This window comes from Phoxinus phoxinus (genome assembly GCF_949152265.1).
Source record: "Phoxinus phoxinus genome assembly, chromosome: 14".
Classification (NCBI taxonomy): Eukaryota; Metazoa; Chordata; class Actinopteri; order Cypriniformes; family Leuciscidae; genus Phoxinus; species Phoxinus phoxinus.
In genome coordinates, this window is record NC_136889.1 from 28852056 (window position 1) to 28923566 (window position 71511).

At 39.0% G+C, this 71511-nt stretch overlaps 5 protein-coding genes and 2 long non-coding RNA genes across 8 annotated transcripts; all 7 read left to right on the forward strand.

Moving 5' to 3' along the window:
* The first annotated feature begins 2117 nt into the window (after positions 1-2117).
* Positions 2118-5467, forward strand: LOC307010786 (serine/threonine-protein kinase pim-2-like). The gene is made up of 7 exons (XM_079635770.1): positions 2118-2256; positions 2759-2950; positions 3129-3223; positions 3391-3441; positions 3520-3901; positions 4002-4181; positions 5066-5467. The coding sequence occupies exons 1-7, from the start codon at positions 2148-2150 to the stop codon at positions 5113-5115; spliced, it is 1059 nt and encodes a 352-aa protein (XP_079491896.1). The 5' UTR covers positions 2118-2147; the 3' UTR covers positions 5116-5467.
* A 7431-nt stretch (positions 5468-12898) lies between these two features.
* Positions 12899-14795, forward strand: LOC307010365 (serine/threonine-protein kinase pim-2-like). 2 transcript variants are annotated; one of them, XM_079634982.1, is made up of 4 exons: positions 12899-13161; positions 13262-13441; positions 13867-14011; positions 14325-14790. In XM_079634982.1, the coding sequence occupies exons 1-3, from the start codon at positions 12906-12908 to the stop codon at positions 13968-13970; spliced, it is 540 nt and encodes a 179-aa protein (XP_079491108.1). In that variant the 5' UTR covers positions 12899-12905; the 3' UTR covers positions 13971-14011; positions 14325-14790. The 2 variants fall into 2 exon arrangements, with proteins under 2 accessions (XP_079491108.1, XP_079491109.1); XM_079634983.1 differs by lacking the exon at positions 13867-14011 and having other exon boundaries at positions 14325-14795.
* A 9366-nt stretch (positions 14796-24161) lies between these two features.
* Positions 24162-28481, forward strand: LOC307010954 (serine/threonine-protein kinase pim-2-like). The gene is made up of 9 exons (XM_079636115.1): positions 24162-24920; positions 25063-25416; positions 25912-26103; positions 26282-26376; positions 26538-26588; positions 26807-27188; positions 27287-27466; positions 27892-28036; positions 28350-28481. The coding sequence occupies exons 1-8, from the start codon at positions 24761-24763 to the stop codon at positions 27993-27995; spliced, it is 1518 nt and encodes a 505-aa protein (XP_079492241.1). The 5' UTR covers positions 24162-24760; the 3' UTR covers positions 27996-28036; positions 28350-28481.
* Positions 28482-35359: 6878 nt separating this feature from the next.
* On the forward strand, positions 35360-37203 carry LOC307009910 (serine/threonine-protein kinase pim-2-like; the record flags this gene model as incomplete). The annotated part of the gene is made up of 6 exons (XM_079634127.1): positions 35360-35518; positions 35697-35791; positions 35959-36009; positions 36089-36470; positions 36570-36682; positions 37195-37203. The coding sequence occupies exons 2-6, from the start codon at positions 35729-35731 to the stop codon at positions 37201-37203; spliced, it is 618 nt and encodes a 205-aa protein (XP_079490253.1). The 5' UTR covers positions 35360-35518; positions 35697-35728.
* Positions 37204-37871: 668 nt separating this feature from the next.
* On the forward strand, positions 37872-39253 carry LOC307010955. The gene is made up of 3 exons (XR_013800318.1): positions 37872-37972; positions 38398-38542; positions 38856-39253. It is a non-coding gene; the product is annotated as an uncharacterized lncRNA (long non-coding RNA).
* A 4815-nt stretch (positions 39254-44068) lies between these two features.
* Positions 44069-46971, forward strand: LOC307009911 (uncharacterized protein; the record flags this gene model as incomplete). The annotated part of the gene is made up of 6 exons (XM_079634128.1): positions 44069-44839; positions 44975-45298; positions 45794-45985; positions 46164-46258; positions 46426-46476; positions 46555-46971. The coding sequence occupies exons 1-6, from the start codon at positions 44680-44682 to the stop codon at positions 46969-46971; spliced, it is 1239 nt and encodes a 412-aa protein (XP_079490254.1). The 5' UTR covers positions 44069-44679.
* A 97-nt stretch (positions 46972-47068) lies between these two features.
* Positions 47069-48487, forward strand: LOC307010537. The gene is made up of 3 exons (XR_013800208.1): positions 47069-47207; positions 47633-47777; positions 48092-48487. It is a non-coding gene; the product is annotated as an uncharacterized lncRNA (long non-coding RNA).
* Positions 48488-71511: the final 23024 nt, after the last annotated feature.

Here is a 71511-nt window from a genome sequence, read left to right on the forward strand (position 1 = left end):
TTTGAATCTACATAAAGAGATAATGTAGGATATACGAAGAAGGGCACTTCAACATGTTAAACATAAGTGTAATATATATTGCAAAATAATTTTAAAATAACATTATTTAGTTGAACTATTCGACTGGTAATCATGTTAGTACCTACCTATTAATAATAAAAAACTTAAAATTGTATTTCGTTCGTTTAGTGTGTGCGGGTCTAGACAAATGGATGTCGTACTTTTTTTAAAACGCATGTGACTTGAGGCTGAGCTCTAATTGGCTTGTTTCAGATTGACCTTGTGGCAGAGCCTCCCACTTTTGATTTAAGCGAATCAAAATTGTTTTAGAATATTTTGGCCTTGTGTGATTGGACCATTCTCGACTTCCAAGGCAAAGCCACGCCCAATATCTATTTCATGATGAATTTAAATTCGCTTTTATCATTACAAAAATAATTTCTCAGGGCGTTCAAACGAAAAAAAAAAAAAAAAAAAAAAAAACTATGATGCAGTTTGGACGGATTTGGACAGAGCTGGCTAGCCGGTTGCGATGTAAATCATGCCTTTTATTGTTTTACCTGTTTGCTGTTTAAAAGTCCTGTCACGGAAGCGTTGTGGGCCGGACACAGAAGGTAAATGAAACAATTCAGTTTAACTTGAGGAGAAATATGAGTTTTTAAGTGTCTCTTTATCATGGAAGTATTAATATATGTAACGTTACTATATAAAAGAAGACAAATTGTATAGTGCCTCTTCTTAAATTGGACATACATTGAGTCAATTCTGCAACTTGACAAATATGTTGTCAATATCATTAAAATATAAAAAAATCATGGTCTGTAAGTTTTTGCAAACTCATTATTGGGCTTTATTCAATTTCTGATACTGTTTTTCTGAACGATTACTGAATTTTTTATTTCTGAACTATTTTTTCATGCTTATTTTATTTCTGATAATATACCCACAGCAAAGTCATATTCACTGAATCGCGGTACCTTAAGGTTAGTAATAATTTAATAATTATTTCATGCTTTAACAGTTGAATTTTCAACTTCCATTTTTTAGCTAAGCAGTAATTATACATTTGTATATTGTTAAATGGTCATTTAAAAATAAAAGTGTGATAAATGGTTATTTAACAATAACATTCATCGATTTGCGCTCACGTACGCGACTTCAGGTGCGCGTACATGAGTGATTAGAATTTAAGTTGCTATGGCGACGCTTGTTATGATATGATGCATATGAGCGATTCGAATTTTAGTTGCTATGGCAAAGCGATATCAACACGCTAGATCGCTTTCTGGTGGTTGAGAGACGAGGCGAATTCAGAGACTTTTGCTGAATATTTTCTGTGCTGATCTTGTGATTTTGAAACTGTTCGGAGGACTTTTATTCTAGAAGGAGATCGGATGATATCCTTTACATAGTTTTATTTATAGTTTTATCATATTATTTTCTGAGGAGACTAATATTTGATTGTTCTTTTCTTATTTTAGAGGGGGTTTGGCGTTTTATTTTATTATTATTTTTTTTGGGGGTGGGGTATTTCTGAGGAGAATTATATTTTATTGTATTGTATTTTGTATTGCATTTGTATTGTTTTTATTGCAGTTTGAAGGAGGATGCCAGGCCCGACCCAGAGCCAGGAGCTTATTCCTGGATATTTAACACCTCTGTCTTGTGAGTTTGTTTCTGTGTCCACAGGTCCGGCTCACGGGAAGAGAGAGTTGCAGAGCCCAGATGATGGACGTCCGTCCACTTCGTCCAAACGCTCTCGCAGAGGTCAGAATAGGCTTTTGTTAAAGTTAATAAATGATTTGTCATTGAAAATAGAAAGTTGAAAAAAATAAAGTTACATTTTGGTGTGACCACTGACATTGATTATTAATATAATTAAAAATGTCTGGAATATTCCAGCCGCTTCCACATATTCTCCACCGGGCATCATGTCCTCACCATCTTTGTCCCGCTCTGTGGGGAATGTGGAGAGGTGGCTATGCGGGTTGTCGAGCTTTAGCAGCAGAGGAACGTACATCATCGAGAAGAGGAGCAGTAACAACAGATCTGAGAGCCAACATGAACAGGGCAGTGGCGGAAACAGGAGTTTGTCCAGATCCAACAGTCTTAACGGGAGTTTGTCCAGATCCAACAGCTTTGAGTTGATGTGTCCTCCACTGCCTGGTCAAGTTCCCGTCGAGCCAATGAAGACTTCTAATGTCCCGACTGCTCAGGATGCCATAGAGGATTCACCTGTGAACAAGAGCTCGACAGGTGAGACTGAAATAAGGCAGAATGGTGACTGCTTAACATTTCTGACAAGTTTCTGACAGCTTCTCAGACCGCATACGATCCCGATTGAGTTCTGTTTCACAACGTATTGCGATTGAATGGTCAAATACACACAAAATTATGTCAAAATGGCTGTTGTGACCAGTATTCATGTAAACCGTTATGTCTTAAGACATTGCTGTATTTATGAAAATCAATGTTTATTTAAATACATTTTATTTCATAAAAAATAAATGTGAAATATATTTTAAGACCTGGCTCATATGACCTTTACCATTGCCAGAACTGTGCCAAATGAGGCCTGGGAATGTATGCTCTCTTTTTTATAAAAGATTAAATAAAATAACAAAAAAATAATTATCATTATCGTGAAATAAAATGATTAATACTTATATTATATAACTTATGTTAAATGTGAAGTCAGAGATGTTTCAAATTTTTGTGTATGCTTAAATCCCCCCCCCCCCCCCCCCCTTTGTTTCAGAAAATCCTAGAAAACGTAAGAAGATGGGAAGAATTTGTTCTTTCTTCAGGAACGTGTGGAGTTTGAAGAGTTGGTTCGGCAGCTGTTGTGACAGTAAAGCTGTGGATGTTGTGGAGCCGTTCGTTCCTCCACTAGATCTGGACTCAGAGCCTGATTCTGATCCAGATTACTCCGGTGTCGAGCCAAATCATGGTAAATCTGCAGTCATTATTTCTCTAACATCGGTTTAAACAGTTTTATCATCTTGGTTTCCACTAAAGATATCTTGAGGCTTGTTTTCAGAGAATATTAATATGATTTTTTCCACCAGCACAAAACAAAGCATCTAGCAGGCTCATATATTTCTCATATTTTCCTGTTTGTTTTTCAGACTCCTTTGAGTCTCTCTATAACGCGGGAGTGATGATTGGATGCGGAGGATTCGGAAGAGTGTTCGAGGGAACACGCAAATTTGATGGCAAAAAGGTAAAGCAATTTTGCTGAATTGAACAAACATTTTGCTCTTGCATCCATCAAAACTGATTTAATACACATAATACTCAGATGCTCAAATCGCTAATATTATGTGCAAGGTCAGGCGCTTGAATGCTGTTACTGTTATTGAACATTGTTTTTCTTTTTCGGTTTTGCAGGTTGCCATCAAGCGGATGCACAAGACTTGCAACGATCTTTATCTTGCTATTGTAAGTTGGCCAAATTTAAAAATGATGTTTTCTTCTGATTTTTACCCAGCTAACCTTCTGTCTACTACTTTTCTCCAGCCTGGACATCCCGAACCTCTCATTACAGAAGTGGCGCTGCTGCTAATGATGAGGCAAGAACCCATAAGCCCCTACGCCATACAACTACACGACTGGTTTGAACACCCTCATAAATTCACCCTGGTGTTGGAGTATCCCGAACCCTGCGAGAGCTTGCTGGACTTCATCATTCGTAATCCTCAAATGGACGAAACAACAGCACGGGTCATCATGCGACAGGCTGTGCTGGCAGTGCAACACTGCATTGAGCATGACGTTTTTCACAATGACGTTCATGCGCACAATTTCCTGTTGAAGAAAGACACATTAGAGCTCAAGCTGATAGACTTTGGCTCTGGTCAGCTGCTCAGTAGTGATGGCTACGACAGCTACATATACATTGGTGAGCATTTTGGGAGTTTGGAAACCTGGATGTAGTGACTTGCTGATTATTTGTCACTTTGAAAAAAATGCTCAACAATGCACAAATGTCTTGCTTACAGGATTACTGGATTACTGCCCACCTGAAGTCTTCACAGAACCTCGATTTCACGCCGTCCCATCAAATGTCTGGTCTCTAGGAGTGTTATTATACGAGATGGTGAACGCAGTTCCTCCTTTTCACAATCCAACGGAAATCAAAGAAGCCAAAGTTACATTTCAGAACTCCAACTTATCCAAAGGTGAGTGAATATTATTGATAACATTGATAAACACACACATAAAGCAAAGTCTCAGTACAGAAACAGCTGAATGTGAATTATGTCAAATTTTAATATATAGTTAAACGTATAGTGAGAGTTTGCGCCGTGGCTACTGTTGCCGGCGGAGCCACGGGAAAAGAACCCGTAAGAGCTGCGTTTGTGATGTTTGAGTTGGGGAAGATGTAATGCATCAAAAGGCATTTGCTAGGTTTTTTGAAAATACGCTTTATTTTGTAATTTCGCAATGTGCCACTAGTGCAGCAGCAAATACATACTTCACCTTTAAAGTAAAGACAAAGAACACTTTACCTTATATTAATCATGTTTCAGATGCTGTTTTCATGCCAACATTAGTGTCACATGGTCATGACTAACCAGCTCTCTCCTTAATAAAATGTGTACAGAATGCAGTGATCTGATTAGCCAGTGCCTAACCCTGGATCCAACTAAACGCCCGACGTTAGAACAGATCTTACAACATAAATGGATTAGAAATGATCTACTGTAGAATGGAGACGTTCAGGAGATTCACCCGATCAGTGATTTCAGGTGTGAGGAAGTGTAACAGACAGAGTGGGATTATTAGCATTTGTCTTCAATTCTGGATTATTTGTAGTGAGGTTTTCAATTTCTTTTTATTTTAATGTTCTTTTTATAGTCAAGTCACCTTCATTTATATTGTGCTTTAAACAATACAGATTGTTTCAAAGCGGCTTCATGGTAATAAACAGGAAAATAACAGAATAAGTGATGCAATTGCTATAATTAAATTATGTTGTGTAAATCAGCTTTAAAAAAAATTATAAACCAAAAAAAAAAACATTCATGAGTTGATTTGCTTATAAAATCTTTGTATTGGACAGGGAATAACATACTTGCTGTCCTTGGTGGAGGGCTCGAGCTTGAGACTTGACCTGAAGCCTCAAGTCCAACCCCATCCTGACAGGAACTCAAGCCGCCACACTGGAGATCAGAGCCTGTCCACATCTGAGCAAGAACATGAGAGACTGAAGACGGGAAAGAAGACATCAAGTCATCACAGCCACATTTGCTTTGTTTTAGAAGTCAAGACAAGTCATCTTTATGTATATAGTGCTTTACAAATAACCAATCTGTATATATGACCCCTTTGAATAAATGCTTTCAATGAATCCAAAAGAAGAAATGCTTTTAAACAGTCTCAGCCTATGAGAAACCTTTAAAGTGAAACGGTTTAAAATATATCTACATGGTTGCAAACTTACACAGCCTGTCTAAAACATCACCCTATAATAAATGAGAGTCTGTGGGCAATAATATATTTTTTTGCATGACACACTCGTTGGTTATTTAGGTTAAAGAAGCTATTCATGCATTATTAAAAAGATAATGGTCAAGGGCACAGTAGGGCACTGTAGGCAATGTAGGGCACAGCTGATTGGTTCCTGCTGTATAAGTAGCCAATGAGCTTGCGTGCTCAACCTTCGAACACTTTGTTAGCATTTGTAATAGTTGCAGCTTTCAGAAACCATACACCTTTCCCAGCTCCACCTGCATTAACTGAAATCAAAAATAATTAAATTATACCTACGACTTATTGTAACGTTACATGTAAAATTACACATAAAACGTGTGATTACTAGTAAAATGTTTAGGTCACTTTGTTAAGCTTTTATTAATCGCTTTTATTAATCAAGGTTCAGGTACTAGTTTAGTTAACTGATTAATCTAAGTTCACACTAAGGATGATAACTATAACGTCTTGGGTTACAACTGTAACAACTACAACTGTAACCTATGTTTCCCGAGACCAGGGAACGAGACATTGTGTCGATGACACTATAGAGCTGGTAAGTCCCGCCCCTTCCGTAAAACCCCGCTGGACCTCAAAGTTGAAAAACCGTCAATGCAAGTGAATGGGAGAAAATAATTATTTTCTGGTCCCGTTTGAATTGTGCCATGAATGTGAACATATGTTGTCTGTGAATTTTTTATATAACCTTTCATGTTACAAGTTTGACAGTATACGGTATGATTCGTCGGCTAGCAGTTGTGGAAAAGACATAACGAGAAAGACTACATGTCGCCTATGTGACGTCACCCCATAAAGTTGACTTACCCGTGGTTTTCGCCAACCTCAACGATTTTGTCCTCTCCCTGAAAGAAGGCGGTGAAGTGCACCAAAGACACAGCCATGTCTAGCGGGAGTCGTGAGCTAGAGCCGTGTGCTAGTGGTGTTGACGTTTCAAACGCGTCGAAAGCAGCGAAGAGTTGTAGTCCACAAAGTGCTCTCACACAAAGTCTACCCGTATCAAACTTCTACCCGCTAAATTGTAGCATTTTTCACACGAAAGATTATATAAAAAATTCACAGACAACATATGTTCACATTCATGGCACAATTCGAACGGGACCAGAAAATAATTATTTTCTCCCATTCACTTGCATTGACGGTTTTTCAACTTTGAGGTCCAGCGGGGTTTTACGGAGGGGGCGGGACTTACCAGCTCTATGGGGAACACCCTCCACGTGAACCGGTGTCTGAAAGCTGATCCAATCATGGCAATCGTTATTGATGGGCGACAGCCTATGACGTCACTACTAGTGCGACCCGGAAGTATAAAACGGGCGTCTAGAGAACATGTCATCCACTTATCGTCTGAAGGGACTGTTCAGCCGGTATCCCAGAGGCATTGTTGGCTTCGCAGTGTATTGTTCCCTGTTCTCAGTCGTAGCCTCAGACGTTCCCTTTCTAAAGTGAATTCGCACTGCGTCAATGACGCTATGGGGATCGATATACAAACCCACCTTGCTGAGGGGAGTGCCAAATTATGGCTGTGACAAAAACGTCAGATATGGTAGTTTCACTGAAATGCCAAACACTCCCCTTCGGGGTCATATACAGGCTGTCAGTAGCTGCGTTTACATGGACCCTTATAATCGGATTGAAGGCTCAATCGGATTGAAAAACCTTCATGTAAACACCTTAATTGATCCGATTGAGCTCGATCCGATTGAAATTTCGATCGGATTGAAAGGGGTGGTTTATTCCTTTTGTAATCTGATCAAGAGAACATGTAAACACTTAATCGGACTGAAAACCAAATCTGAAAGGAATGCGCATGTGCAATGACGTAGAAATGACGTAATGACGTATGACGCACTGTTGTTTTTGAAGGGAAGATGGCGTGCGGTATTCCTCGGGTGCCATGTACCCCTCTACCATTGAACATAGGGTCATAAATGACTGTCGTGTTATCCTAAAATTTTCCTTCCACTCCACGTCCGTGAAGTGGTGCAAGACAACGTTGTCCCACCAGTACTTGCTTCGGACTTTCATCCACAAACGCCTTGTTCTGGCCTCTGGTAGAGGCATTTTAATTGCTTGATAAATACAAGCAGCGGCACAGAACATCACGCGCTCGTCGTCTCCTAATTAGCAGCTGAAGTACGTAAATGTTAAATCTAATAAAAAATAAATAAAAAAAGCAATGGTAAGAGGGTGGCTGTTATGCGCATCGTGGAACGGCGGCGGGAATCGTCTAGTGCACTGATTGTGCGTAACTGCGCATGTCTAAAACGATCAAATCAGATGTAAAGCTTGTGACATGTAAACGCGCACATCAACCCGATTACTTTATTTGTCGTCAATGTAAACACCTTGTTTGGATTCTTTAATCGGATTGATTTCATTCGGATTGAGCCATGTAAACGCAGCTAGTGACAGTATTCCCTACGGCCACTGCCCAAGCTTTAAGCCTCAAAGAGGCCTCCGATACAATGAAGTCCTACCAAGGCCGCTCAAAGGCTTGGAACCAACAGCTTCCTTGGAAGGGGTTCCTTTAAGGTAATATGGCCAGGGGGTCCATAAAGGAGTCCCGTCCAGTCACTTTTTGAGGGGGACATAAAGCCACCAGGGAGGCTGACCTGGTCTATTTTACTGACTTAGTCTTGCCAACAACCTGTCTGTTTCCTAAACAGAGTCTCTAACATTATTTGCCTCACTTGTGGAGGCATCCGGTAGGTCGCTCACAGACTGGATCATAGAGACAGGCATCTTGGTATAAAATGCTCCATTACCTTGTATATTACGTTATGGCCCCGTAGAAGCAGTTTCTGTAAAAATAGGCTAACGATTGCGTCATAACCACTCGACTCTGTCGCACAAGTCGAGAGATTACCGCATAGACAGGCGGAGAAGCTCGCAAGCAATCGGGGGGACATGAAGGCATAAAGTCCGATAAAGTCAAGGGAGAAGCCCATAGAGAGTCATAAAGTTGCTCCTGCTGCTAGCTCATGGACGGCTAATACTCACGCTCTCCGTCTCTGCGAGATTCGAAAGGGAATGATTCAGATTTCTCTCGGCACAGCTACTAGAAGACCTACAGCTGTCAGACAGGTTGCTCACGTCACATCTACGTCGTCAAGCTCAGTTTGAGCCTGCGCAGTACGGTCAGCCATCAGGAAGTGAGTGCTTCTAATTGACTTCACTTTTCTCTGTTGAAACCTATGGGGTCGCTGTGTCCAGTTTATATACTGTCAATGGATTATACATCTTTTCATTTTATATAAGGTAAAGTAGTTTCAGGGAAATACAATTAATGAGTTTTAAATATTCTTTTGAAGATACATTTGTCTCAAGATTATTGACTTTTAAGATTATTGATTATTAAGTTATATTGGTCACCTGACTGATTGAATAAGTCTGTAACAAAAACTAAACCTTTGTTAAACCAGTCACTTTAAAAGTAGTCTTGTTTTTTAATAATATATATTTATAATTCCTAATAACACAGGAATGGGGAGAAAAATTGTGTTTGTAGACCAATTTCCACGCATCCAAAACTTTTTTTGTTGAAATTAGACAAATTAATTGGGAGTTTAGTGCATTTAAAATCACAGGCAAGTAAAAAATTCAAGACCACCATCTTTTTTAAAGATTAGATTGGGAATAAAAAACCATGGAAATTATTCTCACAAAGCCTATATTATTAATAGTGTCAAAATCATTTAATCCTTTTTCTGATTCATTTGTAATTATGGGTTTCCTTTTAATATAATCTTCCTTGCCTCTCCAGATAAATTTAAATAAAATGTTGTCAACCTCGGCACACATTTTTGAATCTACATAAAGAGATAATGTAGGATATACGAAGAAGGGCACTTCAACATGTTAAACATAAGTGTAATATATATTGCAAAATAATTTTAAAATAACATTATTTAGTCGTACTATTCGACTGGTAATCATGTTAGTACCTACCTATTAATAATAAAAAACTTAAAATTGTATTTCGTTCGTTTAGTGTGTGCGGGTCTAGACAAATGGATGTCGTACTTTTTTTTTAAACGCATGTGACTTGAGGCTGAGCTCTAATTGGCTTGTTTCAGATTGACCTTGTGGCAGAGCCTCCCACTTTTGATTTAAGCGAATCAAAATTGTTTTAGAATATTTTGGCCTTGTGTGATTGGACCATTCTCGACTTCCAAGGCAAAGCCACGCCCAATATCTATTTCATGATGAATTTAAATTCGCTTTTATCATTACAAAAATAATTTCTCAGGGCGTTCAAACGAAAAAAAAAAAAAAAAAAAACTATGATGCAGTTTGGACGGATTTGGACAGAGTTGGCTAGCCGGTTGCGATGTAAATCATGCCTTTTATTGTTTTACCTGTTTGCTGTTTAAAAGTCCTGTCACGGAAGCGTTGTGGGCCGGACACAGAAGGTAAATGAAACAATTCAGTTTAACTTGAGGAGAAATATGAGTTTTTAAGTGTCTCTTTATCATGGAAGTATTAATATATGTAACGTTACTATATAAAAGAAGACAAATTACATAGTGCCTCTTCTTAAATTGGACACACATTGAGTCAATTCTGCAACTTGACAAATATGTTGTCAATATCATTAAAATATAAAAAATCATGGTCTGTAAGTTTTTGCAAACTCATTATTGGCCTTTATTCAATTTCTGATACTGTTTTTCTGAACGATTACTGAATTTCTGATTTCTGAACTATTTTTTCATGCTTATTTTATTACTGATAATATACCCACAGCAAAGTCATATTCACTGAATCGCGGTAACGTTACCTTAAGGTTAGTAATAATTTAATAATTATTTCATGCTTTAACAGTTGAATTTTCAACTGCCATTTTTCAGCTAAGCAGTAATTATACATTTGTATATTGTTAAATGGTTATTTAAAAATAAAAGTGTGATAAATGGTTATTTAACAATAACATTCATCGATGTACGCGACTTCAGGTGCGCGTACATGAGTGATTAGAATTTAAGTTGCTATGGCGACGCTTGTTATGATATGATGCATATGAGCGATTCGAATTTTAGTTGCTATGGCAAAGCGAATATCAACACGCTAGATCGCTTTCTGGTGGTTGAGAGACGAGGCGAATTCAGAGACTTTTGCTGAATTATTCTGTGCTGATCTTGTGATTTTGAAACTGTTCGGAGGACTTTTATTCTAGAAGGAGACCGGATGATATCCTTTACATAGTTTTATTTATAGTTTTATCATATTATTTTCTGAGGAGACTAATATTTGATTGTTCTTTTCTTATTTTAGAGGGGGTTTGGCGTTTTATTTTATTATTAATTTATTTTTGGGGTGGGGTATTTCTGAGGAGAATTATATTTTATTGTATTGTATTTTGTATTGCATTTGTATTGTTTTTATTGCAGTTTGAAGGAGGATGCCAGGCCCGACCCAGAGCCAGGAGCTTATTCCTGGATATTTAACACCTCTGTCTTGTGAGTTTGTTTCTGTGTCCACAGGTCCGGCTCACGGGAAGAGAGAGTTGCAGAGCCCAGATGATGGACGTCCGTCCACTTCATCCAAACGCTCTCGCGGAGGTCAGAATAGGCTTTTATTAAAGTTAATAAATGATTTGTCATTGAAAATAGAAAGTTGAAAAAACTAAAGTTACATTTTGGTGTGACCACTCACCACTGACATTGATTATTAATATTATAAAAAATGTCTGGAATATTCCAGCCACTTCCACATATTCTCCACCGGGCATCATGTCCTCACCATCTTTGTCCCGCTCTGTGGGGAATGTGGAGAGGTGGCTATGCGGGTTGTCGAGCTTTAGCAGCAGAGGAACGTACATCATCGAGAAGAGGAGCAGTAACAACAGATCTGAGAGCCAACATGAACAGGGCAGTGGCGGAAACAGGAGTTTGTCCAGATCCAACAGCTTTGAGTTGATGTGTCCTCCACTGCCTGGTCAAGTTCCCGTCGAGCCAATGAAGACTTCTAATGTCCCGACTGCTCAGGATGCCATAGAGGATTCACCTGTGAACAAGAGCTCGACAGGTGAGACTGAAATAAGGCAGAATGGTGACTGCTTAACATTTTCTGACAAGTTTCTGACAGCTTCTCAGACCGCATACGATCCCGATTGAGTTCTGTTTCACAACGTATTGCGCTTGAACGGTCAAATACACACAAAATTATGTCAAAATGGCTGTTGTGACCAGTATTCATGTAAACCGTTACGTCTTAATAAGACATTGCTGTATTTATGAAAATCAATGTTTATTTAAATACATTATATTTCATAAAAAATAAATGTGAAATATATTTTAAGACATGGCTCATATGACCTTTACCATTGCCAGAACTGTGCCAAATGAGGCCTGGGAATGTATGCTCTCTTTTTTATAAAAGATTAAATAAAATAACAAAAAAATAATTATCATTATCGTGAAATAAAATGATTAATACTTATATTATATTACTTATGTTAAATGTGAGGTCAGAGATGTTTCTAATTTTTGTGTATGCTTAAATTTCCCCCCTTTGTTTCAGAAAATCCTAGAAAACGTAAGAAGATGGGAAGAATTTGTTCTTTCTTCAGGAACGTGTGGAGTTTGAAGAGTTGGTTCGGCAGCTGTTGTGACAGTAAAGCTGTGGATGTTGTGGAGCCGTTCGTTCCTCCACTAGATCTGGACTCAGAGCCTGATTCTGATCCAGATTACTCCGGTGTCGAGCCAAATCATGGTAAATCTGCAGTCATTATTTCTCAAACATCGTTTTAAACAGTTTTATCATCTTGGTTTCCACTAAAGATATCTTGAGGCTTGTTTTCAGAGAATATTAATATGATTTTTTCCACCAGCACAAAACAAAGCATCTAGCGGGCTCATATATTTCTCATATTTTCCTGTTTGTTTTTCAGACTCCTTTGAGTCTCTCTATAACGCGGGAGTGATGATTGGATGCGGAGGATTCGGAAGAGTGTTCGAGGGAACACGCAAATTTGATGGCAAAAAGGTAAAGCAATTTTGCTGAATTGAACAAACATTTTGCTCTTGCATCCATCAAAACTTATTTAATACACATAATATTCAGATGCTCAAATCGTTAATATTATGTGCAAGGTCAGGCGCTTGAATGCTGTTACTGTTATTGAACATTGTTTTTCTTTTTCGGTTTTGCAGGTTGCCATCAAGCGGATGCACAAGACTTGCAACGATCTTTATCTTGCTATTGTAAGTTGGCCAAATTTAAAAATGATGTTTTCTTCAGATTTTTACCCAGCTAACCTTCTGTCTACTACTTTTCTCCAGCCTGGACATCCCGAACCTCTCATTACAGAAGTGGCGCTGCTCCTAATGATGAGGCAAGAACCCATAAGCCCCTACGCCATACAACTACATGACTGGTTTGAACACCCTCATAAATTCACCCTGGTGATGGAGTATCCCGAACCCTGCGAGAGCTTGCTGGACTTCATCATTCGTAATCCTCAAATGGACGAAACAACAGCACGGGTCATCATGCGACAGGCTGTGCTGGCAGTGCAACACTGCATTGAGCATGACGTTTTTCACAATGACGTTCATGCGCACAATTTCCTGTTGAAGAAAGACACGTTAGAGCTCAAGCTGATAGACTTTGGCTCTGGTCAGCTGCTCAGTAGTGATGGCTACGACAGCTACATATACATTGGTGAGTATTTTGGGAGTTTGGAAACCTGGATGTAGTGACTTGCTGATTATTTGTCACTTTGAAAAAAATGCTCAACACTGCACAAATGTCTTGCTTACAGGATTACTGGATTACTGCCCACCTGAAGTCTTCACAGAACCTCGATTTCACGCCGTCCCATCAAATGTCTGGTCTCTTGGAGTGTTGCTGTACGAGATGGTGAACGCAGTTCCTCCTTTTCACAATCCAGCGGAAATCAAAGAAGCCAAAGTTACATTTCAGAACTCCAACTTATCCAAAGGTGAGTGAATAATATTGATAACATTGATAAACACACACATAAAGCAAAGTCTCAGTACAGAAACAGCTAAAGGTGAATTATGTCAAATTTTAATATATAGTTAAACGTATAGTGAGAGTTTGCGCCGTGGCTACTGTTGCCGGCGGAGCCACGGGAAAAGAACCCGTAAGAGCTGCGTTTGTGATGTTTGAGTTGGGGAAGATGTAATGCATCAAAAGGCGTTTGCTAGGTTTTTTGAAAATACGCTTTATTTTGTAATTTCGCAATGTGCCACTAGTGCAGCAGCAAATACATACTTCACCTTTGAAGTAAAGACAAAGAACACTTTACCTTATATTAATCATGTTTCAGATGCTGTTTTCATGCCTACATTAGTGTCACATGGTCATGACTAACCAGCTCTCTCCTTAATAAAATGTGTACAGAATGCAGTGATCTGATTAGCCAGTGCCTAACCCTGGATCCAACTAAACGCCCGACGTTAGAACAGATCTTACAACATAAATGGATTAGAAATGATCGACTGTAGAATGGAGACGTTCAGGAGATTCACCCGATCAGTGATTTCAGGTGTGAGGAAGTGTAACAGACAGAGTGGGATTATTAGCATTTGTCTTCAATTCTGGATTATTTGTAGTGAGGTTTTCAATTTCTTTTTCTTTTAATGTTCTTTTTATAGTCAAGTCACCTTCATTTATATTGTGCTTTAAACAATACAGATTGTTTCAAAGCGGCTTCATGGTAATAAACAGGAAAATAACAGAATAAGTGATGCAATTGCAATAATTAAATTCTGTTGTGTAAATCAGCTTTAAAAAAAATTATAAACCAAAAAAAAAACATTCATGAGTTGATTTGCTTATAAAATCTTTGTATTGGACAGGGAATAACATACTTGCTGTCCTTGGTGGAGGGCTCGAGCTTGAGACTTGACCTGAAGCCTCAAGTCCAACCCCATCCTGACAGGAACTCAAGCCGCCACACTGGAGATCAGAGCCTGTCCACATCTGAGCAAGAACATGAGAGACTGAAGACTGGAAAGAAGACATCAAGTCATCACAGCCACATTTGCTTTGTTTTAGAAGTCAAGACAAGTCATCTTTATGTATATAGTGCTTTACAAATAACCAATCTGTATATATGACCCCTTTGAATAAATGCTTTCAATGAATCCAAAAGAAGAAATGCTTTTAAACAGTCTCAGCCTATGAGAAACCTTTAAAGTGAAACGGTTTAAAATATATCTACATGGTTGCAAACTTACACAGCCTGTCTAAAACATCACCCTATAATAAATGAGACTAGAGTCTGTGGGCAATAATATATTTTTTTGCATGACACACTCGTTGGTTATTTAGGTTAAAGAAGCTATTCTTGCATTATTAGAAAGATAATGGTCAAGGGCACTGTAGGCAATGTAGGGCACAGCTGATTGGTTCCTGCTGTATCAGTAGCCAATGAGGTTGCGTGCTCAACCTTCAAACACTTTGTTAGCATTTGTAATAGTTGCAGCTTTCAGAAACCATACACCTTTCCCAGCTCCACCTGCATTAACTGAAATCGAAAATAATTAAATTATACCTATGATTTATTGCAACTTTACATTTAAAATTACACATAAAACGTGTGATTACTAGTAAAATGTTCAGGTCACTTTGATAAGCTTTTATTAATCGCTTTTATTAATCAAGGTTCAGGTACTAGTTCAGTTAACTGATTAATCTAAGTTCACACTAAGGATGATAACTATAACGTCTTGGGTTACAACTGTAACCTATGTTCCCCGAGACCAGGGAACGAGACATTGTGTCAATGACGCTATGGGGAACGCCCTCCATGTGAACCGGTGTCTGAAAGCTGATCCAATCATGGCAATCGTTATTGATGGGCGACAGCCTATGACGTCACTACTAGTGCGACCCGGAAGTATAAAACGGGCGTCTAGAGAACATGTCATCCACTTATCGTCTGAAGGGACTGTTGTTACGACCCTGCGTTCTACTTGCTCGCCTGCGGGTGGCGGTGTTCTTTCTGGAGAGCGTGGGAGATCGCACACCCCTGTTACCTGTTCACCACTTGATTGTAAAGAGGATAAAACCTTGAACTCAAACACTCCTCTTCACTTCGTCCAGGGGATTGACGGCCTCTGGAGAAGTCACTTGTCTTGCTAACCTTTAGTTGTTTACAACCCATACCAACCTTTTTCTCCTCCCCATCTGGATTATGATTTACCCCTTTGATTTTGAACCCTAGACTTCGTTATATTAAGTTATTTGTATTTTTGAAGACCAATAAAATCTTGCAAGTCATTTTCAGTGTACTTGTATACTTTATGTACGGTCGAAACGAGCTGGCCGTAACATAAATTGGGGATCTCGACCTGGATCCTATGGGGATAGGAAACGTTGGTAAGTATGGGTTGTATGTGTGTATGTTTTTGTGAATGGTTACCTTCTATAAATGAGAAACTCTGGTTAGTTAGAGTGTTTCCAGCTGGATTGTGAATACAATCCTTCCGACGGAGCACTGTTTGTTGTTTTGTTTTGTTATTTTGCCTTTCTTGTTTTTGGAGGTTATCCTGGGTGGAGACTAACTCTCTGTAGGGGGTACGCTTCCGGACTTTCAGTTTGACTGATTGTCGCGGAGCTCAGCGTTTAATGTCGCCCCGAGCCCGGTACATCTCTGAAGACCAGGTAGGATTTAGTTAGTGTTTTCTGAGTTAGGAGCTGGAGTTTTCTCATATTGTAAACGGACAATCCATTCTACAAAAATATATAAAGGTAAATCGTTGCATTTGTGTGTATAGAGCGGTTTATTTTCGCGCTTACACTGTGTTTTGACTTGTGGGAAGTCTTTGGAAGTTTTGTGAATGAGTATAGGTTGCGTATTACGGTGACGTAGTTTCTCTTCGAAGCAGTGATTTGTGGGAGTTGTATTTTTGGTAAACAGTGTCTCACGTGTGTGATTTAGTGGTTTCGTTTGTGTTATTGTAGGTATACATACGAATAAAATGTCTTCGGTGCTCGAAGATTTCTTTGCGTGTCCCTCAGAAGCTTTGCTTGAGAGTTGTACAAAGGAGCAGTTGGTGCAAATCGCTGAACGCTTCAGTGTCGATCTTACTTCTCAAGAGAAGAGGCTGAAGGAAACTATTGTGACTACTTTGAAGCGATCACTTGCTGATAGAGGAGTTTTAGAGGTAGGCGCTGAGTTTATTCCCAGTGAATCGTCTGTGTCTACTCCTCTTGATGTTTACGAAAGTGAGAGAATTTCCAGATATGTCATTGCAGGAGAAGCAGTTGTATTTAGATGCAGTGAAAATCCGCACTGAGCGTGAGGATCGCGCTGCGAAGGAGAGAGCGCTAGAGAGAGAGTTCGCTGCGAGAGAATTAGAACAGCAATTAACTGTGCAAAAACTGGAACTTGAGTTGGAGAAGGAACGGGATGAAAGAGCGTTTCAGTTAGAGAGAGATCGGGATGAGAGAGTTTCAGTTAAAAAAGTTGGAGTTGGAGTTGGCAGCAAAGACAGCTGAAGATTCACAAGCGAATGTGCCTCCTGTTCCACGGCTTGACAATGCAGGTGAACCTGTGTTTGATGTTCACAGAAATATGAGATTGGTGCCGCCATTTTCTGAAAAGGAAGTGGATAAATATTTCTATCACTTTGAACGTGTTGCTTTGTCCATGAAATGGCCGAAAAGCTTTTGGACTTTATTGTTGCAGTGTGTGTTCACAGGTAAAGCTCAGGAAGTTTATTCTGCACTCTCACTGGAACAGAGTGGTGAGTATGATGTTGTGAAATCTGCTGTGTTGCATGCATATGAACTCGTGCCTGAGGCATATCGTCAAAAATTTAGGAATTTGACTAAAGTTGATGAATGTACTCATGTTGAATTTGCAAGAGAAAAAGAGAACTTATTTGATCGTTGGTGCACTTCAATGAAAGTTACAACTAAAGAGCAGTTAAGAGAATTAGTGCTCTTAGAGGAGTTTAAACATTGTGTTCCTCGTGCTGTAGCTACGCATCTCACTGAACACAAGGTGAATACACTTTCTGAAGCTGCTATCATGGCTGATGAATTTGTGTTAACCCATCGTGGGTCATTCAGTTCAGTCGGTCTTAAAACCAACGATATGAGTAAGTCTAAGTTTTGCTTTCAACCTAAGACAAAGTCTCCTGTGCTGAGTAGGAATATTAGAGCGACAGTTGCTGAACATTCTAGTAAATCGGCACTTTCTCGAGACATGGTTTGCTTTTATTGTAAAAAGCCTGGTCATAAAATATCTGACTGTCTTATTCTGAAGAAGAAAGAAAGATTGTCGAAACCTGTTGCTTTGGTTTCTACTTCGCCATTCATTGTTGATACTCTTGATGAGAAAGATCGTCATTTATCTAGTTCTAGTGATAAATCTAATAGCATGTACACCTAGGAAACCTGATGTTGATAATTGTAGAGAATTTCCTGATTTGTTTCCAGCTTGTGCAGTTACTCGATCAATGGCTAAACCATTATCTGAAAATCAAGTTGAAGTTCCACTGCATGACACTTTCTTTTATACTGTTAATTCAGGTGAGCTAGGATCTGATGGGTCTAAATGTCCTGAGCAGAGAGACCTGAAGTCCTGTCCTTCGTTGTCTTCTGACCAGAAAGATTCAACAGTGCTGCAAAGTGAATCTGCTGAAACATCTGAGGTTCTATCCACTCTTGAAAAACCCACTGTTGATCTCTCTGATGTTGATGACTATTCTTTGACTTTGTTACAGATCTCTCGAGAGGATTTAATTCGAGCTCAACAGAGCGATGACACTCTTAGACCTTTATTCTCTGCAGCAGGGTCTAAGAAGTGTTCTGATGCTCTGTCCTCTTCGTACTTTCTTGATGATGGTCTGCTTTGTCGGACCGTGGTCCTGCATAAAGATGTTTCTCTAGAACCTAAAACTCAGATTGTGATTCCTTTTACAGTGAGAGACTCTGTGTTGAATTTGGCTCATCAAGGACTTGCTGGTCATACCGGAGTTCGTAAAACGTACGATCGGGTCTTGCGGCAGTTCTATTGGCCTAAAGTAAAACGAGATGTGGCAAAACATATTCGATCTTGTCATACATGCCAGATCACCGGTAAGCCAAATCAAAAAGTGCCTGTTGCTCCGTTGCAGCCTATCTCCGTCGTTTCCACTCCTTTCGAGCATTTGATAATTGACTGTGTTGGTCCTTTGCCCCGGTCTAAGGCTGGTCATCAATACCTTCTAACTGTCATGTGCCAGACTACTCGTTATCCTGCTGCTTATCCGTTAAGGTCCATCACTACAAAATCTGTCTTGAAGGCCCTCACTAATTTTGTCAACCTTTGGAATACCCAAAGTTATTCAATCCGATCAGGGTTCGAACTTTATGTCAAAACAGTTCTCAAAAGCCCTGCGTCAACTTCGAGTACACCACAATATTTCTAGTGCCTATCATCCACAGAGTCAAGGAGTTCTTGAGAGGTTTCATCAAACCCTGAAGTCCCTTTTGAGGTCATATTGTGTGGAACTCGATGCGGATTGGGAAGAAGGTCTGCCGTGGATGTTATTAGCGATACGTGAGGTAATCCAAGAAAGCCTTGGGTTTAGCCCAAATGAATTGGTGTTCGGACATGAAGTGCGAGGACCTACGGCTGCGTTAGCTGAGGAGTGGCGAACGTTTAAACCTTCTGAGAACATTTCAGATTTTGTGAGTGGATTCCGACGTAGGTTGTATGAGGCACGAGCTCTCGCTAAAAAGAAGTTGAGTAAGTCTCAAATAAAAATGCAACAACATTTTGACAGAAAAGCTAAGTTGAGAGAGTTTCAGGTGGGTGATCAAGTACTGGCTTTGTTGCCTCTACCTGCCAACCCATTTCAGGCTAAATTTACAGGCCCCTACAGTGTAGCTAAACGCCTTTCAGATAACAATTACTTGTTGAATACTCCTGACCGGAGAAAAAAAGTACAAGTCTGTCACAGTAACCTGTTGAAATTGTATATAGCTCCTGTTCGTTCTGTTACTGTTAATGTGGTAAACTCTTGTGACTCTTTTCCAGAATCTTCTCCTCTCTTTCGAAGCACGAGTGGGGATTCTTTAGAGAATGCTGATGAAGATGAGAGTTTTCTTTCTCGGGAAAAGGTCGACGGGCGACTTAAAAACTCTGAGATTCTTCTTAACCTCTCATCTTTCTTATCTGAACGAGAAAGAGAGGAGTGATGTCACTGAGTTGGTGATGTCATTTCCCTCTCTTTTCCTTGATGTTCCTGGTCGCACTTCCGTCATAGAACATGATATCGACGTAGGAACCTCATGTCCAGTTAAACAGAACGCCTATCGAGTCAATCCTTTTAAAAGAGATTTGCTGAAACAAGAGGTGAACTACCTGCTTGCTCATAATCTGGCTGAATCTAGTTTCAGTTCATGGAGTTCTCCTTGTGTTTTAGTAAATAAACCTGATGGCTCGTATCGATTCTGCACAGATTATCGAAAACTTAACTCTGTGACAAAGCCGGACTGTTTCCCTTTACCTCGAGTTGATGACTGCGTCGATCAGGTTGGCTCTGCCTGTTACGTCAGTAAATTCGACCTCTTAAAGGGGTATTGGCAGGTGCCCTTGACTAGTCGTGCGAAGGAGTTATCTGCATTCGTTACGCCTGATGCTTTCCTGCAGTATACGGTAATGCCTTTCGGAGTTCGAAATGCACCCGCGACTTTCCAGCGACTCGTAAACCGTATACTGTATGGAATGTCAGGATGTGAGGCATATCTTGATGACGTCGTGCTGTATAGTTCCTCCTGGTCTGAGCATCTTAACCAGATTAAAGAACTCTTTTCTCGTTTAGCAAAGGCTAATCTTACAATCAATCTCGCTAAATCCGAATTCGCGAAGGCAACCGTTACCTATTTGGGTAAGGTAGTGGGAAATGGTTGTGTAAAGCCCATTGAGACTAAGGTAGAAGCCATTTGTAACTTTCCAGCTCCCACCACTCCTCGTGAATTGCGACGATTTCTCGGCATGGTGGGATATTATCGGAGTTTTTGCAACAATTTTGCCAGTGTAGTCTCACCTCTTACCGATTTATTGAGTCCGAAGTTGTCTTTTCAGTGGTCTGAGACCTGTCAGCAGGCTTTCGAAAATTGTAAGGCTTTGCTGGCATGTGCCCCTGTTTTGACAGCTCCGAATTTTGAAAAGTCTTTTAGTCTTGCAATTGATGCGAGTGCTTGCGGTGCGGGCGCTGTTCTCCTGCAGGAGGATTCGAACCAGGTTGAACCTGTAAGTTACTTTTCTAAGAAATTTAATCGACATCAACAGGTATATTCCACCATTGAGAAAGAAGCTCTTGCCCTAGTGTTGGCTGTACAACATTTTGAGATATATCTAGGGTCAATTGCTGCACCGATTATTATTTATACAGATCATAATCCTTTGGTGTTTTTGAATCGGATGAGAAATCGAAATCAGCGACTTATGCGATGGAGTCTTATTTTACAACCTTTCCATCTCGAGATTAAACATATTCGAGGAAAAGATAATGTTATAGCTGACACACTTTCCAGAGCGTAACATCGTTTCTGCATCATTTGTTCCTTTTCTTCGCATCTCTAGGGCCCAGAGGTGTTGAAGAAAGAAGAGAGGATGATGTTCCTTTGGACCACCAGAACTTTTATTGTGTTCGTTCTGGGTAGTGTTTAACTGTCTTTTCTTTGTCATTTTAGATTCGTTGCCGAATCTTTCTTTTTAGGAGGGAGGTGTTACGACCCTGCGTTCTACTTGCTCGCCTGCGGGTGGCGGTGTTCTTTCTGGAGAGCGTGGGAGATCGCACACCCCTGTTACCTGTTCACCACTTGATTGTAAAGAGGATAAAACCTTGAACTCAAACACTCCTCTTCACTTCGTCCAGGGGATTGACGGCCTCTGGAGAAGTCACTTGTCTTGCTAACCTTTAGTTGTTTACAACCCATACCAACCTTTTTCTCCTCCCCATCTGGATTATGATTTACCCCTTTGATTTTGAACCCTAGACTTCGTTATATTAAGTTATTTGTATTTTTGAAGACCAATAAAATCTTGCAAGTCATTTTCAGTGTACTTGTATACTTTATGTACGGTCGAAACGAGCTGGCCGTAACACTGTTCAGCCGGTATCCCAGAGGCATTGCTGGCGTCGCAGTGTCTCGTTCCCTGTTCTCAGTCGTAACCTGAGACGTTCCCTTTCTAAAGTGAACTCGCACTGCGTCAATGACGCTATGGGGATCGATATACAAACCCACCTTGCTGAGGGGAGTGCCAAATTATGGCTGTGACAAAAACGTCAGATATGGTAGTTTCACTGAAATGCCAAACACTCCCCTTCGGGTCACATACTGTCAGTGACACTATTCCCTACGGCCACTGCCCAAGCTTTAAGCCTCAAAGAGGCCTCCGATGAAGTCCTACCAAGGCCGCTCAAAGGCTTGGAACCAACAGCTTCCTTGGAAGGGGTTCCTTTAAGGTAATATGGCCAGGGGGTCCATAAAGGAGTCCCGTCCAGTCACTTTTTGAGCCGCCAGGGAGGCTGACCTGGTCTATTTTACTGACTTAGTCTTGCCAACAACCTGTCTGTTTCCTAAACAGAGTCTCTAACATTATTTGCCTCCGGTAGGTCGCTCACAGACCGGATCATAGAGACAGGCATCTTGGTATAAAATGCTCCATTACCTTGTATATTACGTTATGGCCCCGTAGAAGCAGTTTCTGTAAAAATAGGCTAACGATTGCGTCATAACCACTCGACTCTGTCGCACAAGTCGAGAGATTACCGCATAGACAGGCGGAGAAGCTCGCAAGCAATCGGGGGGGAGGCATAAAGTCCGATAAAGTCAAGGGAGAAGCCCATAGAGAGTCATAAAGTTGCTCCTGCTGCTAGCTCATGGACGGCTAATACTCACGCTCTCCGTCTCTGCGAGATTCGGAAGGGAATGATTCAGATTTCTCTCGGCACAGCTACTAGAAGACCTACAGCTGTCAGACAGGTTGCTCACGTCACATCTACGTCGTCAAGCTCAGTTTGAGGCTGCGCAGTACGGTCAGCCATCAGGAAGTGAGTGCTTCTAATTGACTTAACTTTTCTCCGTTGAAACCTATGGGGTCGCTGTGTCCAGGTTATACTGTCTATGTTTTATACATCTTTTCATTTTATATAAGGTAAAGTAGTTTCAGGGAAATACAATACATTTGTCTCAAGATTATTGACTTTTAAGATTATTGATTATTAAGTTATATTGGTCACCTGACTGATTGAATAAGTCTGTAACAAAAGCTAAACCTTTGTTAAACCAGTCACTTTAAAAGTAGTCTTGTTTTTTAATAATATATATTTATTATTCCTAATAACACAGGAATGGGAAGAAAAATTGTGTTTGTAGACCAATTTCCACGCATCCAAAACTTTTTTGTGAAAATTAGACAAATTAATTGGGAGTTTAGTGCATTTAAAATCACAGGCAAGTAAAAAATTCAAGACCACCATATTTTTTAAAGATTAGATTGGGAATAAAGAACCATGGAAATTATTCTCACAAAGCCTATATTATTAATAGTGTCAAAATCATTTAATCCTTTTTCTGATTCATTTGTAATTATGGGTTTCCTTTTAATATAATCTTCCTTGCCTCTCCAGATAAATTTAAATAAAATGTTGTCAACCTCGGCACACATTTTTGAATCTACATAAAGAGATAATGTAGGATATACGAAGAAGGGCACTTCAACATGTTAAACATAAGTGTAATATATATTGCAAAATAATTTTAAAATAACATTATTTAGTCGTACTATTCGACTGGTAATCATGTTAGTACCTTCCTATTAATAATAAAAAACTTAAAATTGTATTTCGTTCGTTTAGTGTGTGCAGGGGTGATAGACAAATGGATGTCGTACTTTTTTTTAAACGCATGTGACTTGAGGCTGAGCTCTAATTGGCTTGTTTCAGATTGACCTTGTGGCAGAGCCTCCCACTTTTGATTTAAGCGAATCAAAATTGTTTTAGAATATTTTGGCCTTGTGTGATTGGACCATTCTCGACTTCCAAGGCAAAGCCACGCCCAATATCTATTTCATGATGAATTTAAATTCGCTTTTATCATTACAAAAATAATTTCTCAGGGCGTTCAAACGAAAAAAACAAAAACAAAAAAAACTATGATGCAGTTTGGACGGATTTGGACAGAGTTGGCTAGCCGGTTGCGATGTAAGTCATGCCTTTTATTGTTTTACCTGTTTGCTGTTTAAAAGTCCTGTCACGGAAGCGTTGTGGGCCGGACACAGAAGGTAAATGAAACAATTCAGTTTAACTTGAGGCGAAATATGAGTTTTTAAGTGTCTCTTTATCATGGAAGTATTAATATATGTAACGTTACTATATAAAAGAAGACAAATTACATAGTGCCTCTTCTTAAATTGGACATAACGTTACATTGAGTCAATTCTGCAACTTGACAAATGTGTTGTCAATATCATTAAAATATAAAAAAATCATGGTCTGTAAGTTTTTGCAAACTCATTATTGGGCTTTATTCAATTTCTGATACTGTTTTTCTGAACGATTAACGTTACTGAATTTCTGATTTCTGAACAATTTTTTCATGCTTATTTTATTACTGATAATATACCCACAGCAAAGTCATATTCACTGAATCGCGGTAACGTTACTTGAGGTTAGTAATAATTTAATAATTATTTCATGCTTTAACAGTTGAATTTTCAACTGCCATTTTTCAGCTAAGCAGTAATTATACATTTGTATATTGTTAAATGGTTATTTAAAAATAAAAGTGTGATAAATGGTTATTTAACAATAACATTCATCGATGTACGCGACTTCAGGTGCGCGTACATGAGTGATTAGAATTTAAGTTGCTATGGCGACGCTTGTTATGATATGATGCATATGAGCGATTCGAATTTTAGTTGCTATGGCAAAGCGAATATCAACACGCTAGATCGCTTTCTGGTGGTTGAGAGACGAGGCGAATTCAGAGACTTTTGCTGAATATTTTCTGTGCTGATCTTGTGATTTTGAAACTGTTCGGAGGACTTTTATTCTAGAAGGAGACCGGATGATATCCTTTACATAGTTTTATTTATAGTTGTATCATATTATTTTCTGAGGACACTAATATTTGATTGTTCTTTTCTTATTTTAGAGGGGGTTTGGAGTTTTATTTTATTATTAATTTATTTTTGGGGTGGGGTATTTCTGAGGAGAATTATATTTTATTGTATTGTATTTTGTATTGCATTTGTATTGTTTTTATTGCAGTTTGAAGGAGGATGCCAGGCCCGACCCAGAGCCAGGAGCTTATTCCTGGATATTTAACACCTCTGTCTTGTGAGTTTGTTTCTGTGTCCACAGGTCCGGCTCACGGCAAGAGAGAGTTGCAGAGCCCAGATGATGGACGTCCGTCCACTTCATCCAAACGCTCTCGCAGAGGTCAGAATAGGCTTTTATTAAAGTTAATAAATGATTTGTCATTGAAAATAGAAAGTTGAAAAAACTAAAGTTACATTTTGGTGTGACCACTCACCACTGACATTGATTATTAATATTATAAAAAATGTCTGGAATATTCCAGCCGCTTCCACATATTCTCCACCGGGCATCATGTCCTCACCATCTTTGTCCCGCTCTGTGGGGAATGTGGAGAGGTGGCTATGCGGGTTGTCGAGCTTTAGCAGCAGAGGAACGTACATCATCGAGAAGAGGAGCAGTAACAACAGATCTGAGAGCCAACATGAACAGGGCAGTGGCGGAAACAGGAGTTTGTCCAGATCCAACAGTCTTAACGGGAGTTTGTCCAGATTCAACAGCTTTGAGTTGATGTGTCCTCCACTGCCTGGTCAAGTTCCCGTCGAGCCAATGAAGACTTCCAATGTCCCGACTGCTCAGGATGCCATAGAGGATTCACCTGTGAACAAGAGCTCGACAGGTGAGACTGAAATAAGGCAGAATGGTGACTGCTTAACATTTCTGACAAGTTTCTGACAGCTTCTCTGACCGCATACGATCCCGATTGAGTTCTGTTTCACAACGTATTGCGCTTGAATGGTAAAATACACACAAAATTATGTCAAAATGGCTGTTGTGACCAGTATTCATGTAAACCGTTATGTCTTAATAAGACATTGCTGTATTTATGAAAATCAATGTTTATTTAAATACATTTTATTTCATAAAAAATAAATGTGAAATATATTTTAAGACCTGGCTCATATGGCCTTTACCATTGCCAGAACTGTGCCAAATGAGGCCTGGGAATGTATGCTCTCTTTTTTATAAAAGATTAAATAAAATAACAAAAAAATAATTATCATTATCGTGAAATAAAATGATTATTGCTTATATTATATTACTTATGTTAAATGTGAGGTCAGAGATGTTTCTAATTTTTGTGTATGCTTAAATTTCCCCCCCTTTGTTTCAGAAAATCCTAGAAAACGTAAGAAGATGGGAAGAATTTGTTCTTTCTTCAGGAACGTGTGGAGTTTGAAGAGTTGGTTCGGCAGCTGTTGTGACAGTAAAGCTGTGGATGTTGTGGAGCCGTTCGTTCCTCCACTAGATCTGGACTCAGAGCCTGATTCTGATCCAGATTACTCCGGTGTCGAGCCAAATCATGGTAAATCTGCAGTCATTATTTCTCTAACATCATTTTAAACAGTTTTATCATCTTGGTTTCCACTAAAGATATCTTGAGGCTTGTTTTCAGAGAATATTAATATGATTTTTTCCACCAGCACAAAACAAAGCATCTAGCGGGCTCATATATTTCTCATATTTTCCTGTTTGTTTTTCAGACTCCTTTGAGTCTCTCTATAACACGGGAGTGATGATTGGATCCGGAGGATTCGGAAGAGTGTTCGAGGGAACACGCAAATTTGATGGCAAAAAGGTAAAGCAATTTTGCTGAATTAAACAAACATTTTGCTCTTGCATCCATCAAAACTTATTTAATACACATAATATTCAGATGCTCAAATCGTTAATATTATGTGCAAGGTCAGGCGCTTGAATGCTGTTACTGTTATTGAACATTGTTTTTCGTTTTTGCAGGTTGCCATCAAGCGGATGCACAAGACTTGCAACGATCTTTATCTTGCTATTGTAAGTTGGCCAAAAGCTGAATGTGTGTTTAGTTGTTCAAGTGCTGATTACTGTAGTTAATACACCTGTAGGAAGCATTAGGTGTAAATGTGATAGACAAATAAGCCTGGAAAGGCTCTGTTGATCGTATCTACCAAAATCAAAGAATAACACATTTAAAAATTAAGTTTTCTTCAGATTTTTACCCAGCTAACCTTCTGTCTACTACTTTTCTCCAGCCTGGACATCCCGAACCTCTCATTACAGAAGTGGCGCTGCTGCTAATGATGAGGCAAGAACCCATAAGCCCCTACGCCATACAACTACACGACTGGTTTGAACACCCTCATAAATTCACCCTGGTGATGGAGTATCCCGAACCCTGCGAGAGCTTGCTGGACTTCATCATTCGTAATCCTCAAATGGACGAAACAACAGCACGGGTCATCATGCGACAGGCTGTGCTGGCAGTGCAACACTGCATTGAGCATGACGTTTTTCACAATGACGTTCATGCGCACAATTTCCTGTTGAAGAAAGACACGTTAGAGCTCAAGCTGATAGACTTTGGCTCTGGTCAGCTGCTCAGTAGTGATGGATACGACAGCTACATATACATTGGTGAGCATTTTGGGAGTTTGGAAACCTGGATGTAGTGACTTGCTGATTATTTGTCACTTTGAAAAAAATGCTCAACAATGCACATGTCTTGCTTACAGGATTACTGGATTACTGCCCACCTGAAGTCTTCACAGAACCTCGATTTCACGCCGTCCCATCAAATGTCTGGTCTCTAGGAGTGTTGCTGTACGAGATGGTGAACGCAGTTCCTCCTTTTCACAATCCAACGGAAATCAAGGAAGCCAAAGTTACATTTCAGAACTCCAACTTATCCAATGGTGAGTGAATAATATTGATAACATTGATAAACACACACATAAAGCAAAGTCTCAGTACAGAAACAGCTAAAGGTGAATTATGTCAAATTTGAATATATAGTTAAACGGATAGTGAGAGTTTGTGCCGTGTCTACTGTTGCAGGCGTAGCCACGGGAAAAGAACCCGTAAGAGCTGCGTTTGTGATGTTTGAGTTGGGGAAGATGTAATGCATCAAAAGGCATTTGCTAGGTTTTTTAAAAATACGCTTTATTTTGTAATTTCGCAATGTGACACTAGTGCAGCAGCAAATACATACTTCACCTTTAAAGTAAAGACAAAGAACACTTTACCTTATATTAATCATGTTTCAGATGCTGTTTTCATGCCAGCATTAGTGTCACATGGTCATGACTAACCAGCTCTCTCCTTAATAAAATGTGTACAGAATGCAGTGATCTGATTAGCCAGTGCCTAACCCTGGATCCAACTAAACGCCCGACGTTAGAGCAGATCTTACAACATAAATGGATTAGAAATGATCTACTGTAGAATGGAGACGTTCAGGAGATTCACCCGATCAGTGATTTCAGGTGTGAGGAAGTGTAACTGACAGAGTGGGATTATTAGCATTTGTCTTCAATTCTGGATTATTTGTAGTGAGGTTTTCATTTTATTTGTATTTTAATGTTCTTTTTATAGTCAAGTCACCTTCATTTATATTGTGCTTTAAACAATACAGATTGTTTCAAAGCGGCTTCATGGTAATAAACAGGAAAATAACAGAATAAGTGATGCAATTGCTATAATTAAATTCTGTTGTGTAAATCAGCTTTAAAAAAAAAAATAAACCAAAAAAAAAACATTCATGAGTTGATTTGCTTATAAAATCTTTGTATTGGACAGGGAATAACATACTTGCTGTCCTTGGTGGAGGGCTCGAGCTTGAGACTTGACCTGAAGCCTCAAGTCCAACCCCATCCTGACAGGAACTCAAGCCGCCACACTGGAGATCAGAGCCTGTCCACATCTGAGCAAGAACATGAGAGACTGAAGACGGGAAAGAAGACATCAAGTCATCACAGCCACATTTGCTTTGTTTTAGAAGTCAAGACAAGTCAAGTCATCTTTATGTATATAGTGCTTTACAAATAACCAATCTGTATATATGACCCCTTTGAATAAATGCTTTCAATGAATCCAAAAGAAGAAATGCTTTTAAACAGTCTCAGCCTATGAGAAACCTTTAAAGTGAAACGGTTTAAAATATATCTACATGGTTGCAAACTTACACAGCCTGTCTAAAATCACCCTATAATAAATGAGAGTCTGTGGGCAATAATATAATTTTTTGCATGACACTCTCGTTGGTTATTTAGGTTAAAGAAGCTATTCTTGCATTATTAGAGAGATAATGGTCAAGGGCACTGTAGGCAATGTAGGGCACAGCTGATTGGTTCCTGCTGTATCAGTAGCCAATGAGCTTGCGTGCTCAACCTTCAAACACTTTGTTAGCATTTGTAATAGTTGCAGCTTTCAGAAACCATACACCTTTCCCAGCTCCACCTGCATTAACTGAAATCGAAAATAATTAAATTATACCTACGATTTATTGTAACGTTACATGTAAAATTACACATAAAACGTGTGATTACTAGTAAAATGTTTAGGTCACTTTGTTAAGCTTTTATTAATCGCTTTTATTAATCAAGGTTCAGGTACTAAGTTCAGTTAACTGATTAATCTAAGTTCACACTAAGGATGATAAATATAACGTCTTGGGTTACAACTGTAACAACTACAACTGTAACCTATGTTTCCCGAGACCAGGGAACGAGACATTGTGTCGATGACGCCATAGAGCTGGTAAGTCCCGCCCCTTCCGTAAAACCCCGCTGGACCTCAAAGTTGAAAAACCGTCAATGCAAGTGAATGGGAGAAAATAATTATTTTCTGGTCCCGTTTGAATTGTGCCATGAATGTGAACATATGTTGTCTGTGAATTTTTTATATAACCTTTCATGTTACAAGTTTGACAGTATACGGTATGATTCGTCGGCTAGCAGTTGTGGAAAAGACATAACGAGAAAGACTACATGTCGCCTATGTGACGTCACCCCATAAAGTTGACTTACCCGTGGTTTTCGCCAACCTCAACGATTTTGTCCTCTCCCTGAAAGAAGGCGGTGAAGTGCACCAAAGACACAGCCATGTCTAGCGGGAGTCGTGAGCTAGAGCCGTGAGCTAGTGGTGTTGACGTTTCAAACGCGTCGAAAGCAGCGAAGAGTTGTAGTCCACAAAGTGCTCTCACACAAAGTCTACCCGTATCAAACTTCTACCCGCTAAATTGTAGCATTTTTCACACGAAAGATTATATAAAAAATTCACAGACAACATATGTTCACATTCATGGCACAATTCGAACGGGACCAGAAAATAATTATTTTCTCCCATTCACTTGCATTGACGGTTTTTCAACTTTGAGGTCCAGCGGGGTTTTACGGAGGGGGCGGGACTTACCAGCTCTATGGGGAACACCCTCCACGTGAACCGGTGTCTGAAAGCTGATCCAATCATGGCAATCGTTATTGATGGGCGACAGCCTATGACGTCACTACTAGTGCGACCCGGAAGTATAAAACGGGCGTCTAGAGAACATGTCATCCACTTATCGTCTGAAGGGACTGTTCAGCCGGTATCCCAGAGGCATTGCTGGCTTCGCAGTGTATCGTTCCCTGTTCTCAGTCGTAGCCTCAGACGTTCCCTTTCTAAAGTGAATTCGCACTGCGTCAATGACGCTATGGGGATCGATATACAAACCCACCTTGCTGAGGGGAGTGCCAAATTATGGCTGTGACAAAAACGTCAGATATGGTAGTTTCACTGAAATGCCAAACACTCCCCTTCGGGGTCACATACAGGCTGTCAGTAGCTGCGTTTACATGGACCCTTATAATCGGATTGAAGGCTCAATCGGATTGAAAAACCTTCATGTAAACACCTTAATTGATCTGATTGAGCTCGATCCGATTGAAATTTCGATCGGATTGAAAGGGGTGGTTTATTCCTTTTGTAATCTGATCAAGAGAACATGTAAACACTTAATCGGACTGAAAACCAAATCTGAAAGGAATGCGCATGTGCAATGACGTAGAAATGACGTAATGACGTAAGACGCACTGTTGTTTTTGAAGGGAAGATGGCGTGCGGTATTCCTCGGGTGCCATGTACCCCTCTACCATTGAACATAGGGTCATAAATGACTGTCGTGTTATCCTAAAATTTTCTTTCCACTCCACGTCCGTGAAGTGGTGCAAGACAACGTTGTCCCACCAGTACTTGCTTCGGACTTTCATCCACAAACGCCTTGTTCTGGGCTCTGGTAGAGGCATTTTAATTGCTTGATAAATACAAGCAGCACGGCACAGAACATCACGCGCTCGTCGTCTCCTAATTAGCAGCTGAAGTACGTAAATGTTAAATCTAATAAAATTTTTTAAAAAAAAGCAATGGTAAGAGGGTGGCTGTTATGCGCATCGTGGAACGGCGGCGGGAATCGTCTAGTGCACTGATTGTGCGTAACTGCGCATGTCTAAAACGATCAAATCAGATGTAAAGCTTGTGACATGTAAACGCGCACATCAACCCGATTACTTTATTTGTCGTCAATGTAAACACCTTGTTTGGATTCTTTAATCGGATTGATTTCATTCGGATTGAGCCATGTAAACGCAGCTAGTGACAGTATTCCCTACGGCCACTGCCCAAGCTTTAAGCCTCAAAGAGGCCTCCGATACAATGAAGTCCTACCAAGGCCGCTCAAAGGCTTGGAACCAACAGCTTCCTTGGAAGGTCTTCCTTTAAGGTAATATGGCCAGGGGGTCCATAAAGGAGTCCCGTCCAGTCACTTTTTGAGGGGGACATAAAGCCGCCAGGGAGGCTGACCTGGTCTATTTTACTGACTTAGTCTTGCCAACAACCTGTCTGTTTCCTAAACAGAGTCTCTAACATTATTTACCTCACTTGTGGAGGCATCCGGTAGGTCGCTCACAGACCGGATCATAGAGACAGGCATCTTGGTATAAAATGCTCCATTACCTTGTATATTACGTTATGGCCCCGTAGAAGCAGTTTTTGTAAAAATAGGCTAACGATTGCGTCATAACCACTCGACTCTGTCGCACAAGTCGAGAGATTACCGCATAGACAGGCGGAGAAGCTCGCAAGCAATCGGGGGGACATGAAGGCATAAAGTCCGATAAAGTCAAGGGAGAAGCCCATAGAGAGTCATAAAGTTGCTCCTGCTGCTAGCTCATGGACGGCTAATACTCACGCTCTCCGTCTCTGCGAGATTCGGAAGGGAATGATTCAGATTTCTCTCGGCACAGCTACTAGAAGACCTACAGCTGTCAGACAGGTTGCTCACGTCACATCTACGTCGTCAAGCTCAGTTTGAGCCTGCGCAGTACGGTCAGTCATCAGGAAGTGAGTGCTTCTAATTGACTTCACTTTTCTCTGTTGAAACCTATGGGGTCGCTGTGTCCAGTTTATACTGTCTATGGATTATACATCTTTTCATTTTATATAAGGTAAAGTAGTTTCAGGGAAATACAAGTAATGAGTTTAAAATATTCTTTTGAAGATACATTTGTCTCAAGATTATTGACTTTTAAGATTATTGATTATTAAGTTATATTGGTCACCTGACTGATTGAATAAGTCTGTAACAAAAACTAAACCTTTGTTAAACCAGTCACTTTAAAAGTAGTCTTGTTTTTTAATAATATATATTTATAATTCCTAATAACACAGGAATGGGGAGAAAAATTGTGTTTGTAGACCAATTTCCACGCATCCAAAACTTTTTTTGTGGAAATTAGACAAATTAATTGGGAGTTTAGTGCATTTAAAATCACAGGCAAGTAAAAAATTCAAGACCACCATCTTTTTTAAAGATTAGATTGGGAATAAAAAACCATGGAAATTATTCTCACAAAGCCTAGCCTATATTATTAATAGTGTCAAAATCATTTAATCCTTTTTCTGATTCATTTGTAATTATGGGTTTCCTTTTAATATAATCTTCCTTGCCTCTCCAGATAAATTTAAATAAAATGTTGTCAACCTCGGCACACATTTTTGAATCTACATAAAGAGATAATGTAGGATATACGAAGAAGGGCACTTCAACATGTTAAACATAAGTGTAATATATATTGCAAAATAATTTTAAAATAACATTATTTAGTCGTACTATTCGACTGGTAATCATGTTAGTACCTACCTATTAATAATAAAAAACTTAAAATTGTATTTCGTTCGTTTAGTGTGTGCAGGGGTGATAGACAAATGGATGTCGTACTTTTTTTTAAACGCATGTGACTTGAGGCTGAGCTCTAATTGGCTTGTTTCAGATTGACCTTGTGGCAGAGCCTCCCACTTTTGATTTAAGCGAATCAAAATTGTTTTAGAATATTTTGGCCTTGTGTGATTGGACCATTCTCGACTTCCAAGGCAAAGCCACGCCCAATATCTATTTCATGATGAATTTAAATTCGCTTTTATCATTACAAAAATAATTTCTCAGGGCGTTCAAACGAAAAAAAAAAAAAAAAAAATTATGATGCAGTTTGGACGGATTTGGACAGAGTTGGCTAGCCGGTTGCGATGTAAATCATGCCTTATATTGTTTTACCTGTTTGCTGTTTAAAAGTCCTGTCACGGAAGCGTTGTGGGCCGGACACAGAAGGTAAATGAAACAATTCAGTTTAACTTGAGGCGAAATATGAGTTTTTAAGTGTCTCTTTATCATGGAAGTATTAATATATGTAACGTTACTATATAAAAGAAGACAAATTACATAGTGCCTCTTCTTAAATTGGACACACATTGAGTCAATTCTGCAACTTGACAAATATGTTGTCAATATCATTAAAATATAAAAAATCATGGTCTGTAAGTTTTTGCAAACTCATTATTGGCCTTTATTCAATTTCTGATACTGTTTTTCTGAACGATTACTGAATTTCTGATTTCTGAACTATTTTTTCATGCTTATTTTATTACTGATAATATACCCACAGCAAAGTCATATTCACTGAATCGCGGTACCTTAAGGTTAGTAATAATTTAATAATTATTTCATGCTTTAACAGTTGAATTTTCAACTGCCATTTTTCAGCTAAGCAGTAATTATACATTTGTATATTGTTAAATGGTTATTTAAAAATAAAAGTGTGATAAATGGTTATTTAACAATAACATTCATCGATGTACGCGACTTCAGGTGCGCGTACATGAGTGATTAGAATTTAAGTTGCTATGGCGACGCTTGTTATGATATGATGCATATGAACGATTCGAATTTTAGTTGCTATGGCAAAGCGAATATCAACACGCTAGATCGCTTTCTGGTGGTTGAGAGACGAGGCGAATTCAGAGACTTTTGCTGAATATTTTCTGTGCTGATCTTGTGATTTTGAAACTGTTCGGAGGACTTTTATTCTAGAAGGAGACCGGATGATATCCTTTACATAGTTTTATTTATAGTTTTATCATATTATTTTCTGAGGAGACTAATATTTGATTGTTCTTTTCTTATTTTAGAGGGGGTTTGGCGTTTTATTTTATTATTAATTTATTTTTGGGGTGGGGTATTTCTGAGGAGAATTATATTTTATTGTATTGTATTTTGTATTTCATTTGTATTGTTTTTATTGCAGTTTGAAGGAGGATGCCAGGCCCGACCCAGAGCCAGGAGCTTATTCCTGGATATTTAACACCTCTGTCTTGTGAGTTTGTTTCTGTGTCCACAGGTCCGGCTCACGGCAAGAGAGAGTTGCAGAGCCCAGATGATGGACGTCCGTCCACTTCATCCAAACGCTCTCGCAGAGGTCAGAATAGGCTTTTATTAAAGTTAATAAATGATTTGTCATTGAAAATAGAAAGTTGAAAAAACTAAAGTTACATTTTGGTGTGACCACTCACCACTGACATTGATTATTAATATTATTAAAAATGTCTGGAATATTCCAGCCGCTTCCACATATTCTCCACCGGGCATCATGTCCTCACCATCTTTGTCCCGCTCTGTGGGGAATGTGGAGAGGTGGCTATGCGGGTTGTCGAGCTTTAGCAGCAGAGGAACGTACATCATCGAGAAGAGGAGCAGTAACAACAGATCTGAGAGCCAACATGAACAGGGCAGTGGCGGAAACAGGAGTTTGTCCAGATCCAACAGTCTTAACGGGAGTTTGTCCAGATCCAACAGCTTTGAGTTGATGTGTCCTCCACTGCCTGGTCAAGTTCCCGTCGAGCCAATGAAGACTTCTAATGTCCCGACTGCTCAGGATGCCATAGAGGATTCACCTGTGAACAAGAGCTCGACAGGTGAGACTGAAATAAGGCAGAATGGTGACTGCTTAACATTTCTGACAAGTTTCTGACAGCTTCTCAGACCGCATACGATCCCGATTGAGTTCTGTTTCACAACGTATTGCGCTTGAATGGTCAAATACACACAAAATTATGTCAAAATGGCTGTTGTGACCAGTATTCATGTAAACCGTTATGTCTTAATAAGACATTGCTGTATTTATGAAAATCAATGTTTATTTAAATACATTTTATTTCATAAAAAAGAAATGTGAAATATATTTTAAGACCTGGCTCATATGACCTTTACCATTGCCAGAACTGTGCCAAATGAGGCCTGGGAATGTAGGCTCTCTTTTTTATTAAAGATTAAATAAAATAACAAAAAAATAATTATCATTATCGTGAAATAAAATGATTAATACTTATATTATATTACTTATGTTAAATGTGAGGTCAGAGATGTTTCTAATTTTTGTGTATGCTTAAATTTCCCCCCTTTGTTTCAGAAAATCCTAGAAAACGTAAGAAGAAGGGAAGAATTTGTTCTTTCTTCAGGAACGTGTGGAGTTTGAAGAGTTGGTTCGGCAGCTGTTGTGACAGTAAAGCTGTGGATGTTGTGGAGCCGTTCGTTCCTCCACTAGATCTGGACTCAGAGCCTGATTCTGATCCAGATTACTCCGGTGTCGAGCCAAATCATGGTAAATCTGCAGTCATTATTTCTCTAACATCGGTTTAAACAGTTTTATCATCTTGGTTTCCACTAAAGATATCTTGAGGCTTGTTTTCAGAGAATATTAATATGATTTTTTCCACCAGTACAAAACAAAGCATCTAGCGGGCTCATATATTTCTCATATTTTCCTGTTTGTTTTTCAGACTCCTTTGAGTCTCTCTATAACGCGGGAGTGATGATTGGATGCGGAGGATTCGGAAGAGTGTTCGAGGGAACACGCAAATTTGATGGCAAAAAGGTAAAGCAATTTTGCTGAATTGAACAAACATTTTGCTCTTGCATGCATCAAAACTTATTTAATACACATAATACTCAGATGCTCAAATCGTTAATATTATGTGCAAGGTCAGGCGCTTGAATGCTGTTACTGTTATTGAACATTGTTTTTCTTTTTCGTTTTTGCAGGTTGCCATCAAGCGGATGCACAAGACTTGCAACGATCTTTATCTTGCTATTGTAAGTTGGCCAAATTTAAAAATGATGTTTTCTTCAGAATATTTACTCAGCTAACCTTCTGTCTACTACTTTTCTCCAGCCTGGACATCCCGAACCTCTCATTACAGAAGTGGCGCTGCTCCTAATGATGAGGCAAGAACCCATAAGCCCCTACGCCATACAACTACACGACTGGTTTGAACACCCTCATAAATTCACCCTGGTGATGGAGTATCCCGAACCCTGCGAGAGCTTGCTGGACTTCATCATTCGTAATCCTCAAATGGACGAAACAACAGCACGGGTCATCATGCGACAGGCTGTGCTGGCAGTGCAACACTGCATTGAGCATGACGTTTTTCACAATGACGTTCATGCGCACAATTTCCTGTTGAAGAAAGACACGTTAGAGCTCAAGCTGATAGACTTTGGCTCTGGTCAGCTGCTCAGTAGTGATGGCTACGACAGCTACATATACATTGGTGAGCATTTTGGGAGTTTGGAAACCTGGATGTAGTGACTTGCTGATTATTTGTGACTTTAAAAAAATGCTCAACACTGCACAAATGTCTTGCTTACAGGATTACTGGATTACTGCCCACCTGAAGTCTTCACAGAACCTCGATTTCACGCCGTCCCATCAAATGTCTGGGGCCTCATTTATAAAACTGTGCGTAGGATCCTTACTAAAAGTGTACGTGCGCCCGAAAGCCAAAAATGGCGTACGCAAAAAAATATTCAGACTTATAAAACCGTACGTACGCCAGAACCTGCGCAGAATTCACTTTATAAATCCCACTCAGCTGAAGATTGTGCGCACATGCGTCTCCTCCCCGAAATAACCATATATGGAGCTTACAACGCCTAGTTTTACAATGCATATCCTCATCTGCATATCATTTGCATATGATTATTCATCCACGTGATAACATGTTTAACGGTACAAGACATGAGGAAAATATGAAATACGGATGTGCCGTCACATTACATTAATACAAATAATTTACCGGTAGTAGCCTATCCTTGCCTTGTTTTTGAATAAATAAATCAAATAGTGTACAATGCATTTCAGAGAAAGTTTTTCTCAATCTTTTCCACTGGCCAAATAGTATTTTTAATTGATTTATATTTGTAATGGAAACAGATAGACCTTGTTGTGCATTATATTTGCAAAATCTGCTATTATCATGATAAGCATCTCTGTAGCCTAGTTAAAACATTAAAACACAGCATGCCAAATGAAAAGAGTTAAAAAGCATCGCATGCACAACAAAAATGTATACGGCTATATATATTTTTAGCTTTTCAGTAAATGTCATGAAGTTTAAGTGTTTAGCCTAACTCCATTAATGAGCATATTTAATCTAAATGTTTATATAGTAAAACATAGTTTAAATTATATTTTATTTAAAATGTTATTGTGAATGTGAACATGCACTGTAGCCTATTTATGATTAGGACTCATAATGAAGATTTACAGTTTTACTTCATCTGCCGTTAGATATGCGTCAGTTTCACTAACGGCCCAACGCGCTCTTTGACGCGGACTTTCAAGGTGTGGATATTTCCTTCAAGTGATAGGCTTGGTGAGTGAAATTATATTTGTAGCTATTATCTTTCTGTATATGTATAATTTTATTTCGATTTTCTGTCTAAAAGTGACCAAAAAGACATTTAACTCCAGCTCACCATCGGTGTCGCCAAACTGCTCTGTCTCCAAAATGTACGTACGCATGGGTCAGAGTTTGCGTGGAGGTGCGCATATTTTCACGTCAAGTTTTTCTTTATAAATCCCACCTTTTGCGCAGGAACTGGCGTACGCATGTTTTCAGCCCCGTTTTGTGCGTACGCAAGCTTTATAAATGAGGCCCCTGGTCTCTAGGAGTGTTATTATACGAGATGGTGAACGCAGTTCCTCCTTTTCACAATCCAACGGAAATCAAAGAAGCCAAAGTTACATTTCAGAACTCCAACTTATCCAAAGGTGAGTGAATAATATTGATAACATTGATAAACACACACATAAAGCAAAGTCTCAGTACAGAAACAGCTAAAGGTGAATTATGTCAAATTTTAATATATAGTTAAACGTATAGTGAGAGTTTGCGCCGTGGCTACTGTTGCAGGCGGAGCCATGGGAAAAGAACCCGTAAGAGCTGCGTTTGTGATGTTTGAGTTGGGGAAGATGTAATGCATCAAAAGGCATTTGCTAGGTTTTTTAAAAATACACTTTATTTTGTAATTTCGCAATGTGACACTAGTGCAGCAGCAAATACATACTTCACCTTTAAAGTAAAGACAAAGAACACTTTACCTTATATTAATCATGTTTCAGATGCTGTTTTCATGCCAGCATTAGTGTCACATGGTCATGACTAACCAGCTCTCTCCTTAATAAAATGTGTACAGAATGCAGTGATCTGATTAGCCAGTGCCTAACCCTGGATCCAACTAAACGCCCGACGTTAGAGCAGATCTTACAACATAAATGGATTAGAAATGATCGACTGTAGAATGGAGACGTTCAGGAGATTCACCCGATCAGTGATTTCAGGTGTGAGGAAGTGTAACTGACAGAGTGGGATTATTAGCATTTGTCTTCAATTCTGGATTATTTGTAGTGAGGTTTTCAATTTCTTTTTCTTTTAATGTTCTTTTTATAGTCAAGTCACCTTCATTTATATTGTGCTTTAAACAATACAGATTGTTTCAAAGCGGCTTCATGGTAATAAACAGGAAAATAACAGAATAAGTGATGCAATTGCTATAATTAAATTATGTTGTGTAAATCAGCTTTAAAAAAAATTATAAACCAAAAAAAAAACATTCATGAGTTGATTTGCTTATAAAATCTTTGTATTGGACAGGGAATAACATACTTGCTGTCCTTGGTGGAGGGCTCGAGCTTGAGACTTGACCTGAAGCCTCAAGTCCAACCCCATCCTGACAGGAACTCAAGCCGCCACACTGGAGATCAGAGCCTGTCCACATCTGAGCAAGAACATGAGAGACTGAAGACTGGAAAGAAGACATCAAGTCATCACAGCCACATTTGCTTTGTTTTAGAAGTCAAGACAAGTCATCTTTATGTATATAGTGCTTTACAAATAACCAATCTGTATATATGACCCCTTTGAATAAATGCTTTCAATGAATCCAAAAGAAGAAATGCTTTTAAACAGTCTCAGCCTATGAGAAACCTTTAAAGTGAAACGGTTTAAAATATATCTACATGGTTGCAAACTTACACAGCCTGTCTAAAACATCACCCTATAATAAATGAGACTGAGTCTGTGGGCAATAATATATTTTTTTTGCATGACACACTCGTTGGTTATTTAGGTTAAAGAAGCTATTCTTGCATTATTAGAGAGATAATGGTCAAGGGCACAGTAGGGCACTGTAGGCAATGTAGGGCACAGCTGATTGGTTCCTGCTGTATAAATAGCCAATGAGCTTGCGTGCTCAACCTTCAAACACTTTGTTAGCATTTGTAACAGTTGCAGCTTTCAGAAACCATACACCTTTCCCAGCTGCACCTGCATTAACTGAAATCGAAAATAATTAAATTATACCTACGATTTATTGTAACGTTACATGTAAAATTACACATAAAACGTGTGATTACTAGTAAAATGTTTAGGTCACTTTGTTAAGCTTTTATTAATCGCTTTTATTAATCAAGGTTCAGGTACTAGTTCAGTTAACTGATTAATCTAAGTTCACACTAAGGATGATAACTAATAACGTCTTAGGTTACAACTGTAACAACTACAACTGTAACCTATGTTTCCCGAGACCAGGGAACGAGACATTGTGTCGATGACGCCATAGAGCTGGTAAGTCCCGCCCCTTCCGTAAAACCCCGCTGGACCTCAAAGTTGAAAAACCGTCAATGCAAGTGAATGGGAGAAAATAATTATTTTCTGGTCCCGTTTGAATTGTGCCATGAATGTGAACATATGTTGTCTGTGAATTTTTTATATAACCTTTCATGTTACAAGTTTGACAGTATACGGTATGATTCGTCGGCTAGCAGTTGTGGAAAAGACATAACGAGAAAGACTACATGTCGCCTATGTGACGTCACCCCATAAAGTTGACTTACCCGTGGTTTTCGCCAACCTCAACGATTTTGTCCTCTCCCTGAAAGAAGGCGGTGAAGTGCACCAAAGACACAGCCATGTCTAGCGGGAGTCGTGAGCTAGAGCCGTGAGCTAGTGGTGTTGACGTTTCAAACGCGTCGAAAGCAGCGAAGAGTTGTAGTCCACAAAGTGCTCTCACACAAAGTCTACCCGTATCAAACTTCTACCCGCTAAATTGTAGCATTTTTCACACGAAAGATTATATAAAAAATTCACAGACAACATATGTTCACATTCATGGCACAATTCGAACGGGACCAGAAAATAATTATTTTCTCCCATTCACTTGCATTGACGGTTTTTCAACTTTGAGGTCCAGCGGGGTTTTACGGAGGGGGCGGGAATTACCAGCTCTATGGGGAACACCCTCCACGTGAACCGGTGTCTGAAAGCTGATCCAATCATGGCAATCGTTATTGATGGGCGACAGCCTATGACGTCACTACTAGTGCGACCCGGAAGTATAAAACGGGCGTCTAGAGAACATGTCATCCACTTATTTTCTGAAGGGACTGTTCAGCCGGTATCCCAGAGGCATTGCTGGCTTCGCAGTGTATCGTTCCCTGTTCTCAGTCGTAGCCTCAGACGTTCCCTTTCTAAAGTGAATTCGCACTGCGTCAATGACGCTATGGGGATCGATATACAAACCCACCTTGCTGAGGGGAGTGCATGCCAAATTATGGCTGTGACAAAAACGTCAGATATGGTAGTTTCACTGAAATGCCAAACACTCCCCTTCGGGGTCATATACAGGCTGTCAGTAGCTGCGTTTACATGGACCCTTATAATCGGATTGAAGGCTCAATCGGATTGAAAAACCTTCATGTAAACACCTTAATTGATCCGATTGAGCTCGATCCGATTGAAATTTCGATCGGATTGAAAGGGGTGGTTTATTCCTTTTGTAATCTGATCAAGAGAACATGTAAACACTTAATCGGACTGAAAACCAAATCTGAAAGGAATGCGCATGTGCAATGACGTAGAAATGACGTAATGACGTAAGACGCACTGTTGTTTTTGAAGGGAAGATGGCGTGCGGTATTCCTCGGGTGCCATGTACCCCTCTACCATTGAACATAGGGTCATAAATGACTGTCGTGTTATCCTAAAATTTTCCTTCCACTCCACGTCCGTGAATTGGTGCAAGACAACGTTGTCCCACCAGTACTTGCTTCGGACTTTCATCCACAAACGCCTTGTTCTGGGCTCTGGTAGAGGCATTTTAATTGCTTGATAAATACAAGCAGCACGGCACAGAACATCACGCGCTCGTCGTCTCCTAATTAGCAGCTGAAGTACGTAAATGTTAAATCTAATAAAAATAAATAAAAAAAAAGCAATGGTAAGAGGGTGGCTGTTATGCGCATCGTGGAACGGCGGCGGGAATCGTCTAGTGCACTGATTGTGCGTAACTGCGCATGTCTAAAACTATCAAATCAGATGTAAAGCTTGTGACATGTAAACGCGCACATCAACCCGATTACTTTATTTGTCGTCAATGTAAACACCTTGTTTGGATTCTTTAATCGGATTGATTTCATTCGGATTGAGCCATGTAAACGCAGCTAGTGACAGTATTCCCTACGGCCACTGCCCAAGCTTTAAGCCTCAAAGAGGCCTCCGATACAATGAAGTCCTACCAAGGCCGCTCAAAGGCTTGGAACCAACAGCTTCCTTGGAAGGTCTTCCTTTAAGGTAATATGGCCAGGGGGTCCATAAAGGAGTCCCATCCAGTCACTTTTTGAGGGGGACATAAAGCCACCAGGGAGGCTGACCTGGTCTATTTTACTGACTTAGTCTTGCCAACAACCTGTCTGTTTCCTAAACAGAGTCTCTAACATTATTTGCCTCACTTGTGGAGGCATCCGGTAGGTCGCTCACAGACCGGATCATAGAGACAGGCATCTTGGTATAAAATGCTCCATTACCTTGTATATTACGTTATGGCCCCGTAGAAGCAGTTTCTGTAAAAATAGGCTAACGATTGCGTCATAACCACTCGACTCTGTCGCACAAGTCGAGAGATTACCGCATAGACAGGCGGAGAAGCTCGCAAGCAATCGGGGGGGAGGCATAAAGTCCGATAAAGTCAAGGCAGAAGCCCATAGAGAGTCATAAGGTTGCTCCTGCTAGCTCATGGACGGCTAATACTCACGCTCTCCGTCTCTGCGAGATTCGGAAGGGAATGATTCAGATTTCTCTCGGCACAGCTACTAGAAGACCTACAGCTGTCAGACAGGTTGCTCACGTCACATCTACGTCGTCAAGCTCAGTTTGAGGCTGCGCAGTACGGTCAGCCATCAGGAAGTGAGTGCTTCTAATTGACTTCACTTTTCTCTGTTGAAACCTATGGGGTCGCTGTGTCCAGTTTATATACTGTCAATGGATTATACATCTTTTCATTTTATATAAGGTAAAGTAGTTTCAGGGAAATACAATTAATGAGTTTTAAATATTCTTTTGAAGATACATTTGTCTCAAGATTATTGACTTTTAAGATTATTGATTATTAAGTTATATTGGTCACCTGACTGATTGAATAAGTCTGTAACAAAAACTAAACCTTTGTTAAACCAGTCACTTTAAAAGTAGTCTTGTTTTTTAATAATATATATTTATAATTCCTAATAACACAGGAATGGGGAGAAAAATTGTGTTTGTAGACCAATTTCCACGCATCCAAAACTTTTTTTGTTGAAATTAGACAAATTAATTGGGAGTTTAGTGCATTTAAAATCACAGGCAAGTAAAAAATTCAAGACCACCATATTTTTTAAAGATTAGATTGGGAATAAAGAACCATGGAAATTATTCTCACAAAGCCTATATTATTAATAGTGTCAAAATCATTTAATCCTTTTTCTGATTCATTTGTAATTATGGGTTTCCTTTTAATATAATCTTCCTTGCCTCTCCAGATAAATTTAAATAAAATGTTGTCAACCTCGGCACACATTTTTGAATCTACATAAAGAGATAATGTAGGATATACGAAGAAGGGCACTTCAACATGTTAAACATAAGTGTAATATATATTGCAAAATAATTTTAAAATAACATTATTTAGTTGAACTATTCGACTGGTAATCATGTTAGTACCTACCTATTAATAATAAAAAACTTAAAATTGTATTTCGTTCGTTTAGTGTGTGCGGGTCTAGACAAATGGATTTCGTACTTTTTTTTAAACGCATGTGACTTGAGGCTGAGCTCTAATTGGCTTGTTTCAGATTGACCTTGTGGCAGAGCCTCCCACTTTTGATTTAAGCGAATCAAAATTGTTTTAGAATATTTTGGCCTTGTGTGATTGGACCATTCTCGACTTCCAAGGCAAAGCCACGCCCAATATCTATTTCATGATGAATTTAAATTCGCTTTTATCATTACAAAAATAATTTCTCAGGGCGTTCAAACGAAAAAAAAAAAAAAAAAAAAAAAACTATGATGCAGTATGGACGGATTTGGACAGAGCTGGCTAGCCGGTTGCGATGTAAATCATGCCTTTTATTGTTTTACCTGTTTGCTGTTTAAAAGTCCTGTCACGGAAGCGTTGTGGGCCGGACACAGAAGGTAAATGAAACAATTCAGTTTAACTTGAGGCGAAATATGAGTTTTTAAGTGTCTCTTTATCATGGAAGTATTAATATTAAAGAAGACAAATTACATAGTGCCTCTTCTTAAATTGGACACACATTGAGTCAATTCTGCAACTTGACAAATATGTTGTCAATATCATTAAAATATAAAAAATCATGGTCTGTAAGTTTTTGCAAACTCATTATTGGCCTTTATTCAATTTCTGATACTGTTTTTCTGAACGATTACTGAATTTCTGATTTCTGAACTATTTTTTCATGCTTATTTTATTACTGATAATATACCCACAGCAAAGTCATATTCACTGAATCGCGGTAACGTTACCTTAAGGTTAGTAATAATTTAATAATTATTTCATGCTTTAACAGTTGAATTTTCAACTGCCATTTTTCAGCTAAGCAGTAATTATACATTTGTATATTGTTAAATGGTTATTTAAAAATAAAAGTGTGATAAATGGTTATTTAACAATAACATTCATCGATGTACGCGACTTCAGGTGCGCGTACATGAGTGATTAGAATTTAAGTTGCTATGGCGACGCTTGTTATGATATGATGCATATGAGCGATTCGAATTTTAGTTGCTATGGCAAAGCGAATATCAACACGCTAGATCGCTTTCTGGTGGTTGAGAGACGAGGCGAATTCAGAGACTTTTGCTGAATATTTTCTGTGCTGATCTTGTGATTTTGAAACTGTTCGGAGGACTTTTATTCTAGAAGGAGACCGGATGATATCCTTTACATAGTTTTATTTATAGTTGTATCATATTATTTTCTGAGGACACTAATATTTGATTGTTCTTTTCTTATTTTAGAGGGGGTTTGGAGTTTTATTTTATTATTAATTTATTTTTGGGGTGGGGTATTTCTGAGGAGAATAATATTTTATTGTATTGTATTTTGTATTGCATTTGTATTGTTTTTATTGCAGTTTGAAGGAGGATGCCAGGCCCGACCCAGAGCCAGGAGCTTATTCCTGGATATTTAACACCTCTGTCTTGTGAGTTTGTTTCTGTGTCCACAGGTCCGGCTCACGGGAAGAGAGAGTTGCAGAGCCCAGATGATGGACGTCCGTCCACTTCATCCAAACGCTCTCGCAGAGGTCAGAATAGGCTTTTATTAAAGTTAATAAATGATTTGTCATTGAAAATAGAAAGTTGAAAAAAATAAAGTAACATTTTGGTGTGACCACTGACATTGATTATTAATATTATTAAAAATGTCTGGAATATTCCAGCCGCTTCCACATATTCTTCACCGGGCATCATGTCCTCACCATCTTTGTCCCGCTCTGTGGGGAATGTGGAGAGGTGGCTATGCGGGTTGTCGAGCTTTAGCAGCAGAGGAACGTACATCATCGAGAAGAGGAGCAGTAACAACAGATCTGAGAGCCAACATGAACAGGGCAGTGGCGGAAACAGGAGTTTGTCCAGATCCAACAGCTTTGAGTTGATGTGTCCTCCACTGCCTGGTCAAGTTCCCGTCGAGCCAATGAAGACTTCCAATGTCCCGACTGCTCAGGATGCCATAGAGGATTCACCTGTGAACAAGAGCTCGACAGGTGAGACTGAAATAAGGCAGAATGGTGACTGCTTAACATTTTCTGACAAGTTTCTGACAGCTTCTCAGACCGCATACGATCCCGATTGAGTTCTGTTTCACAACGTATTGCGCTTGAACGGTCAAATACACACAAAATTATGTCAAAATGGCTGTTGTGACCAGTATTCATGTAAACCGTTACGTCTTAATAAGACATTGCTGTATTTATGAAAATCAATGTTTATTTAAATACATTTTATTTCATAAAAAAGAAATGTGAAATATATTTTAAGACATGGCTCATATGACCTTTATCATTGCCAGAACTGTGCCAAATGAGGCCTGGGAATGTATGCTCTCTTTTTTATAAAAGATTAAATAAAATAACAAAAAAATAATTATCATTATCGTGAAATATAATGATTTTTACTTATATTATATTACTTATGTTAAATGTGAGGTCAGAGATGTTTCTAATTTTTGTGTATGCTTAAATTTCCCCCCTTTGTTTCAGAAAATCCTAGTAAACGTAAGAAGATGGGAAGAATTTGTTCTTTCTTCAGGAACGTGTGGAGTTTGAAGAGTTGGTTCGGCAGCTGTTGTGACAGTAAAGCTGTGGATGTTGTGGAGCCGTTCGTTCCTCCACTAGATCTGGACTCAGAGCCTGATTCTGATCCAGATTACTCCGGTGTCGAGCCAAATCATGGTAAATCTGCAGTCATTATTTCTCTAACATCGTTTTAAACAGTTTTATCATCTTGGTTTCCACTAAAGATATCTTGAGGCTTGTTTTCAGAGAATATTAACATGATTTTTTCCACCAGCACAAAACAAAGCATCTAGCGGGCTCATATATTTCTCATATTTTCCTGTTTGTTTTTCAGACTCCTTTGAGTCTCTCTATAACGCGGGAGTGATGATTGGATGCGGAGGATTCGGAAGAGTGTTCGAGGGAACACGCAAATTTGATGGCAAAAAGGTAAAGCAATTTTGCTGAATTGAACAAACATTTTGCTCTTGCATGCATCAAAACTTATTTAATACACATAATACTCAGATGCTCAAATCGTTAATATTATGTGCAAGGTCAGGCGCTTGAATGCTGTTACTGTTATTGAACATTGTTTTTCTTTTTCGGTTTTGCAGGTTGCCATCAAGCGGATGCACAAGACTTGCAACGATCTTTATCTTGCTATTGTAAGTTGGCCAAATTTAAAAATGATGTTTTCTTCAGATTTTTACCCAGCTAACCTTCTGTCTACTACTTTTCTCCAGCCTGGACATCCCGAACCTCTCATTACAGAAGTGGCGCTGCTCCTAATGATGAGGCAAGAACCCATAAGCCCCTACGCCATACAACTACACGACTGGTTTGAACACCCTCATAAATTCACCCTGGTGATGGAGTATCCCGAACCCTGCGAGAGCTTGCTGGACTTCATCATTCGTAATCCTCAAATGGACGAAACAACAGCACGGGTCATCATGCGACAGGCTGTGCTGGCAGTGCAACACTGCATTGAGCATGACGTTTTTCACAATGACGTTCATGCGCACAATTTCCTGTTGAAGAAAGACACGTTAGAGCTCAAGCTGATAGACTTTGGCTCTGGTCAGCTGCTCAGTAGTGATGGCTACGACAGCTACATATACATTGGTGAGCATTTTGGGAGTTTGGAAACCTGGATGTAGTGACTTGCTGATTATTTGTGACTTTAAAAAAATGCTCAACAATGCACATATGTCTTGCTTACAGGATTACTGCCCACCTGAAGTCTTCACAGAACCTCGATTTCACGCCGTCCCATCAAATGTCTGGGCTCTAGGAGTGTTATTATACGAGATGGTGAACGCAGTTCCTCCTTTTCACAATCCAACGGAAATCAAAGAAGCCAAAGTTACATTTCAGAACTCCAACTTATCCAAAGGTGAGTGAATAATATTGATAACATTGATAAACACACACATAAAGCAAAGTCTCAGTACAGAAACAGCTAAAGGTGAATTATGTCAAATTTGAATATATAGTTAAACGTATAGTGAGAGTTTGCGCCGTGGCTACTGTTGCAGGCGGAGCCACGGGAAAAGAACCCGTAAGAGCTGCGTTTGTGATGTTTGAGTTGGGGAAGATGTAATGCATCAAAAGGCGTTTGCTAGGTTTTTTGAAAATACGCTTTATTTTGTAATTTCGCAATGTGACACTAGTGCAGCAGCAAATACATACTTCACCTTTAAAGTAAAGACAAAGAACACTTTACCTTATATTAATCATGTTTCAGATGCTGTTTTCATGCCAACATTAGTGTCACATGGTCATGACTAACCAGCTCTCTCCTTAATAAAATGTGTACAGAATGCAGTGATCTGATTAGCCAGTGCCTAACCCTGGATCCAACTAAACGCCCGACGTTAGAGCAGATCTTACAACATAAATGGATTAGAAATGATCGACTGTAGAATGGAGACGTTCAGGAGATTCACCCGATCAGTGATTTCAGGTGTGAGGAAGTGTAACAGACAGAGTGGGATTATTAGCATTTGTCTTCAATTCTGGATTATTTGTAGTGAGGTTTTCATTTTCTTTTTATTTTAATGTTCTTTTTATAGTCAAGTCACCTTCATTTATAATGTGCTTTAAACAATACAGATTGTTTCAAAGCGGCTTCATGGTAATAAACAGGAAAATAACAGAATAAGTGATGCAATTGCTATAATTAAATTCTGTTGTGTAAATCAGCTTTAAAAAAAAATTATAAACCAAAAAAAAAACATTCATGAGTTGATTTGCTTATAAAATCTTTGTATTGGACAGGGAATAACATACTTGCTGTCCTTGGTGGAGGGCTCGAGCTTGAGACTTGACCTGAAGCCTCAAGTCCAACCCCATCCTGACAGGAACTCAAGCCGCCACACTGGAGATCAGAGCCTGTCCACATCTGAGCAAGAACATGAGAGACTGAAGACCGGAAAGAAGACATCAAGTCATCACAGCCACATTTGCTTTGTTTTAGAAGTCAAGACAAGTCATCTTTATGTATATAGTGCTTTACAAATAACCAATCTGTATATATGACCCCTTTGAATAAATGCTTTCAATTAATCCAAAAGAAGAAATGCTTTTAAACAGTCTCAGCCTATGAGAAACCTTTAAAGTGAAACGGTTTAAAATATATCTACATGGTTGCAAACTTACACAGCCTGTCTAAAACATCACGCTATAATAAATGAGACTAGAGTCTGTGGGCAATGATATAATTTTTTGCATGACACACTCGTTGGTTATTTAGGTTAAAGAAGCTATTCTTGCATTATTAGAGAGATAATGGTCAAGGGCACTGTAGGCAATGTAGGGCACAGCTGATTGGTTCCTGCTGTATCAGTAGCCAATGAGCTTGCGTGCTCAACCTTCAAACACTTTGTTAGCATTTGTAATAGTTGCAGCTTTCAGAAACCATACACCTTTCCCAGCTCCACCTGCATTAACTGAAATCAAAAATAATTAAATTATACCTACGATTTATTGTAACGTTACATGTAAAATTACACATAAAACGTGTGATTACTAGTAAAATGTTTAGGTCACTTTGTTAAGCTTTTATTAATCGAATCCAACTGACCTTAGTACCTGAACCTAGATTAATAAATGAAATGGTCACTGATAACAGCTTCGATGTACTCTGCCTTACTGAAACCTGGCTTAAATCGAATGATTATTTCGGTCTTAATGAGTCCACTCCACCAGGATACGGTTATAAGCATGAGCCCCGTCTGATTGGTCGTGGCGGCGGTGTTGCAACAATCTATAGAGATATTCTTAATGTTACTCAGAAAACAGGCCACAGGTTTAATTCGTTTGAAGTACTTGTGCTAAATGTTACGCTCCTAGATGTAAGAAAGAAATCCCTATTATCTCTAGCCTTGGCTACTGTATATAGACCACCAGGGCCTTACGCTGATTTCCTAAAAGAGTTTGCAGATTTTCTCTCAGATCTATTAGTCAATGTCGATAAGGCAATAATTGTTGGAGATTTCAACATACACGTTGATAACACAAATGATGCGTTAGGGGCTGCGTTTACAGATTTATTAAACTCCTTTGGGGTCAAGCAAAACGTTAGTGGTCCCACTCATCGTCTTAATCATACTCTAGATTTAATTATATCATATGGAACCGATCCAACCGATATAGATATTATACCGCAAAGTGATGATGTCACTGATCATTACATGGTAACTTGCATACTACGTACGGCTGAAATGTGTCATGTTGCGCCGCGTTATCGACCAGGCAGAACAATCCTTCCAACTACTATAGATAGATTCTTGAATAGCTTACCTGATCTATCTCAGCTTCTCAGTGAACCCAAACTAACGGATGAGCTAGAGGAAATGACTAGCAGTATGAGCACCATTCTCTCTAGTACATTAGAAATTGTTGCACCAATTAGATTAAAAAAGGTTAGAGAGAAAACTAAAGCACCATGGTACAACAGTGCTACGCATGTTATCAAGAGAGAAACTCGTAACTTAGAGCGCAAATTGAAACAAACAAATTTAGAGGTCTTTAGAATCGCGTGGAAAGACAGTATGTCACGTTATAAAAAGGCTCTAAAAGCAGCCAGGGCTGAGCATCTCCGCAAACTAATAGAAAATAACCAAAACAATCCAAGGTTTTTATTTAACACTGTGGCTAGATTAACAAATAAACAGACATCACCTGAACAAAATATTCCGTTACATTTTAATAGTAATGATTTCATGAATTTCTTCACTGAGAAAATAGAAAGCATCAGAAACACAATTGTAAATGTACAATCTTTGACAGCGTCTTCTGATTCAGCCTCAATTATCGCCCCTCAACAACAACTACAGTGCTTTACAACTATAGGACAGGAAGAGCTAAATAAACTTATCACTGCATCTAAACCAACAACATGTTTATTAGATCCAATACCCACTAAACTACTGAAAGAAGTGTTACCTGTAGTGGAAGAGCCTCTTCTCAATATTATTAACTCGTCTCTATCTTTAGGACATGTTCCAAAAACATTCAAGCTGGCAGTTATAAAACCTCTTATTAAGAAACCACAATTAGATCCAAATAACCTAGCAAATTACAGACCCATTTCAAATCTTCCATTTATGTCTAAAATACTAAAAAAAGTTGTGTCCGCTCAACTGTGCTCTTTCTTGCAAGAAAACGATATCTATGAAAAGTTTCAGTCAGGATTCAGGCCACATCATAGCACAGAAACTGCGCTGGTTAAAATTACAAATGATTTACTTTTAGCTTCTGACCAAGGCTGTATCTCAATACTAGTTTTACTCGATCTTAGTGCTGCGTTTGACACTATAGATCATAAAATACTCTTAGATCGACTTCAAAATTACACTGGTGTTCAGGGACAGGCATTAAGCTGGTTTAGATCGTACCTATCACACCGTTACCATTTTGTCCATTTAAATGGGGAAAAATCAAAGATAACGTCAGTAAATTATGGAGTGCCGCAGGGATCTGTATTAGGCCCCCTGCTATTCTCAATTTATATGCTGCCACTTGGTAATATTATAAGAAAACATGGAATAAGTTTCCACTGTTATGCTGATGACACTCAATTATATATTTCATCAAGACCAGATGATAACACTAAATTATCTAAAATGACAGAGTGTGTTAAAGATATAAAATATTGGATGACGTGTAATTTTCTTCTATTAAATTCAAATAAAACGGAGGTATTACTGATTGGTCCAAAAAACTGCCCACAAAACCTCTTACAATACAACCTTAATCTAGATGAATGTCCTGTTACTTTATCCTCTACAGTAAAAGACCTGGGTGTTATACTAGACCGCAACTTGTCTTTTGAAAATCATATTTCAAATGTCACAAGAACAGCCTTTTTCCACCTTAGAAACATTGCTAAGCTACGTAATATGCTATCAGTTTCTGATGCAGAAAAGTTAGTTCATGCATTCATGACCTCGAGACTAGATTACTGTAATGCTTTATTAGCTGGTTGTCCTGCATCCTCCGTAAACAAGCTACAGTTAGTCCAAAATGCAGCTGCTAGAGTTCTTACTAGGTCAAGAAAATATGATCATATAACACCAATTTTAGCATCTCTACACTGGTTACCTATTAAGTTCTGTATCAATTACAAAGTATTGTTACTGACCTATAAAGCCCTAAATGGTTTAGCTCCTGTGTATTTAAGAGATCTTCTATCGCCATATAATCCATCGCGCTCTTTAAGATCGCTAAATTCGAGGCTTCTGGTCGTACCTAGGATAACTAAGTCCACTAAAGGAGGGAGGGCGTTTTCACATCTAGCTCCTAAACTCTGGAATAGCCTTCCTGATATTGTCCGAGGTTCAGACTCGCTCTCCCAGTTTAAAACTAGATTAAAGACGCATCTCTTTAGCCAAGCATTCATATGATGCATCTCATACCTTTTATACTACAGTTAAATCAGATCAAATGCATTCATATTATGAACAGCAGCTACGCTAATTATTTCCCATCTGCCTTTTTTGTTGTTATCTCGGGACGCCTGTCCCGAGATAACTCAAATAGAGTTCGTCAGCTCCAGTTATGTATCCAGCCTCTCATGGAGACTTCAGATGCCCCAACGCCTGTGATGAGACAACTCGACGCCTGTGAAGAGACGACCCGACGCCTGTGAAGAGACGACCCAACGCCGGCGATATGTTATGCCCTAAATTTTATGATTAACTAACTGTATTTTTGTATGTATATTTTTGAAATGCATTTTCTGTAAAGCTGCTTTGAAACAGTATTGTGAAAAGCGCTATACAAATAAACTTGAATTGAATTGAATTGAATGTTCGGGAGAGGGTTATCCAGGTCTGTCAGCAGCTTTTACCAGAAGCAAAGGACAAACTTCCATTCACTGTCGATACAGTACACCGACTTGGGCGTAAACAAGGGAGCAACGACAAACCTAGAGGGATCATCTTTCAGTTTACCTCGCGCTTCTACCGTGATGCCATTTGGCGGGCTGCGAAGGACTCTCCTTTTCTCAGGAATAACAACTTAAAATTGTCTGAGGATCTGTCCCCGATAGATAGAGAAAAAAGAAACAAACTATGGCCTCTCGTGGACAAAGCACGGCGGGACAACAAGCGGGCTTACTTTGTAGGAGGAAGGGCTTTTGTGGAGGGCACCGAAATTTTTCCACCAACCTGAATTTCCTTCTACGCTTGTTTATTTACTTGTTTCACTCTGTAGTAATACTGCACTTTGCCGATTCAGGACTTCTATATGAACGAGTACATATCCACACGAAGCAACTACGCCCTCAAGTCAGGTACTTTGTTACTTTAGGGTTTAACCCTGTTTATAACTTTAACGTTGCACTTTATTAAAGTGTGACTGGGTTTAACTTAATAGCCCATATAATTTGCCGAACAAAACGAGGTGCTCCATTGCCATTTGTCTGTTTGACACGTTTGTTACGGGTTCTTATATATTTCTGCCTTAAAGTTAATAATTTGTACGACTATTTTTTTGGATTGCACTACATCAATATACTGTTTTTACTGTAGTTTGCTGTGCTCATTTTTATGCACATTTTCTTTAGTCTCAACGCGTTATTCATATTTGCTTATATCTAAAAAAAGTTATTTTTTTCCTTTTTCCTTTCCTTTTATGGTTCTCACTATTCACTCACTTAATGTTAGATGGCTAAGAAACCTTACTAAACGTAAAGCTATATTTTTGTACCTTAAACAGTTTAATTCTGATTTTTATTTTTTACAAGAATGTCATTCAGTCAAAGAAGACTTTAATTTTTGGAGATCACAATGGGGTTTGGACTTGTGGATGTCACATGGAACATCAAGCTCAGCTGGAGTTTGCATCTTACTTCATCGTTTTAAGGGGAAAATTCTGTTTTCTGACTGTGATCCAAGTGGTCGGTATATTTGCCTCCTACTTGAAATCTCAGATATTATGTTTATCGTTACCAATCTTTATGGTCCTAATCAACAAAAAGAAAATGAAGATTTCTTTTATCGAATGGAAGAACGTATACTTTCACTGTTTAGTTTTCAGAGGAGATTTCAATGTGGTTATGGACAATAATATTGATAGATGGCCCCCAAAATCTAATAACTCTAATTCCTACTTAAAGATGTTCATGCAAAGGTTTTCTTTGGTTGATAGCTGGAGGGAATCTCATCCATCTTTAAAGGTATTTACATGGAATAATAAATCTTTATCGTGCCAATCTCGCATTGACCTATGGCTTGCTCCTAAAGAGCTGCATAATATTTAAACTGATATTATACCTTCACCATTATCTGATCATAAATGTATTTCTATTCGCATCGCTCTTTCAACTACTGTTACTTAATTCATACAGTACTCCCTCTTATTGGAAGCTTAATAACTCAATTCTCGCCTATGATGAAGTTAAAAACAAAATTGATGACATTATTAAAAATTTTTGGAACAAAGCAAAGGAAGAAGACAACTACTGCAGTAATTGGGAGTTAGCTAAATATGAAGTCTGTAAATATTTTCGAAAAATCAGTAGTGATTTGGCTAAAAAGAGGAAGTCTAATGAGAGTGTTGTTATTTGTAAAATTGCTAGTCTTTTAGCTAAAAATGTGGAAGATATTACTGATCTTGAAAAAGCTGAACTTGCTGAGCAGCAACACCAATTAGATAAAATATATAAATATAAAGCTGAAGGAGCTTATATCCGATCACGCAGAAAGTGGCTTGAGGAAGGTGAACAAAGCTCTGCTTATTTTTTTCGTTTAGAAAGACAACAAGCTAAAACAAGTAATGTAGGGAAACTCATGATTGATGGAATATTAAATGAAGATCAAAAAGTAATTGGAAAATTCTGTTCTAAATTTTATACGGACTTGTATACATCTAAATTTTGCCACCAAGATGCAACTAATTTCTTCGAGTCTCTTCAGAATGTACAGCAATTGAATATGGTAGATAAAGATTTTTTGTGACGCTCCTATTACCATGAATGAGATTGTAGAAGCAATTAATTCATTAAAAAAGGAAAATCTCCTGGCACTGATGGGCTCACTTCAGAGTTTTATAAACTATTTAGCAGAAAAATAGCATCATTTTTATTAGAGGTTTTTAGAGAAAGCATAGAGAAAAAAATTCTTCCCCCCAACCTATGTCAAGGAATGATAACCCTAATAACCAAAGCCAAATAAAGATCCCCTTTTCATTGATAATTGGCGCCCAATCACTTTATTAAATAATGACTACAAATTAATAGCTTTAGTTATGGCCAAAAGACTAAAATGTGTCCTAAATTCCATCATTGATGAAACACAGTCAGGATTTCTGCCAAACAGACATATATCAAACAACATACGCTTAATATTAGATCTATTGGACTATTCATATTTACTCCCAAAAGAAAGTTTTATTTTATTTTTAGACTACTATAAAGCATTTGACACATTAGAACATGAGTTTCTGTTTCAAGCACTAAATAGAATTGGTTTTGGAGACTCCTTCTGTAATATGGTCAAAATGCTTTATATGAATAGTAGTAGCTCCATTAAGTTAAGTAACGGTACCTCTCCCAGATTCTTCTTAAACCGTGGAGTGAGACAGGGATGTCCAGTATCTCCCTATCTTTTTTTAATTGCGATACAATTTCTTAGTTCACACATCAGGGGTGGCAGTTGCTCAGTGGTTCATGTAGATTGTCTGCAAACCGGAAGGTTGGTGGTTCAATCCCCGGTTCCACCTGACCAAGTGTCGAGGTGTCCTTGAGCAAGACACCTAACCCCAGCTGCTCCCGGGCTGACACCGCCGTCGGTGTATGAATGAGTGAGAGAATGGGTGAATGTGAGGCAATATTGTAAAGTGCTTTGGTGGCCATTGGGTCTGTGAAAGCGCTATATAAATGCAGTCCATTTTACCATCAAAGCAAGCCAGCTAAAAGGCATCAGCATTGGCAATACAGAAATAATTATTAATCAGTTAGCGGATAATACTGCTTTGTTCCTAGAAGACTCTCTGCAAATACCAGCAAAAACAGTATGATCTCTTCAATTGGTGGTATTGCAGTTAAAAACTGTATTACATATTTGGGTATACAAATAACCAATGATAACTCGAGATGCTCTGCTAATTTGGACCCAATTATTATAAAAACAACAAAACGCCTAAACTGCTGGCTGCAGAGAGACCTTTCTTTGAAAGGCAGAGGCTTGCTGGTTAAAGGTCTGTCCCGCCTGACTTATGCTGCTCAGTCACTGCACATTGATAAGCACACTTGTAAAATTATCGATGGAATCTTAGTTAAATTTTTATGGAAAAACAAATCTCATTATTTGAAAAAGTCAGTGATACTAAATTCTCAACAAAAGGGTGGCTTAAATTTAATTGATTTTAGTTCATTAAATAACACAATTAAAATAAATTGGCTTAATCGATTCCTTAAAAACCCCTCCTCTATTTGGAATATTTTCCCTCAGCTTGCCTTCTCGCAACTTGGCGGTGCAAAATTGACCGTTCACAAAACCCCGCCCTCGAACGGTTCTCGTCCAATCCTAGCTCAGCAACTGTAACTAAGGAGAAGGACCTCCGTCAAACATTGCGATTTCAGCAAGATAGTGAAACGATGCGCCTATGGCAGAGGTCTGCACGAGCTTAAAACTTAAGCCCGAACCCGGCCCGTACCCCAAATAATTTAACCTGACCCGAGCCGAACATTACGGTTATATGTTAAAGGAGAACTCCGGTCAATTTTAACATTGAGCTCATTTTTTAGTATATTTGGAGTGCTGTTAATACAGAGAACAACGACAAAAATCGGTGTTGCCTACACCGTGTTATCCTCTTTTTAAAATTTGCACCCTGTTGACTTCAATGGGGGAAGTTTTAAACCTGCTTTTAGCCTCTTATCATCCTTGATGTGTCATTATAAGTGCCCAGCCATGTTGAGTGGTTCCTTGAGTGAACACGAGTGAATCTGACTGCAGTAGATGTGAAAGATATGAATAAAAATGATGTTATATCAGCCAGCGCACATACCTGTATTTACTTCCTGTTTTCGGTCGAAGTCCAAAGTAGTCAATTGTCGAATCACTCACATGGCTGGGCACTTGTAATGACACATCAAAGATGTTAAGAGGATAAAAGCAGGTTTAAAACTTGCCCCATTTAAGTCAACAGGGTGCACATTTTAAAAAGAGGATAACACTGTGTAGGCAACACCGATTTTTGTCGTTGTTCTCTGTATTGACAGCACTCCAAATTTACAAAAAATTGAGCTCAATGTTAAAATTGACCGGAGTTCTCCTTTAAGCCCGACCCGAGGTCCGTTTCTCACTTTTTTTTTTCATATGCTGTATTTTATGATTGCTTGCAACTATAATAAAAAAATAGGCTACATGTACAAACACCGTTTCACTACGGCACTGCGGCCCCTCATCAGTCATCAAACAAGAGAAAAAAAAGGAGAAAACGCACGGACTTACTAATTACGAAACTTTGATGTGGTTGAACTTGAACAGGTACACAACAAGTCACAAATTCCTCTGGAACTCAAACATTAAACTTCAAAACAAAGTTCGCGCAGTTTCACAACTATTTACACAAATATATCCTTCTCAGGAGTTATGAATGAAGAGAACAGCATCGAGAGTTGATGGTTTCAGGCGTCCTCTGATTGCAGTGTTGAGACTGAAATAGCGCGCGCGAGAGCACATGCGCAAAACAGTTTTGTAAAATGATATATGATCAAATAAAATGATTGATATATAATTTTACAAAACTGTTTAGTGCATGTGCTCCCGTGCGCTATTCTGTCTACTTTCTGTCGTGCCCTGGAGGATATGTCTGCTGCATTACTCCAAAACCAATCACTTAATGTATGGAGCTCAACCCAGCCATGTGTCTGGTTCTCAATTGTTTGACGGGCGTAGTAACAATAACTAAGGGGCGTGGCTTTTTGCGAACGGTCAATTATGATATTTACAAACTCCCTGTCAAACTATCTAACTTTCACCAACAAGTTCTTTTGACGTGGACTCTCATCTACAAGCATAACTTTTCTCCTCATCGGTGTTACATATGGAACAATAGGAACATTTTATTTAAGAATAAGTCTTTGTTCTTTAATAACTGGTTCAGTAATGGAATATTTCATGTTAGACAACTCCTTAATAACGAAGGTCTGCAGAGTTTCTTTCAGAATATAATATACCAGTAACTCCCAAAGAGTTTGCCACAGTTATGGATGCTATTCCATCTGGCATACTCATGCTTTTCAAAAATAATGCTCTCTCTTTGGGTTCACTATCTTTTCCTGAACCTATCAACACTCCTATTGGTGAGATATGTTTCACTATAAAAAAAGAACGGAATTATAAAGTAAGACTTCTATTCCTTGAGAACATTATTTCTGCCCCTCCTGCAATCTCATATTGGAATGGACTTTTTGATAATTTAAATTGGAAAAATATATGGTCCATACAACAAAGGGTTCTCCTTACAAACAAAGTAAAGGAAATATCTTTTAAATTAATTCATAATATTTACCCAGTTAAAAACTTCCTTAGGGAAAAATTCAGATCTGATTTTGACACTATTGCTCTTTCTGTCAGAATGACAATGAAACTCTTCTTCACTTATTTTGGTCGTGCAGTTTTACTCAGCAACTTTGGAAAGATGTTATTTGGTTTATCTCAAGCAATATCTTGCCAAATTTCTCTATGAATCCTAAAAGTGTTATTTTTTTTTTTTGAAGCCGATTCAAATGCCTGCTTTATAATCAATCTAATTATTTTCCTATGTAGATTTTATATTCACAAATGCAAGTTTTCAAATTGTAAACCATTTTTTTTGGTGTTCTTACATGAGATAAAACATTACTTGATTACAATTGTATCCTCTCTTAACCCAAAAGCACTAAGAACATGTAAAATTGGCAAGACCTACAAACTTTTTACTTTATTAAATGTTTAGACTTATTTCATTTAAGTAATGCCCTCTTTCTTCTTTTTTTTCTTCTTGTTTACATCACTGTATTTTTGTTATTCTTAATAATTGTTTTGTTATTATTTGGTTGTTTCACACTGTAAAATGAATGTTCAAATAAAGCATTAAAAAACAAAAAAACAAAAAAAACAAAAAAACGCTACATTCCCCTGAGATGGCTGCAACCACGAACAGCTATGGCTCCATCTGCTGGTGGAGTCGGGAACTCCACTCCTCAATACACGACATTCCCGCACACCTGACACTGATCAGGGTTTGATGAGCTGAAGGGCTTTTTAAGGGTTAGAGACACAGTGTGAGTTTTGGGAGAGAAGCTTCAGGCTGTGCGGTCTGCGGAGGACCAAAGGGACATTGAAGGTTGGAAATACTTACCAGACATTTGAAGGACTTTCTGCTGGATTGGCCACGGGCTGCAGCACTGATTGAAGTAAGGTTGGAAAATATTGTTTACTTACCTGAGGGAATCAGGATTATGATTTCACCACCAGAAGAGGCATTCTTTAAGTTTTGACTGTTGAAGTCCAACCTGATCCTTAGTTACACTCTTGAGTTTGGAACTCTGTTTTTGTTAATTCCCAAGAACTTTAATACAATCCTTGTTTATATTTGAACTTTTTGTCTTCGCACTACTTGAACTGTCCCGCTGAGAGCTGTGTAGCCTCTCATGACGTCACAACGTTAACTCCGTGGAGGTTACGAGACAGCTGTCAGTCTGTAACGTGTTTTTACTACACTCCATGATGATAAACTACAATTATATAATTGTAAAATAATACCATCTACTCTTAGTCACGATGATAGGCCTATAGCTGTACAATAAACACATTGAAACCTGGCTTGATAAACCTATGATACGCAATAGAAACATCATTAACAAATATGCATCAGTTTAATAAGTTTAATTCTTACAACTGCTCAATTAATGGGCAATGGTAAATATTTCAAAGTGCAGATCGAAATATATGGAAAAATAGGCAAGGCAAGTTTATTTATATAGCACATTTCATACACAATGGTAATTCAAAGTGCTTTACATAGAAGAAATTAAAATAATCAAAAGAAATTAGAATAATTAAAACGGTTTAGAATAAAAAAATAAAATTAAATACAGTGAAAACAGTCGGACGCACAGTGGCACAGTGCTCATTCATTAAATGCAAAGCTAAACAGATCTGTTTTGAGTCTCGATTTGAATGTGGCTACAGTAGGAGCACACCTGATCTCTTCTGGAAGCTGGTTCAGCTGCGGCTGCATAATTGCTAAAAGCGGACTCTCCTTGCTTTGAGTGAACCCTTGGTATTTCTAGTTGATGTGATCCTAATGATCTGAGTGATCTGTTGGGTTTATATTCAGTGAGCATCTCTGCAATGTATTGAGGTCCTAGGCCATTACATGATTTATATACCAGTAATAATACTTTAAAATCAATCCTTGTGACTGGGAGCCAGTGTAAAGACCTGAGGACTGGTGTGATGTGTTCATATTTTCTGGTTTTGCTCAGGATCTTGGCAGCAGCGTTCTGTACGAGCTGCAACTGTCTTATGGTCTTTTTGGGAAGGCCAGTAAGGAGTCCATTACAATAATCCACCCTGCTGGTGATGAAAGCGTGCACAAGTTTCTCTAAGTCCTGACAGGAAACAAAGCATCTAATTCTTGCAATATTTTTCAGATGATAGGATGCAGATTTAGTTATTCCTTTGACATGACTACTGAAGCTAAGGTCTGACTCTAGAGACACAAATAAATAGCCAACTTAAACTACATATTATAAATATAGGAGCAACCACAGAAATTAGGCACAGGAGAGGAGTGAGATGACGAGAGAGAGAGAGAGCAGATTGACTACAAGAACGCTAAAGTTTTACTCTACAACTGGTTCAATGCAAGTGACCGATACAGCAACGGCTGACAGGCTAAACCAGGCCACTAAAGCAGACTTCAAGCAATGGGTCACATTCTGCAAACCCCTCTGCTGTTTTTGAGATATGTCACAAATCACAACCAGAGAGCCTAAGTATTATACAAATATTCTGCACAACAGCACACACTATCATATTATGTGACAAAACAGCATTTTACCTTATGAATATTTTGGCACTCCAAACGTGGATTTAAGCTCTGGAGTGATTCTGATAAACTCCCTCATAAGGTCCTGAACATTAATGTGATCCAAATGTCTCTGTGGACATGTAGTAATGCCATATGAGTCAATCACTTCTGAGTGACAGAGTTACGAAGCCAAGTTTTCAGACAGTGAAATGCGGAGAAGGATCTCTCGGAGGAAGCAATAGAGACCGGTAAACCAAAACTCATCTGGAGCAGCTTCTCCACCTCCTTAAAGAGTCCTCTTGTTTGTGTTTTGACTTCTAAAGTCCAAGTTCATGAACTGTGCGGAGTGTTTCTTTTTTGGTGGTCTCCCAGCATCCTCAGTTCCAGATGTAGAGACGCTCTGTCCATGTTACTGGGAAGCTGAAGGGAACTCAGGTCGGCCTCTGTGCAAACTGTCACTGTCTGCAACTCACATTGCCAAACCGGAAGTCGTTTTTGTTATTTTGCCACAATATCAGACATCAGAGCATTAATTGGTGTGCTGCTTAATACTGCAATCTTGTTCTGAGATTTAAGATGAAAACTAGATTTTTCCTCCTCTTTAGATTTTTCCACAGCCTTTCGCCAATTTGAAAAACCTCCTTTCACAAATGTGGCGTCAACTCTTGTCCGGTCCTCAATAATTAGCTTCTTTGCAACAGCAGAGCAACATGTGAAGCACAATGCTTTATCCGTCTCTTTCACATAATGAAGCCATTTCCACCGCTGAAACCAACCTGAGGATGGAAAGTTAAAATCCTTTGGCTGACAGAGGTGTTAGCAGCTCCATGCGACCGCGAGGCGTGTTTAGCCGAAGAAGGGCTAACGTTAGCAGGCTGGACAGCAGAACCAACGTTGACTGAGTTGGTGGCAGTTGTTGAATTATCCACGCTTACCCTTGAAACTGATTTTTTTTTTAGGGCTTTTGAAAAACTCTGAAATTCTCTTTTGCGACATGATCAAATTAACATTGCGCTTTGTGTCTAACTGAAATTACGTCCCTCAAGGTAACATTAACGTTGAGCGTTGTATTCGGCAACGACAAATCTGATTAATACATATCTTTATTTTATTTGAATAACTCAAACATAGTAAAATCTGTCTTTTTTTATGGTCAAATCCCAAATATTCCAGCATAAATATAATTATACATTATATATAATATATATAAACAAATATTCCCAGCAGTTAAACAGTAGCCCACAGAAAAAACAGGGGGGTTCCCTCTTGACCCACTGTACAATTATAAAATTGTTAAATAGCACCCTTTTTTTATTGTGTTTTGCAGAACACTGGAAGTTATTCGAATACATACACACTGTAATCAAGTAATAGGTAGACCATATTACATGCAGTGAATTAATTAAACTTTCTTTATATGCCCACTTTTCCATGCATCATTTTTTTTTCAATGTGTCTCTGTATGTACACAGACATATTGTAAAGTACAGGGAAATTGCTAACTGTTAAAACCAACTTCTCCTCCGTGCACTCCACTGACTTCACTCCTATTGATTGTCGCTCATGAAATTAGTTTCTCATTTAAATAAAGTTGAAATTTCTGAACTTTTGTCTTGTGTCTCACATCACTTGACTCCCACATTCTATCGTTAACAGTCACTGTCGCTCGTGTCGCCACCCCTCCATTGTAATGAATGGCATCATGTAGCTTTGTCGCTACGTGTCACTGTCACTGGCGGTGTAAACGGGACTTATGGCTGTTTTAGATAATGTTTGACTCTCTCAGCGTTTTTATCATCAGCATCGCAATAGGAACGGCTCACGCAAATCTTATCACACTTTTGGAGCGAACTCAGCACAGTGGTTAACTTGCCTACTACAGTAATTTGCACGCCACTCATGCTAAATTAAACAATTGGGCTTCAGTCACAGCAATATTGTGCAGATAATTGATCCCTTCAGTGTATACTCTGAACTATCATATAGCTCTGAATGTGCGATGTATACAATTAATTAATAGCCTGATTCTATATGTTTTGGTGTGGGTGGTCAGAGTACTGGCAACATGTGAGAAGTGACGGTGCGCAAGTAAAAGTGAGGGTATGCTACATATTCATATTCTAAATATAAATTATAAAATGCATTATGAAAATATAAGTAAATATATAATATGTTTTTCAATTCCTTATGTATTATTCAATATATTGTAATATATTATTAACACAATGTATTCTGTATATTTTCAAAATACCATTAATACATTTAATATATTCATATAAGAAATATATACATTTATATACAGGAAAAAGTACATTTTGTAAAGATTATTTGCATTATTGCACTTTTAAACTGCCACATCCATAAAATTAGGAAAAATATTTTTTTTAAAAAGCAGTTCTGTTTGGTGTCCTTGGTGGTGCTGGAATCACAGACTTAACCTTTATGTGAATGGTTCTCTCTCACTCTTTTTATTTTTGTAATCTTAAATGTATACTGTCTACTCTCAGGCAAATCACCCCAGCCCAACAGAGGGCAGTAAAACATGCTTTCTAAAATCCATTATGCTCAGAGTTGGCGCTTATCTGTTTGTTCAGTAGAACCTTAGGGGCTTTGCTTTCAAGAACATGCAGAGTGAAGTTTCATGTGTTTGGAAAGTCTTTGAAAGGCAGTTCCTAAGTGGAAGTAGTCTGGAAAACTGGTGGGTCTAAGGGACTAATTAAAAGCTTGGTTGAGGAGAAAATTCATGATGGCTATTGTTGGCATTGCTTCAGGGTTTAATTAAACAGCCTCATGTCTAATGATGTGATGTGGGATATTGCATTTGTCTTACAATCCTTCAGAGAGAGCGAGAGAGAGAGAGTCAAATCAACTTGGAAGAAAGCTTAGTCAATATAGTTTGTGGTATACAGGGGAATGGCCAATGGCTAGGAGATTTTATTTTACATTATTGCTAAAGTTATTTACAAAAAGCACTTCTGTCAATGGTTCATTCTCAGTTGGGACACAACAAGCTCTCAAATGTGAAGACTTCAAATAATTATGCCTTCAAGTCATGTGTCACAATCACCAGCCGGAGTGCCCTTGATATCTACAAGAGGGCACTCCTCCCCGGACCATTGCCATTCCATCAAGAACTGCATTTCCCATTATCCTTTGCCCAGACTTATCATGTGTGATTGCATTCAGCTGCTACTCATTACATTGTTTACTCACCCTATATAAGCATGGTGTGTTCAGTCTCTCATTGCTCTTGTATGTTACTGCAATTCTGAACGTTCTTGCCTGTTTTACGGTTTTGAACTCTGCCCATTCTTGGATGTTCCTGTGCCCTGTCATTGTTTGGACTGTTTACCCTGAGTTATGACCTCTTGTCTGTTTATTAGATTACTGTACATCTTTGGATTACCCTTAAATAAATTCTGCATGTGGATCCTCGTCTCGGAGCAGTATGTCACACGTCTGAATGATCATATTTAAGAGATGAGAAAACGCACACCACTATAAAGTCTTTTAGGATTTACCTGTGAGAAAACCATCAAGATTTTCATTCAACTTAGACTTTCTGTGTTGAGGGTGTATCAACTAAAGAATCATGATTGAAACAAATTGGTATTGATAATCTGTAGTTGTATATCTGTAGTTGTATATGTTGAATACAGTTTGTTTACATATATGCAATTTTCAGACAGAGTGTTGGGCATTGGAATACCTTAATGGTTGAAAGTTGGAGAAAAACAGTAAATAAGCATATCATTTTGAAGGTAACAGCATAAAATACATACAGTAGATAAAACATCAATTTCACACCTAATACACATCCGTTGCTCTTCATTTTATTGCACTAGTGCTAAAATCCCTTTTGTCTTTTGTCAAGTGAAAAAGAAAGAATTATGCAAGGCACTTTGTCATTTTTGTAAGTTATATTTTTGGCCTTTCTGCTTTTATTTTGGGAGGGTTTGGGAAAGAACCATGAGCCAAAAATTGTACTTGGCTCACTCAAAGTGTTGTTGTGTCATATGTAGGAGTGCAAAATTTGGTTGTAGAAGCAGTGATGTGTTGTGCCAACTGGGTGACGGCAATGTTATAATTTATGATATTCTTTCTCCCATTTGTTTTTACTATGTGTTTGTACTGCCAAAAGCTGTGTATTTCATGGGGCTAATGACAAACTAATGCTGCTAGCATTCTGGAAGTTCATGGTCGGTGTGGAAAGGTTAGCGAGTGTACCTCATCTGTAGATCAGCGCTAATAACGCTGTCAGTGACAGTGGTCATGTGTGGGGTGGAAATGGGCTGTAGAGATGGGGAAAGTCAATGCCTGGCCGTACTGAAAGAGGGTTAGGCTGTCTGTCAAATAACTTTTTTACAGCCCGTGGTCTCCTAAAACTACTACCATCACAGCCAAGAGGAGTACACTCTTTCCAATTAGGATTCATGAATTCCCTTCTTGCAGCAAAGCCCAGTGAAGTATTTTAGTCTCATAACCTGACGCGGTGAGAAAAATAATAACAGTAACTGCTGATGTAACTGGCAAGTGGCTTAACTCTTGAGTAGTTAAAGGAATAGTGCAGTCAAAATGGTAAATTCGGTCATTTGTTTTACTCACCCTCATACTCTTCACAACCCATACACTGTGAATTTTTCCATGCAGCTACGTACAGCATGTTTGTCAAGCTTGAAAAAACATCCTAAAAGTAGTCTATATGACTACTAGGCAATTATAAAATTGTTCTACAATCAAACAGGCTGAAATTTAGATTGCATGAAGCATAAAAGTTACATTTTTGCTATCCATCCATGATAAAAGTAATCCACATGGCTCTGGGGGGTTAATAAAGGCCTTCTGAAGTGAAGCGATGTGTTCGTGTAAGAAAAATATCCATATTTAAAACTTTATGGACTAAAATAACCAGCTTCCGGCAGACAGCCTACGCAAGTCAACTTACGCCAAAAGAGTAACACTTGACGTTGTATGATGTAGGATGTAGTGGTAGCGTAAGCTCTCTCGGTTCAAACAAACCGGGCTGGGCAACAAGCTCAAGCTCCTCAGACATTCCTCTTTTAAAATTCTAATTTTATACTTCTAATTCGTGACTGGTGTTTTGTTTTGCTCTATCCTCTGCGCTTCCGCGTTCATCAATGACGAACGCATCGCTTTGCTTTAGAAGGCTTTTATTAACCCGCCAGAGCCATGTGGATTGAGAGAGTAGATCATGGGGTAATTTACATTTTTGGGTGAACTATCCCTTTAAGGTGGTAACAGAGGTTGCGTCGAGCTGACATTATGGGGTCTCACCTGGGAACCCCATCACCTCCAAATGGTAACAAAACGAGCCAATGAAAATTGGCGAGTGAGATTTGCATGCTAACTCACACCTACCTGGACATACGAGTATAAATAGGACCAGCATTACTCGCTTCATTCATGAATGATACTGCCATGATAGCCATGTAGAAGTAATGGCAAGGAGAAAGACCACCTTAAGCGACAGGTTCTTAGCCTCAGCCAACTCCAGTGGTTCGAAGGGGGCCTCAACCAATCCATGTGGGAACTCTGGTCCGAGTTGAAACTGATGTATCGCTCTCTCTCGTGGGAAATAGAAGCTTATGAATACCCAGGATTAACTGTTAACCCTGGGTATAGTATGAGCAGTGTGAAACGTGAATAAAGACCTCGATCGGACCTTTCAGGTAATATATTCCTCGATCGCTCTCTCTCGTGGGGGGCGGCCCTCAGAGGTCCCATAGCAATAAGGACATATTTCCCTTCGCCTTTCTGGCCTGAAGGACGGTTCTCAAATCCGCCTTCTCAGGAGGCTGTGGGTGGGAGCGCCGTCTAGAGTCCCAAGCTCTTTGAGAGGGAGCTCTAGAAGCAATATTCTCCTTTTGGGCCTGCTTGAGGAGGAGCTTGATGATGGCTGAGGCTGGCCTTCAGCGACGAGGGATATATTCCTGGACCTTGAGCGATGAGGGATATATTACCTGAAAGCTGCGCTCTGTTTCTTTGCTTCCTGGAACCTGTCGACGGCCGTATTAACTACGTCGGCGTCAAGAAGGAAGGCCCTATCTTTCTCTTTAATGCCAGAAAATTGAGTCACAGATGCCTCTCCGTGGTTACCAGAGCTGCCATGGATCGGCCAATGGTACGGGCTGTCTCCTTGGTAACCCGGAGAGACAGATCTGTGGCTCTGCGCAATTCCGCAATATCATCTGGGGTTGGACCCTCGCCTTCATCGAGGTCCCTTAACAGGTCGGCCTGGTACGCCTGCAAAATAGCCATGGTGTGAAGGCTCGCACCAGTCCGGCCCGCCGCCATATATGCTCTGCCCACTAAGCCAGATGTCATGCGACAAGGCTTAGAAGGCAGCGTCGGGCCTTTAAGAGATAATGGCTAAATGTCAGGGGCTAAATAGTTGGCCAAAGATTCTTCGACATGCGGCATCATCCCATTGCCATTCTCCTTAACCGCCAAGATTTTACTATAATCTAACACCGGGGGATTAGACAGGCACGCTGAAAATGGCCTGTTCCATGACTTGCACAACTCATTGTGTAAGTCTGGAAAGAACGGTAAAGCCCGGCGTGGAGGCTGTGATCTGTACTGCAGAAAGCGCTCATCAAGCTTTCTTGCAGCCCGTGCTTCTTGTCTCTCTTGTGGCCAACTAATATTCAACTTGGCCACAGCACGCGTCACAACCTCCACAAGCTCCTCATATTTTACAGGTGCAGATTGAGATGGCACAGTATGTGTTAACTGTTCATTAAAATCCCCTTCCACGACGCTGAGCATGTCTAATTCCTCAGAATCAGACAGCTGCAGCATGGGATCCTCGACCCGAGCGGAAGAAGCCACTGGATGGGCTTCCGCACGGGGAAGGAGGGGATCCGAGCTATCAGACGAGGATCTAGAAAGTGCCGAAGCAGTCTCGATCGTGTCTGCTAGCTCACTCTGCGAGCCCCACGATCTGAGACGCCTCGGCGGTCTAATATATATATATATATATATATTAGGGCTGTCGAACGATTTAAATATTTAATCACGATTACATGATCACATTTTTATCTATTCTAAATATCTCTTGATTTCATTTTAATGCTCTTATCAACATGGAAAAGTGGATCGGCTTGCTTTGTGCAAATGTTTTTTTATTGAAAACAACATTGGCATATACTGTGTTCAATTTCAAACTAACGTTCTCACTTGGAGCAAATATTCTCTCACACAATGTAACACTGTCCATCAATAAAAGACTCACCTCCGGCTAGACACCAGTGGCTGGACACCAGTGGATAGACAGCCTACGTCATTTCCATTTTCTCCGTCATTTCCGTTTCGCCGGTAATTTCCGTTTTCACAATTTTTATTTCCTATTTTCACCTATGGATTGACAGCATATTTATTTTCTGTTTTCACCAGTGGACAGACAGCATTCTTTGCAGGCTTTTGCACACGTCTTTTCCGTATTGTCATTTTACTTTTATGACTTAAAATATATAATATAAAAGCTCTGTGCAAATTGAAATATGATCTTTATCATATCTCTTTACATAAAACAATTCTCAATAATATACTTAATATTATAACATCAATAATTCATGCAAACTGCATTCACAAGAACCACCTTGAAAATATATATTGTTCAGATCATATCACTATTTTTTGTGACTTAAATTCAACCTAGATCAATGGACTATAACGTTTTGTCAATACAACAGACTTGTACATGTTAATTGACCACAGTTTTTTGCCTTGCCCATTTGGATATTCAATTCTTATTTTTTTTTGTAAATGTAACCACTTCTGTTTTTAAAATATACGTAGATTCACATGATCAGACAATTTACCAAACAATCCAGATCAAATTAACACTTTATGGTTTTGCAATATTTGTTGGAAATTACACAATCTAATTAGTAAAATTAGTCAAATCTGACCATCAGAATGAAGATGCCACAGTCAGGCCCGTAAGGTTGTGGGGGAAGTCCCTATTTCAAGAGAAAATAAAACATGAACCGTTCCAAATAAACTATTGTACACTGTGCACACCACACCTCATTCCTGCCCCCTAAAACTGGCAGTCTGGGCAATGCTCAGGAAATTCAGGGTCTGTATAAAACCCTCTTCCGTTTCCACAGTACCCCACCCAGTCTTTGAAAAAACATCTACAATTTCTGCATTGTACAATTTTAAAAGGGACACACGTCTCTTACAGTCTGGGGCAGTTTTTTGACATTCACCACACCTAAAGCAAGAACAGATGTACAATATGATTATCGTCATCTCCAGTGAGTGATGTCTCAGTCTCTTTCCTGGTAAGCGCTGTCAGGGTATATCCTGGTAGTAATGTTTGGAGCTCTTTGCCAGGTGCTACAATGGCTTTTACTTAAATGATTGATTAACCTATTCTTATGAAAAAAAAAAAAGATTTACAAACACAATGAAAGTGAGCCTGTGCCTTGCATCCAAGGTTGCACTTGTACATGCAATAGCCTGTGGAAACAAACACACACACACAAAAAAACATTAACTACAGATTCAAATATACAAATGGTGTGTCATATTGAGAAAATGTACCCACCTTTGTATTTTACAGATCTCGCAAGGTGAGCCTTTAAATGAATGATTACACTGTATCGGTCTGTGCATTTAAAATTGTTTTAATTGCACAGCAGGCAGTGATACCGGCATAATTAATCTGTGCATTTCTGTATTGGTGGTAGCTCCGTCCCTTTACGCACACTAATGTGATTTGCCTAAAAGAAGAGGGTAGTATTAATAGATTGTTTACGTAATAAGTATAGTGACACATATGAAATACCGGTAGTACCTTCAAATTCATAAAAGTTTACAAAAATCCAATTAATAACTTTCCAAAAAAAAAAAAGGAATTGAACAATGTAGGTGAAAAGTTGTGTGTGGTAGATGGACTGTAAAAAATAGTGTGGTAACAAAAACAAAAAAACTTATATAAATGTTAACATTCTCCTATACAAAATATGTAAAATGGTAAATTGACTGCATTTAGGCTATATAGCGCTTTCAACAGACCCATGGCCGCCAAAGCGCTTTAAACATCATCATAAACATATTAAACATCAGGCATTTACACGTGCATAGGGAAAAGTACTACTTCAACAAAAAACAAAAAAAAAACATAGCTAGCTAGCAAACTCTCGTGTGCATAGACAACCTAGCATTTTAGACTATTCTCTGCCAAGACTGTTCTATGAGATCTCGTTAACTGGGTACAATCTTCACACATCCAAGTGAAAAAAAAAAAAATGTATTTACAATATTAAATCATACCACTCAAAGAACGATTTAATTGGAAAATCTATTGTAGCAACCTAGCTCTAGAATTGAGGTACACCAGAGTTCACTAATACCTTTAAAAAACACAACACACCTTGAAAACGAGACGATTTTTTTTTAACTAGCTAGTTTGTGCATTTGAATTCTGACATGACCTATAAATCATTGACAGTTTATTATTTTTTTCTTACCGCTGACATCTGCATGGCGCGTCAAATTTGAAAAGTGAATGATGATACGGAAATGACGTCTGCTTTCCAGCCACTGGTGTCTAGCAAGAAGTGAGTCTGCGGGGTGTGTGCGGCGTGCCTGTTTTGTTTCTGGTCTAGCTAGATCCGGTGTGGTGTTGTAGTTTTAATAACGTTACTAGTTGTTGCAAAAGCATGTGGAAAAAACGACAAAGTTTGCTAGGCGTTAATCTCGCGATAAAAAAATTGTCGCCGTTAAAATGGGTTTGCGTTAACACCGTTAATAACGCGTTTAATGGACAGCCCTAATATATATATATATTAGACAAAACAACACCAAATAGACGTTTCACACAACAGAGCACTTGCTGAAGAGCGAAACATAACGCTGTTCCGTGATGGCGTTCCTTTGTAGCTTCCGGGTGTGCCGTCACACGTCATAACACAACACCAATAGGATTGGACTAGTTTCATTCATACTTCAGACGCGTTACGCTAAGGGGCGGTTCCCCAATGTGTCATATCGATGCAGTTCGAGTTACCTTGTAAGGGAACCCAGGATTCCGTTAACCCGGGGTTTACAATGACCCGGGGTTAAAGGGATAGTTCACCCAAAAATGAACATTCTGTCAGTAATTACTCACCCTCATGTTGTTCCAACCCCGTAAGACTTTCGTTCATCTTTGGAACACAAATGAAGATATTTTGATGAAATCTGAGAGCTGTCTCACTCCTCCATAGGCTTCTTAAGGGATTGAAACTTGCCGGCCCAGAAAGTTATTAAAGACATCGTTAAAATAGTCCAATCGACTACAGTGGCTCAACCATATGTTTATCAAGCGATGAGAATACTTTTTGTGCACAAAACTAACGACTTTATTTCACTGTTTATTATATTCTGTGTGTTTACATAGTATAACTGCGCAGCGCTTCTGTGTTGTACGTGACATGCATCACACACATGACCAGCGTCGGCCAATAGTGAGCCTACGTGGTGACGTGCAAAACAGACCCGCTGCGCAGTTATGCTACGTAAACACACTCAGACACACTGAGAATATAATGAATAGTGGAATAAAGTCGTTAGTTTTGTTTGTTTTTTGCGCACAAAAAGTATTCTCGTCGCTTGATAAACATATGGTTGAGCCACTGTAGTCACTTGGACTATTTTAACGATTTCTTTAATAACTTTCTAGGCTGGCAAGTTTAAATCCCTTAAGAAGCCTATGGAGGAAGAACGAAAGTCTTACGGGGAACAACATGAGGGTGAGTAATTACTGACAGAATGTTCATTTTTGGGTGAACTAACCCTTTAACTATTTCAAGTGTGAAAAGCCATATTCTTTATAATTTTTTTTCCACATTTTAGTATAACAGAAAGGTAATCAAAACTATAAATGAACAAATAGAACTAAGCCGGACACTTGTTGGCTAATTTTACTTTGTTATCCATTCCATCGGATAACATAGTAAAATAAAAATAGGACGCTATTTTTAACATTCCCTGTGTGTGATGAATGGGAAAAGAATAGAGGAAGTTGTGGGAAGAACCCCGACTCTGTGGGATCACCTCCCCTCTCTCCAATCACGACTCGTGACCTCACCAGTGCTGTTGTTGGCTCTAAATAAATGGTCGGGGCCTGGACCCAAGGGGAACGGCCCCTG

Bases quoted from the DNA above. Each gene is read 5' to 3' on its own strand.
- LOC307010786 (XM_079635770.1), top strand. From the start codon at position 2,148: ATGTGTCCTCCACTGCCTGGTCAAGTTCCCGTCGAGCCAATGAAGACT. The intron at 3,442-3,519 runs GTAAGTTGGCCA...ACTTTTCTCCAG, and splicing joins ACGATCTTTATCTTGCTATT to CCTGGACATCCCGAACCTCT. The intron at 3,902-4,001 runs GTGAGCATTTTG...TCTTGCTTACAG, and splicing joins CGACAGCTACATATACATTG to GATTACTGGATTACTGCCCA.
- LOC307010365 (XM_079634982.1), top strand. From the start codon at position 12,906: ATGGAGTATCCCGAACCCTGCGAGAGCTTGCTGGACTTCATCATTCGT. The intron at 13,162-13,261 runs GTGAGTATTTTG...TCTTGCTTACAG, and splicing joins CGACAGCTACATATACATTG to GATTACTGGATTACTGCCCA. The intron at 13,442-13,866 runs GTGAGTGAATAA...AAATGTGTACAG, and splicing joins GAACTCCAACTTATCCAAAG to AATGCAGTGATCTGATTAGC.
- LOC307010954 (XM_079636115.1), top strand. From the start codon at position 24,761: ATGCCAGGCCCGACCCAGAGCCAGGAGCTTATTCCTGGATATTTAACA. The intron at 24,921-25,062 runs GTCAGAATAGGC...GGAATATTCCAG, and splicing joins ATCCAAACGCTCTCGCAGAG to CCGCTTCCACATATTCTCCA. The intron at 26,104-26,281 runs GTAAATCTGCAG...TTTGTTTTTCAG, and splicing joins CGGTGTCGAGCCAAATCATG to ACTCCTTTGAGTCTCTCTAT.